The sequence below is a fragment of the Cryptomeria japonica genome, chromosome 4 (genome assembly GCF_030272615.1).
Source record: "Cryptomeria japonica chromosome 4, Sugi_1.0, whole genome shotgun sequence".
Classification (NCBI taxonomy): Eukaryota; Viridiplantae; Streptophyta; class Pinopsida; order Cupressales; family Cupressaceae; genus Cryptomeria; species Cryptomeria japonica.
This window is the reverse complement of record NC_081408.1, coordinates 503431990-503504078: the sequence shown is the minus strand read 5'-3', so window position 1 is coordinate 503504078 and position 72089 is coordinate 503431990.

Genomic DNA, 72089 nt, shown 5'->3' with positions numbered 1-72089 from the left:
TAAGACATTTTGGTTGGAACACTTGTGGTCATATCGTTGGAGGACGACGTGATTGGTTGTTTGAGCAACCATGCCTCTTCAACCCCATACAAATAATGATTTTTTTTGTTTTAAAATATTAAAATAAAGGTGTGTGAAATAATATAATTGATATTTGAATTAAATCAATTGTTTTTTGCAAATAAAAGTGGCATTTCTGATATAAAGTGACGAAGATTTCCAATTTAATTTGATCAAATTTCCACAATCCATAACTAAATCAGTAAGTTGTTTCTGGATTTGATTGTGTACATGTTTTTGCATCAACGTTTTGGATCACACTCTGTGATCCATCATCAGGATGAAAGAGAGTGTTAAGAGAGTGGTATTTTTACATCCATTAACACTTTCTTTCATCCTGATGATGGATCGCAAAGTGTGATCCAAAACGTTGATGCAAAAACATGTACACAATCACATCCATAAACAACTTACCGATTTCCAATTTTTTAAGATTTTGGTAGAAGGCTTCAAATTTTTCTTAGTATTTTATATTAAAATTTATTTTTTTCAATTAAATAAATATCTAATATTAGAAGGCTTCAAATTTTTGTAAGTATGTTATATTAAACTAAATATTATTTAGATTTTATTAAACCTTAATTTTAAGATTTTTGTAATTATTTGTAGTTTTTGTACTTTTTTTAATAATTGAAATTGAGGGGTTGTTAAGGTCTTAATAACTCCTAGGATGTACTAGGGAGTATGATGTACCTACTAGGAATTTAAAAGGGGTCATGAGTCCTAAGGGGTCACACATGTGTGGCCCCTTAGAACCTCATATGACCCCTTACGATGCTATATGATCCTATGGGGTCATATGGTGTCCTAATGGGTATATTGTACCTACTAGGACTTTAAAAGGGGTCATATGGGGTTCTACGGGGTCACACATGTGTTAGAACACATGTGTGGCCCCTTAGGATCCCATATGGCCCCTTAAGACACTATATGATCATATGGGGTCATATGGTGACCTAAGGGGTCATATGGTGTCATTAAGGGTCATATCGGGTCCTAACAACATCATATGACCCCTAACAACATCATATGACCCCTTATGACACTATATGATCCTATGGGGTCAAATGGGGTTAGTAGGGGTCATTAGGAGTCATAAGGGGTCTTAAAGGGTCATTCGAGGTCATAAGGGGTTACTGTTGTATGAGATCTTGTGTTATACATGCTAAGATGCTAAAAGGGGTCAAAAGATTTCCTAGGATGTATTAAGGGGTTGTTCATGTCTTAATAGCTCCTAGGATGTACTAGGGGGCATGTTGTACCATCTATGACTTTAAAAGGGATCATATGTGGTTCTAAGGGGTCACACGTGTGTTAGAACACATGTGTGGCCCCTTACAACCCCATTTGACCCCTTAGGACACTATATGACCCTATGGTGTCCTAAGGGATATAGTGTCCTGTAAAGCAGAAAATCGATCGAACCCTAGTTGCTCTCCCCTCTTCCAACTCCAAGGAGAGAGAAGGGAGGTTACTAGGGTTGACGGTTTTCACTTAGGGGAGACTTTACATTCAAAAGAGGGGTTGAAACCCACAAGATCCAAACCCACACAATGCAAGATTGGATTCTAAATGAGTTTCAAGGGTTAAGACAGCAAGGCTACCCTCTTTTGTAAAGAATGTAGATAGAAAGATCAAGCTAGGAATGCATGAAAAGTGAGAAAGATTCACTTATAAACTGAGATAGGGATATAGGATGAAGCTGCGGACCTAGAATTAGTAGTAAAATGTCGATACGGCGCTGTCCTGCAAATTTGAGCAAAAGTTGACGGGACGATGGCGCCCGGCGTGCACACGGTCCTCCGAAAAATCCGCGAAACGAAGGGGGATCTGTTCGTCTCTGCACAAGGATTCCAGATCTTCAATTTCAGCCGCGTACCTGCAACCTACACACAGAAAAGCGAAAATGATTGGGGGTTAGGGATTAGGGGTTTGCCCTTAGGTCAAACCCCGGTTTTGGAATTAACCAAGAAATGAGAAATGCTGTAAATGTAAATGATTGTAATGTAAAACAAGTACTAATACCTTGTTGTAAGGATGTTTGTATCCTTATGTGCGAAGGTATAGATGTTGTTGTTTGTTGTGTGTTGTATGTTGTAGTATGTGATCTCCTCTTCAATGGTTGAATCCTTGTCTTGAATGCAACACTTAGCCTTGAATGGAGACTTAGAATGATCAATTGCTTGAAGGAATGCTTGAATGCTTGAATGCTTGAATATCGTTTCCACGCTTGTACACATATGTCCTTCTTCTTTCCATCTACCCCAATGGGAGAGGAAAATGTAGTTTATATATTTGCCAATTAGGGTTGATAGACTGATTTTCCCGACCTTAGGCCGACAAGGAAAGATAATTTTCCAAATTGCAAACAAAAAGACCCGAAGTCCCATAGGAGACCGGGCCCAAAATAGGGCCAGGGCCCAGGGCGCTGAGCGCTCTGGTCCCACCTCCCGAGACAGCAGGGTGCAAGGAGGATCAGGCCAGGGTGCTTGAAAAATGCAGTTTTTGGTGTCGTGGACAAGTTTCGGGGTCTCCATTCAGGTTCCGTGTTGTGTCGCCATCGTGAAGACCCAAATGCGGTCGAAATTGCAAGTGTCGCAATTTTAGGACGCTACATGTCCTAAGGGGTCATATTGGGTCTTAAGGGGTATGTTGTACCTACTAGGACTTTAAAAGGGGTCATATGGGGTCCTAAGGGGTTACACATGTGGTAGAACACATGTGTAATCCTTTAGGATCCCATATGACCCCTTAGAACACCATATGACCCTATGGTGTTCTAAGGGGTCATATGGTGTCCATATGACCCTATGTTGTACATACAAGGACTATAAAAGGGGTCATATGGGGTCACACATATGTTAGAACACATGTGTGCCCCCTTAGGACCCCATGTGACCCCTTAGGACACTGTATGGTCCTATGGGGTCATATGGTGTCTTAAGGGGTATGTTGTACCTACTGGGACTTAAAAAGGGGTCATATGGGGTCCTAAGGGGTCACACAGAACATGTGTGACCTCATATGACCCTATACGACACTATATGACCATATGGGGTCATATGGTATCCTAAGAGGTATGTTGTACTTACTAGTACTTTAAAAGGGGTCATATGGGGCCCCTTAGGACCCCATATGACCCCTTAGGACACTATATTACCCTATGGGATCATATTGTATCCTAAGACATATGTTGTATCTACTAGGACTTTAAAAGTGGTCATAGGGGGTCCTAAGTGGCCACACATGTGTTTTTGTACCTACTAGGACTTTAAAAGTGGTCATATGGGATCCTAAGGTGTCACACATGTATTAGAACACATGTGTGGCCTCTTAGGACCCCATATGACCCCTTAGGACACCATATGACCCTATGGTGTCCTAAGTGGACATATGGGGTCCTAAGGGGTCACACATGTGTTAGAACACATGTGTGGTCCCTTAGGACCCCATATGACCCCTTAGGACACCATATGGTGTCCTAAGAGGTATGTTGTACCTACTAGGACTTTAAAAGGGGTCATATGGGGTCCTAAGGGGTCACACATGTGTTAGAACACATCTGTGGCTCATTAGGACCCCATATGACCCCTTAGGAGACCATATGATGTTATGGTGTCCTAAGGGCTCATATGAGATCCTAAGGGGTCACACATGTGTTAGAGAACATGTGTGGCCACTTAGGACCCCATATGACCCCTTAGTATGGGGTCATATGGTGTCCTAAGGGGTATGTTGTACGTACTAGGACTTTAAAAGTGGTCATATGGAGTTCTAAGGGGTGACACATGTGTGACCCCTTAGGACCCCATATGACCTCATATGACACTATATGAACCTATGGGGTCATATGGTGTCCTAAGAGGTATGTTGCACATGCTAGGACGTTAAAAGGGGTCATATGGGGTCCTAAGGGGTCACACGTGTAAAAACACATTCGTGGCCCCTTTGGACCCCATATGACCCGTTCAGACACTATCTTATGGGGTCATATGGTGTCCTAAGAGGTCATATGGTGTCTGTAGGGGTCACATGAGGTCCTAAGGGGATACACATGTGTGCCCCTTAGGACCCCATATGACCCCTAACGACACCATATGACCCATTTATGACACTATATGATCCTATGGGGTCATTAGAGGTCATTAGGGATCATAAGGGGTTTTGAGGGGTCATTAAAGGTCATAAGGGGTCTTAATGAGACTCATGGTGTCATATGGGGTCTTATGTTATACATGCTAGGATGCCAAAAGGGGTTAAAAGATGTTTTAGGATGTATCAAGGGGTTGTTCATGTCTTAATAGCTCCTAGGATTTACTAGGGGTATGGTGTACTTACTAGGAATTTTAAAGGGATCATATGGGGTCCTTAGAGGTCACACATGTGTTAGAACACGTGTGGTACCTTAGGACCCCATATGACCCCTTAGGACACCATATGACACTATGGTGTCCTAAGGAGTCACACATGTGTTTAAACACATGTGTGGCCCCTTAGGACCCCATATAACCCCTTAGGAAACCATAAGGGGTATGTTGTAACTACTAGGATTTTAAAAGGGGTCATGCGGGGTCTTAAGGGTTCACACATGTGTTCTAACACGTGTGACCCCATATGACCCCGTACGACACTATATGTCTCCATGGGGTCAAATGGTGTCCTAAGAGGTATGTTGTACCTACTAGTACTTTAAAAGGGGTCATATGGGGTCCTAAGGGGTCACATGTGTTAGAGCACATGTGTGGCCTTTTAGGACCCTATACGACCCTCCTAAGAGGTATGTTGTACCTACAAGGACTTTAAAAGGGGTCATATTGGGTCACACATGTGCTAGAACACATGTGTGGCCCCTTAGGACCCCATATGATGCATTAGGACACTACATGACCCTATGGGGTCATATGGTGTCCTAAGGGGTATGTTGTACCTACTAGGACTTTAAAAGGGGTCCTAAGGGGTCACACATGTTCTAACACATGTGTGACCCCATATTTTGTACCTACCAGTACTTTAAAAGGCATCATATGGGATCCTAAGGGGTCACACGTGTTAGAACACACGTGTGGCCCCTTAGGACCCCATATGACCCCTTAGGACACTATATGACCCTATGGGGTCATATGGTGTCCTAAGAGTTATGTTGCACCTATTAGGGCATTAAAATGGGTCATATGGGGTCCTAAGAGGTCACACATGTTAAAAGATATATGTGGCCCCTTAAGACTCCATATGACCTCTTAGGACACTATATAATTCTATGGGGTCATAAGGTGTCCTAAGGGGTCATATGGTGTCGTTAGGGGTCATATGAGGTCACACATGTGTAGCCCCTTAAGATCCCATATGAACAACACATGTGTAGCCCCTTAGTACCCCATATGACCCCTAACGACACCATATCACCCCTTATGACACTAGATGATCCTATGGGGTCGTATGGGGTCATAAGAGGTCTTAAGGAGTCACTAAAGGTCATAAGAGGTCATTACAAACATAAGGGGTCTCATGGTGTCATATGGGGTCTTATGTTATACATGCTAGGATGCGAAAAGGGGTCAAAAGATGTCCTAGGATGTATTAAGGGGTCATTCATGTCTTAATTGCTCCTAGGATGTACTAAGGGGTTGTATGATGTCTTAAAATGTCCTAGGATGTACTAAGTTCTGCAAAGTGTCTTAAGAGGTCCTAGTGTGTGCCAAGGGGTCCTAGGATAAGATTTTAACACCTAATTGTATATGTGTACAACATTTATAAATAATTAAGCATTAAGAGATTTTAACCATTAAATATTTTTAAAACTAATATATTATCACGCATTAAAAAAAATTAAAATTAATATATTATTAAACATTAAAAAACTAAAAAACTAATAAACAATACAAAATTATTTAAAAAAAACTAAAATATTAATATATTAACACTAATTTATTTGCCCCCTTCTTCTCCTCGGTCGCTAAACTCTAAGCCGGTTAGTGCAAAATGAGGGGAAAAACCTTTTTTGCAACATATATAGCAAAGGGGATCTAGTTGGAACCCCTTTGCCACGCGATCGCCACATGACTGCCACATTGGTCTGACCAGAACCCTTCTGACTGAAACGGTTCCGTCCGGATCATACGAATTAACTCTAAGTGCGACACAAATTCGTATTTTTACCCTTAAGTGTTACATATGTTACTCCATTGCATATCAAATACTTGCAGAATATAAGTTATTGAAAATTTCTCTTAGAATGCTAAGAGTAGAAAAGTTGTTTTTTGATATTTATCTTTCTAATTAGATGCTTCTTCCTTGTTATTCGATCCACTTGCTTGGTTATATAGCTCTCAAAGAGGATGAATAGACACCTCTCCTACCTCTTCCCAAAATGTGGTGTCTTCTCTAAAATAATCGATTCTATAATTTAGATTAGTAGTGCTAATAATCTAATTTATGCCTGCCAAATTTGTTCAATAATATATATTCATATGTCTAACATAGTAAGTTTGTACTACTTTCTCTTATTTACTATTATAGATCAAATGCCTATTTCCATTTATTCCTTGATCCTCCACACTCCTACCTTATTTTCACAATGAATTTACTAATTCCAGGTGGATGACAATAAATTGGATTTCTACTATGATTTGATTATTTTTTCTTTTGTTCATACTCAAAATTCTGCTTTTGGAATGGATTGAGATATCATATTTTTTGCTTTTAGTTAATTAGATTAATTTAATTCTCCTTGCTTGACTTCCTTTGTCAACTTCTTGTTATCTTCTATTATACCCCTTTCAAGGAAGGCACCTCTTCACAAGGTTAGCCTCCTATTTTATTAAATTTGATTTAATTAATTTCCCTTAAAGGGGCAAACACTTCAAACAAGTCGACCTAGGTTCGATTACTATTTAAATTTTTGCACTTGTAATATTTTTAAGTAAATGTTAGTATTCCAGTTTGGGTCGGCCTCTCGCAAGGGAATGCAATTATTTTATTTTCATTGCATAGGGTTTTTATTTATAAAGTTGTGATTTGTATTAACCCTAGGCAAGGCATGACATTCGACCCTTCCCAAAATTCCTTGTCCTCAACCAATGTCAATTCAATCTAAATCCTTTCAATGTGAGGGTCCCTAAACTAACCCTCGGAGATTTGTCATCCTTATATTTTTCATGAGATATAACTTCTTTTGTTACGCAACTTTGATATTAACTCATCTTGCAAATTTAAACCAAGATATGTTTTTGTATTTACTCCCAGGTGGGGTGTCCCAATTATTCTCAACAATGTGAACAAAAGTTTGTATTAAGATGAGGATTAGAAACATGACACACAAGTAGGCATGCCAAACACGAAGCATACACATAAATATATGCAGACACGAAGCATACACACAAATACATGTATTGTCATGTTCAACAATCTCTCCTTTTGTCCTCCCATTGTCATTTAGTCATTCTCATATTTTTGGACTGAGTTAATAGATTCCTATCTCAAACCTTCAAATTTATTTGAATAGAATGCGTCTTATTGTTTTAGCTTTATCATGTAGCGGTTACTTCCTTTGGTATGATTAATATTGGTCACCTCGTGATGTGGATTGAATGAGTTGTCTATTTTGCCTTGAGTTATTTTGAGATTTGTGTGGAGTATTGCTGGAATTAATTCGATTTGGGATTTCTTCAGTCTTGGGTTGACCACTAATTTCTTCTTTATTTTATTTTTCTCTTGTGGTGGCACTTGCCACACTTTAATGTTGATTGATTTTGCTAGAAAATTTTCTTCTCTTCACGATTTAATGATTGGATTTGAGGATATTCCTTTTGACTTTATTTTTTATGTATTTGGTGGTCATTCTGAATGTTACAGTATTGTGGGCCCTTGTCATGAGTCAGGTGTTGTCTCTATCATGTTCAGTTCGAACCTTTGATAGTGTGTGCAAGGGAGGACACCATAGAGAAGCACACTAGACTAGGCAAACAATTAGATAATGTTGATATTAGTTGAGTAAATGAAATATGTTAGTAAGATGAAATGTATTGGTAACTTTCTGGATTTTAAAATAGATAGAAGTGAATATGGAATTGAGAAGTCTGTAATTTATGAAATAGTTAAATGAAAACTAGCTGTTAATTTCCTGCCTTCAAAAGCTCTTGTGTATACATCATTTATAAATAATGGATAAGGGATGCCTTTGGATGGTTTGATTTGATGAAGGATGCACCTAATGTTTGTATCAAAGTAGCACAGTGGAAGCATGGTGGAGATTAGGATATCTGAATGTCGTAAATCTTGTTCTTCTAAGTAAATGGACTATATATATTTTTGGTTATCATGTGATGTCTCGATTATATTTGACTTGAAGAGGCTTATTTATGAGAATTTCTCCTTCATTTAGGCTTATGGCATGGCTTCTTCAATAATATAAGAATGTGCTTATGCGTAAAATATTGAGTAAAATGTATATCTATATTCTTGTTTGTGTGCAACTAGATGTTAAAGGAGTGTTGCTATGCTTAATTAGTGCAAATTATTGTGATTTTTTCTTATTGATGCTAACTCAATGAAAAAAATTATACTTTTGGTTTTACAATGTGTGGTTAAATGAAGTCTCCTTGAGAATATTATAACGATTTAGCATAATTATTGTAATTAGTAAAAGTTTTGTGATTCATTTTCTTCTTATGTAATACATTTATTTCGAATATTTGAAGTAAAATGAGGAAAATTTTATTGTCATTATCTTACTTTGAGATAGGAAATGTTTGAACTAAAATGATTTATGGATTGATGAATCCTTAAATAAGGAAGATTAGATGTGCTATTAGTAATTGTCCTAAAAGAAACATTATAATTTTTCTATGTTTAAAGGAAATTTTTGATTAATACGTGCTTGTTGTCAGCTTAACCGTTGGGACTTCCAGGAGTAAGTTGAGTCTAAGGGGGGGAGGATGTAGTGCCCCACCTTAACTCAACCTTCTTCTTGTACATTTATAGACCCTATTGGTGTAGCTTAGTTTAATTTATGATAATATCCAATGGTATTATACTATGTGCTGACTGTTATTATGAGGATCCAGTTATTACTGAGAGAGGGGGGGTGAATCAGTAGTAACACAAATCTACAACACTTTCCAAAATTGTACTGGTAACTACTCAAACAATCTTCTAAGCTGATTTAACAAACCATTCACTCAAGTGTTCATCAATATGCAAACAAAGTAAAGATATCAAATGCATAAATCAACAATGCATCCACCACATGAACACCGAGATTTTTGACGTGGGAATTAGCACCCACAATATGTATTTTCACTCTTTTGGAATGCGTTTGGTTAAAGGCCTAGCCCGGTTAAGAGTAGACCCTATTAGGAGTCACTCGGTAAAGGGATTTTGCCTCAGCCCTATTAGGAGCTCTACCCTGTTAAGAGTAACCTTGTTAGAGTATTTCAAACTCAAGTTAATGAGCCACTCGGTGAAGGGATATACAATATCAATCTTGTTAGGATCTACTCGGTTAAGGGATTTCAAACTATTGTAACTATTAGGGAACAACAGGGAAAATGATCTGATTACAACACTTCCTTGCTTTCTAGTGCAGATCTTTTTCAGCACAACTCTACTACACACATGCAGATACTTCAAACTCGTTCGACAATACCTTCTTCTCAAACCACCGACACAAAATCTCTTCTCTAACTATCCCTAAATACACTTTTCAATTAGGGCGGCTACAAACCCTAATTAAATCAACAAGATACAATGAATTTACATTTAGCATGGCAAAACACTTTCCCAAAATACATTACAGATCATTACAATAAATTTCTAGATGATTTTCGCCATTGAATGATTGCCGAACATCGATTTGATAAGCAATCAAACCCTTGTTTCATTCTTCTAAGCACTTTGCTATTTTCCAAGAAATCGGATCCTTGTGCATGCTCAAGTACTATCTCATCATTACATATGAATTATGACATGTCATCACTAAGTTATGATCATGATAAGATCCACTGCCAAACCTTAAATCATTATTGGTTAAAGATCTGATACCAACACTCATTCTTCTTCATAGAGTTCATAACAGTCAATTTTAAATGTTCTTTCCGGTTCACCAAACTTGATGCGATTTCAATCACATGTTCATGCCAATGTTATGAACATATATTCTGAACTGCAACCATCAATTCTAAATCACAATGCATGACTCAACTTCTCCTTCTCTCTTCTGCTAGTTTTGCATCTGGTCAAACTAGTTGACATCAATGACAACATATACCTAATCATATCAACTTTACCAGTTATTTTCTCATTTCATCATAATCTCCATCAGTTATATCAACAATCTCCCCCTTTGGCATTGATGGCAACACCAAAAGCTCACCATGTAAAACTGGAACTCTAACTATTATGACTATTGTACTGTTCTTTTCTTCTTCTATTCTGTTTCACTTGTTCTTCTCCCTTTATTAATTCTTCTCTTTATTCTATTCACTATTCTTCTCCCCCTTTACTTTTCTTCTCCCCCTTTGACAACTATGACAAAGGTGAAAAGTGTCAAATTCATCTTCAACTGCTATTGTTTTCTTCATCTCTGCTTCTCCCCCTAAGGAGTAGCCCTTTTCTCATCAATCCACAATGAAAGATCTTCAATTAGTCCACTGGATTGATGTTGCAATAACATCTTAGTTGACCTTCTATAGGGGTATAACCCCTAGCTTTCCTTTGAGATACTCAAAGGTTTATTTAGGCAATGGCTTAGTGAAGATGTCAGCCAACTTCTCCTTGCTTGACACATGATCCATCCTGACTTTCTTTTCCTCCACTCTTTCTCTCAGATAATGATACTTCAGTTCAATATGCTTTGTTCTAGCATGCAATATAGGATTCTTTGAAATGTTTATTGTACTTGTATTATCAAAATATATGACCACCAGTTCTATCATATTCTCTTTGAATCCTTCTAATACATGTCTCATCCATATTTCTTGAGTACAGTTCATAGATGCAGCCACATACCTTGCTTCTGTTGTAGACTGATAAATGCAACTTTGTTTCTTACTAGTCCAGGATACCAGTCTTCCTCCTAGAAAGAATGCACCATAGTTTTTTCTCTTCCGGTCATCTGGATTACTTGCCCAATCAACATCTGTGAACACCTTCAAAGAGAAGTTTCCTTTGTATGGATACCATAATCCATAATCAATAGTTCCTCTAAGATACCTGAAAAATTCTCTTCACTGCCACCTTTCGAGTCTCTTTAAAACTTTTATGTAATATAGCCAATATACCAACTGCATGAGGAATGTTCAGTCTGCTATGAACACCATAATGTAGTTTACCAATCATTGATCTATACTTAGTTTTATCCACTAGATCTGAATCATCTTCCTTGGATACTGCAACCAGTAACCATAGGGGTTCCAACCGGTTTAGAGTCTTCCATTCCAAATGTTTTCAATACCTCCTTCACATATTTGGAATGGCTAATAAAGATTCCTCCTTTCATCTATTGGACCTACAAACCAATAAAAAATTTGATTTCACCTATCAAAGACATTTCAAATTCTTTTTTCATTTCTTCTGCAAAAGTTAAACCCATGTCATCATCTCCTCCAAATATGATATCATCTACAAACACTTCTACAATCAATAACTTGTCTCCTTCTATCTTCAAGTAAATGTTGTTGTCCTCACTGGTTATTTGAAATCTAATCTTTATCAAGTGTGAATGGAGTCTCTCATTCCATGCCCTTGGAGCTTGCTTTAATCCATATAAGGTTTTATGAAGTTTGCACCCCATGTCCTTGTCTACAGTCAATGCAAACCCATCTGGTTGTTCAATGTAAACCTCTTCTTCTACAATTCCATTAAAACATGCAGACTTGACATCCATTTGGTATACCTTGAATCCTTTGAATTCTGCAAATGCAAGTAGCATTCTTACTTTGTCAAGTCTAGCAAACGGTGCAAAGGTTTCTCCATAATCCTCACCTTCTTCTTGTGCATATCCTTTGCAAACTAGTCTATCCTTGATCATAATCACTTCAATATATTCATTCAATTTATTCTTGAACACCCACTTAGTACCAATCACATTTTTATCAGTTATTCTGGGGACAAGTAACCAAGTGTTGTTCTTCTCTATTTGATCAAGCTCCTTCATAGCCTTTATCAAATCATCATCCTTGAGAGATTCCCTCACTGTCTTAGGTTTAATTGTGGCAATCAGACAAGCACTTTCTCTAATCTTTGTTCTTGTTTGTACTCCATCATTCCTATCTCCCTGCAAAGTGATTCAACTTTACATATCTAGGTATAACCGGTTCCAGTGTAGAAGCCTCTTCTTCTTCTATTGTTGCTTCCACTGGTTGAACATCATCCTCTGCACTATTATGCTCAACATCATTTTGAAATTCCAATTCAATGATCACTAGCTTCTATTCATCTACTACATCAGACTTGCTAGTATCACCAGATTTGTCAAAATATTCATCAACTTTCACATTAAGACTTTCCACAATCTTCTTGGTTCTTTAGGTAAAGAATTTGAATTCTTTGCTCTTAGTTGAGTAACCAAGGAAATTTCCTTCATCACTTTTAGGATCAAACTTTCTAGTATACTCATCTCTCTTTATGTAACACCTATTGCCAGAGACTTTGAAATGACTAACATTAGGAGTATGACCATACCATAATTCATAGGGAGTATTGTCACTACCTTTCTTGACCAATATCCGGTTCATTGTGTATACTACAGTGCTGAATTCTTCTCTCCAAAATATTTTAGGTACATCCCCTTGTATCAATATTGTTTTTGTTGCTTCAACTATGGTCCGATTCCTCATTTTTGCAATCCCATTCTGTTGTGGTGTCCTTGCTGTAGATAGTTGTCTCTTGATTCCATTCTCATCACAATATTTCACAAAATTCAGCTGATGTGAATTCTCCACCCTGGTCAGATCTCATGAACTTCAGGTTCTTTCCAGTTTCTTTCTTTACTAAGGCTTTGAATGCCTTAAACTTGCTGAAAGCATTTGACTTCTCCTTCAAAAATGTAACCCACATCATTCTTGAATAATAATCAATAAATATCATGAAATATTTATCACCTTGAAAACTCCTAGTCCTCATAGGACCATATAAATCAGTGTGTACCAAATCTAAAATATTTTCAAAAGAAAATGAGTTTCTTTTGAAAGAGGAAGTAGTTATCTTAACCAACTGACACTCCTTACAAATCACATTGTCTGGTTTGACTAGTTGTGGCATACCTCTAACCATACTTGACTTGCTGACCTTGACCAAATTATAAAAATTTACCTGACAAAATCTTCTATGCCATAGCCAACTGTCCTCAACTTTTGCAACCAAACAACTGTTAACATCAATGTTTAGATGGAATAAGTTACCTTTTGTTTGTTTATTGGTAGCAATCACTTCTCATTTGCTTCCTAAAATATTGCACACCCCATTCTTGAACTTATTATGATAACCTTTATCATTTAGCTTACCAACACTCAACAAGTTATGGTTTAATCCTTCAACCCAATACACATCATCAACATTAGTTTTTCCATTTAAGGAAATTGAACGTTTACCTTTTACCATGCATGGTGTATTGTTGCCAAATCTCACTACTCCACCATCAAATTCTTCAAGTAAGATGAACTTGTTCTTATCATCGATCATGAGGTGTGAGCAACCACTATTAGTGACCCACTCACTCATCACTTGTAATGCCCCGCCAGGAAACCCCTAAGGGTTTAAGTTAAAAACACTCAATTAGAGTGCAAATTTTTTTTTTATAATAATTAGAAGCGTTAATACAAAGTCAACTTAGATATCACAGCGGAAGGCTCAACCAATCCTAAGGAGTTTCCTAACGCGATTACATAACCTTACACCTAACTCAACTTGCGTCATTAGATCTATTAAACTGGGTAACTTAATTACGGGATAACGCATAGATCTTGATTAATGGTTTGGCATCTTCGAATTTTAGGAATCGATCATCTACTTCGGGTGGATAGGAGGCCCTTGATAGGATATTTAATTAATGTACTTTATTTTCATAATTTCATTAAGAGGTCTTCCAAAAGGGTTCATGCTTTTAATATAGAGAGGTTCATTCCTTGGGTTTGAGGTATCCATTCACAAATGATTTCATCCTTTAATGTGTTAATAATAGGCTTAATGAGATTCATACATTTAAGGTTAAACTATGATTAGTAAAGCGTGGTTTCCTTCATTTGACTTTAAAATGTTCACCCACATTTGGTACCTCTTTTAAAATATTAAACAATATGGTTAATACGATAAATTTGTTTCTTTCGGATTAACTTCCATGAGTAGAGTGAGGTCTCTTCTTTTGTTTTCATACATAACCAACTAATGAGTTGAAATTCTTTTATGAAAGGTATAATGGGAGTAGCCATGGAATTCATTTGAAGTGTTAATAATGCAATAAGTGGACTAACTTCATTAAGATGGATATGCATTAGGCCACACGAGAACATCTTTTAAATTAAAGTATCGTTAACTAGATGACAATCAACATTTCAAGATTAGAATAATTAAAATCACGGTGACATTCTCTATTAGGATTAAAATACAATTTCCTGATTTCATATCACTTTTTTTTTCTTTTTATTAAATGAACTTAAAATGAGAGAGATAGTTTTACTAAGTTAAATGTATAAACCACAAGCCAATTACTCTCCCATTTTAGATTTATTTTGGCAATCACGAGGGATTCCTTTTATAAGGATTAAAATATGGATACCTATTTGAGTTCGCACTATTATAAGTTAAACTAGTGAGGATTATTGATTTATAATTACAACATGAATTACTAAGTATATTCATCCATTATACAACATGAATACCTAATTGGGTCCACATGGTTATCAAGTTAATCTGATGAGTATTTTTGTTAAGATTAAAATTTGACATAACTTAACCATTTCGTCCAATGTAATGAAACATAATTGACATGGCGTGATTCATTTTCTAAGGTAAAAAGATAGATATTTATATGATGTTCATTCTTTAGTTTTCAATTTAAGAAATGTGACATAAATCTATCTTTGTTTCCTTTTTACATTCATTTCATTTATATACTTAATATCAAGTTACTCCAATAAAGTAATTCTAATGAGATTTCTGCCACTATTACATTTTAAATTAACATTACCAATTTACCTTTTTTTTTTTTTTTTACACTTTAATTTCAATATTTTAATACCATGCCATATTCATAATTCTCAACGTTTTATGAATTTAAATAGCTACGTTTATCCATATGAAAAATGTTATACATTTAAACTTGAATTCATTTAATTTACACCATACACTTTGCAAGAATACAACCATTCAAGATAATTTAAAACATAAAACAAAGTACGCTATAAACATCGCATGACACAGAATATGATCTCGGAGTTCACCCCGGATGGGCTACATCTCCGGGTCTACTCAACTGCAAGACCCTTTTGGTATTTAATATAGTTAAGGTTACATATTTACATGTCTTTACAATCTTGCCTTTTAGGCGATCACAACCAACTACAAATGACAATTTCAATCAGTAAATACAACTCTACAAGTTTTCCAACTAAGTTCACATAAATGTAAGCATTTCTCATTCAGGTATTTTACTAAATCCTTAGATACACATCACTAACATGTTGGTCTGGATCTATACACTGGCGCCCAAATCAAGGGGAAAACACTTTAGAAGGGACCTTTGAAATGAAAAGAAGATACCCCCCCAATGCTCTATGATTCTTTGCGTTAATAAAAACGAGTATACAGGAACCCCAATCATTACTAGCCAAATTAGAAATAAACCCCACGTTTAACCATAGCTTATGATTAGTGATTATCAATGTCAGATATATAAATCCGAATGTGGCAAAAAGAAAGCATGTATCTCTATATGCGTTTTTCGAGCTTCCAATATTCTAAATGCCATATGTTAATCGTTACTCAGCTTAAATATTATTAACTAAATAAGGAGAAAAGTCTAAATTTAGATAATTAAGGGAACTCCATATAAAACCAATATAATTTCTCCCCTTTTTTTTTTGTTTTATTAATTTATTAAACATATCCGAAATTTGTTACTTTATTGTTTCTTTCTTTTAAAACAATTGAAAATAAATTAAAAAAAAACTAATTAATAACAAAGTTTTTTTTTTGTTTTAAACAAAATGCATATTGAAATGGGGTTACCCACGTGGAATACCACGTGGGCCCCCTTGGTAGCCACGCTACCATTGGTAGCGCTGCTACCAACTGGTAGCAGGCCGCTACCCTTGGTAGCGCTGCTACCAGCTGGTAGCAGTAGCTACCATGGTAGCATTGCCTCCTCCCAGCGATGGGGGGGGGAGGCATAAAATGTCATTTTTATATATTTTTTTATTTTGTTTTATTCCGTTTTTTAACAGAGGTTTTATTTCATTTCTAACAGAAACCTCTGGTTTTAACTTAAAAAAGAATTCACTGGTAAAAGAAATAAAACCAGACCCAGAACAGTTCAAAAATTTTCTGCATAAATATATATATATTTTTTAAAAAGAACAAGATATGCAAAAATTTCAAAGGAAGCTTGACTCATCAATCACACAGTTTTAAAAACACTACCTTGCAATATTTTCCAGCAAACCCTCTCTCTTTATTTTGAAAACAAACACAGTCACAGCCAGTTCTTTTTTTTTTGTAACAAAATTTTGAAATAAACCAAAATGATTGACAAAAAAGAATGTAAAAACCCCATACCCATTTTTTAACAGCCATAAAATGAATTTCCAGATTGTTTAAACTAAGAATGGAGAAGATTTTCTCTTTCTCAAAATATCCCAAAAACCATGGCCAATCTTAGAACCAAGAACAACCAAACTGAAAACTAAAACTAAAAGAGAACACTCATGCAACAAAAAGGGTAGATTAAAATTTCTTACCTCCAAACGCTTTCCGGGAAGAGATTTTGATGAAGATGAGCTCCCAAATCAGCTGCTCTCTTTCCTCATTCTTCTCCAAAATCCCCAATCTCCCTTGCAAGAACCATGTTTTTCCAAAAAAAAACCCCAAAAGCCAAGAAGCCCCCAAAATGCTTACCAAACAAGGTTAAAAAGAAACCCTAATTTTTGCCCTAATTTCAATTTCGAAATTAGGTATTTATTTTTAAAAATAAAATGATTGAAAATCCCAAATGGAAGTCATTCATTACCATTATTTATTAATCTTATATGTTTCCCCCTATTAAAATTAAAATGCTTCTTTTTCTTATTGAGTTCTTTTAAATTTTAATTTCTCACTACAAGTTTTAAGCCTACTTCTTATTTCGAACCTATTGGCCGAGTAAGGCATTTTGACTAAATTTTAATTTTCTAAAAATCAATCTTTTTATACTATGTCAACTATACAAGTAAAAAGGAAATAATTTCGTTTAAATAATAATAATTTATCCCTTTTCTTCCAAAATGCGAAAATGAGTAATTTATTACTATCTCCCAAACGACTTTAAAAATTTTCCTTTTTAAAATGCATAATTTATTAAAATCGTAGTTATTAAAATTAACTATTAAATTAACTCGCTATAACTTAATAAAGCGACATTTTTAAATAAATGACTAATCTAATGCAAGAGTCTTGTTTATTCAAATTTCTCAACTACAAATGCATAAAAGTTACAAATGCGTAAATGAGCACACTAACCTCAGTTAAATACCTTAAGCTTGCTACAATAACAATTTAAAGCAATCTCTTAAATTAGTGATTAATCATATAGAAGAAGCTACCCATTTAAATTTCTAAATTTCTAATGCGCTCGTCTACTCTTAAATTTAAATTTAATACTTAGGATCACAAACCTCACTTACCTCGCGCATGGCACGCAAATCGAGGAAGTCCTCCAAATCACTCGACACGCATCCCATTGAAGAGCAAGCCCACGAATCCACACACGATGCTCACCTAACCATGGCTAAGGCAAGACGAGAGTTATATGACCACTAAATCCGAATTCAAAAGATGAACGAGCATACTCAACCTTGCAAATTCCAAAGGAGATGAACCTTGCCCTAAGCGGTGTTGTACCTGCAATCTCCTGCACCCATGAATTCATACAAGCATGCATATACAAATACACATTCAATGAGGATGTTAGCTCAAGATTTATCACAAGGGTTAGGAACAATTGCATTTACACGAGAATCGATGCAAAAACACAATAATAAGTATGCTCAGTTTATTTATATTATCTAAACTACACATTGCATATCGGTTAATCTACCATTCGAGAATGCCACCTAGGAAGTCAATCAAGGTTAAACGGGTTTTAAAAGTCCGACTAGGGTATGGGCATTACATCACTGTTGTCAATATGGGATGAGAAAGTTTTCTTGTTGGAGAGATCTTCCTTAACTGCTACAAAAACAATTTCCTCATTATCTTCATCCTTTGATTCCTCATCGGTAAAACCTTCATCTACTGCAACATAACATTGTTTCTTACCTTTTCCCTTAAACTTTCTAAACTTTTCTTTCTGATCACTATTAGGATAATTAGTAGCAATATGTCCTATTTTGTTACATGAGAAGCAATTAAGAGGAAGCTTGTCTTTGTACTTACCGGTTCCTCTAGGAAGTTTATTTGCCAATAAAGCCTCAATTTCCATCAAGTTATGTTCATCATCCACTTCTTCATTACCACCACCATGATGAGTTGACCTATATTCATAATTATGATAGACATCCTTTCCTTTTCTTACCGGTGCATTAGATACTGATGCTTTGAAAGCAGATTCTACTTTAGGTACACTATTGTCAAAGTTATTCAATTCAAAAGCAGTAAGCTTTCCTATCAATGAATCAATTGTAACTTTATCTTTGCTGACTGACCTCAATTCTTGGATAGAAGATATTCTAATAGCATAAGCAAACAGTAAGGTTCTAAGCATTTTACTTACCACTGTATCTTCTACTATGGTTCCACCAACACTTTTGATTCCTCTAGCTACTTCTTTTACTCTTTGTCTATACTGGGTGATGTTCTCACCTTCCATCATCCTCATGTCATCAAACTTGCCTTTTAGGCTTTCTTCTTTAGCTTTTTGCACATGTTTATCTCCACCATAAATCAAGTTCAACTTTTCCCAAACTTCATAAGTGGTTTCTATACTATGAACATCTATATACTCAGAATTGGAAAGAGTACTTACAATGGCTTCCAAAGATTGAACATTCTCCCACTGCTCCTTGAGTTGATATGCAGTTAGAGTACCGGTAGGAGGTGTGCACTTATTAACCACATGCTGCCAGAACTGTGGCCCCATACCTTTGATGTAGATATTCATTCTGTCGCTTCAGATTCTGTAGTTGTCCTTTGCAAACTTAGGACCCTCCTTCTTCATCATCTTGGATCTTTACCTCAAGCAGTTAAGCTTTCACACAAAGAGGACCTAGTGCTCTAATACCAATTATTATTATGAGGATCCAGTTATTACTGAGAGGGGGGGTGAATCAGTAATAACACAAATCTTCAACATGTCCCAAAATTGTACTGGTAGCTACTCAAACAATCTTCTAAGTTGATTTAACAAACCATTCACTCAAGTGTTCATCAATATGCAAACAAAGCAAAGATATCAAATGCACAAATCAACAATGCATCCACCGCATGAACACATAGTTTTTTTACGTGGAAGCCCAATTGGGAAAACCATGATGGGAATTAGCACCCACAATATGTATTTGCACTCTTTTGGAATGTGCCTAGTTAAAGGCCTAGCCCAGTTAGGAGCTTACAATATGCCCGGTTAAGAGAAGACCTTGTTAGGAGTCACTCGGTTAAGGGATTTTGCCTGAGCCTTGTTAGGAGCTTTACCCTATTAAGAGTAACCTTGTTAGATGATTTGAAACTCAAGTTAATGAGTCACCCGGTGAAGGGATTTACAATATCAGACTTGTTAGGATCTACTTGGTTAAAGGATTTCAAACTACTATAACTGTTAGAGAACAACATAGCAAATGATCTGATTACAACACTTCCTTGCTTACTAGTGCAGATCCTTTTCAACAGAACTCTGCTACACACACGTAGACACTTCAAACTGGTTCAACAATACATTCTTCTCAAACCACCAACACAAAATCTCTTCTCTAACTTGCCCTAATTACACTTTTCAATTAAGGTGGCTACAAACCCTAATTACATCAACAAGATACAATGAATTTACATTTAGCACGATAAAACACTTCACTAAAATACATTACAGATCATTACAACAAATTTATAGATGATTTTTGCCATTGAATGCTCACCACACATCGATTTGATAAGCAATCAAACCATTGTTTCATTCTTCTAAGCACTTTGATGTTTCCCAAGAAATTTGATCCTTGTACGTGCTCAAATACCCTCTCATCATTACACATGGATTATGACATGTCATCACTAAGTTATGATCATGGTAAGATCCACCACCAAACCTTAAATCATTACTAGTTAAAGATTTGATATTGGTATTCATTCTTCTTCATAGAGTTCGTAACAGTCAATTATAAATGTGCTTTACAGTTCACCAAACTTGATGCGATTTCAATCACAGACTCATGCCAATGTTATGAACATATATTCTAAATCACAACCATCAATTCTAACCACAATGTATGATTCATCTCCTCCTCTCTTTTGTTAGTTTTGCATCCTGTCAAACTAGTTGACATCAATGACAACATATACCTGATCATATCAATTTTACCTGTCATCTTCTCATCTCATCATCATCTCCATCAATTATGCCAACACTGACTCTATTTATATTTCAAATGCTTATGATGATACTTGTTATTGATGACCATTGATATGATGGATTTATATTAACGGTCTCTATATGCACTTTCTATATTAGATGGATTGTATGAATTATGGATTTGATAGCAATATGATTATGCTAACCCTACTTCCTGATTATATGTGATGAGTTGGTGTTATGATGTGTCTGGTTATTGTGTCTCTTTTCATGAGTAGAGACGATGTCATATCACCCATTGCGAGCATGATATGTCATCGCGACTCTCTACCACTTGCATGTTCATTATGATATATGTATCATATGTGTTGTCTTTAGCATTGATGTAAGTTTGTAGGTACCAGGCATCGACTCCACCTGGCTTCACAGGTCTGAGTGTGTCCTTAAATTCCAATGGCAAGTTGTCTGAGATGGCATGAGTTCCCTTCATATACTCTAGGCTTGAGTTGTCTACCTTGGTTGTCAATTGTCTTGGTGTGATTCGTCATGTTAGCTAATGAGTTGTGGTCTTTTGATGGGTTGTGAGTATGTGGTTAATTAATTAATTAATTAATTAATGCTTGATTTATATAGTTTATTGATGATTACATTAATTGGTGGATTATTATTATAGTTTAATTTGATTAATTATTATTCAATCAATTTATTGTTTAATTGGTATTTATTGGTTTATTGTTTATTTAATATTATGCACTTTCTATGTTAGATGGATTGTATGAATTATGGATTTGATAGCAATATGATTATGCTAACCCTACTTCCTGATTATATGTGATGAGTTGGTGTTATGATGTGTCTGGTTATTGTGTGACTCTTTTTGTGAGTAGAGATGATGTCATATCACCCATTGTGAGCATGATATGCCGTCATGACTCTCTACCACTTGCCTGTTCATTATGATATATGTATCATATGTGTTGTGTTTAGTGTTGATGTAGGTTTGTAGGTACCAGGCATCGACTCCACCTAGCTTCACAGGTCTGAGTGTGTCTTTAAATTCTAATGGCAAGTTGTCAGAGATGGCATGAGTTCCTTTCATATACTCTAAGCTTAAGTTGTCTACCTTGGTTGTCAGGTGTCTTGGTGTGATTCGTCATGTTAGCTAATGAGTTGTGGTCTTTTGATGGGTTGTGAGTATGTGGTTAATTAATTGATGTTTGATTTATATAGTTTTTTGATGATTAAATTAATTGGTGGATTATTATTATAGTTTATTTTGATTAATTAATATTCAATCGATTTATTGTTTAATTGGTATTTATTGGTTTATTGTTTATTTAATATTATGCACTTTCTATGTTAGATGGATTGTATGAATTATAGATTTGATAGCAATATGATTATGCTAACCCTACTTCCTGATTATATGTGATGAGTTGGTGCTATGATGTGTCTGGTTATTGTGTGACTCTTTTTGTGAGTAGAGACGATGTCATATCACCCATTGCGAGCATGATATGTCGTCGTGACTCTCTACCACTTGCCTGTTCATTATGATATATGTATCATATATGTTGTGTTTAGCATTGATGTAGGTTTGTAGGTACCAGGCATCGACTCCACCTGTCTTCACAAGTTTGAGCGTGTCTTTAAATTCCAATGGCAAGTTGTCAGAGATGGAATGAGTTCACTTCATATACTCTAGGCTTAAGTTGTCTACCTTGGTTGTCAGTTGTCTTGGTGCGATTCATCATGTTAGCTAATGAGTTGTGGTCTTTTGATGGGTTGTGAGTATGTGGTTAATTAATTAATTAATTACTATTTAATTTATATAGTTTATTGATGATTAAATTATTTGGTGGATTATTATTATAGTTTAATTTGATTAATTATTATTCAATCGATTTATTGTTTAATTGGTATTTATTAATTTATTTTTTATTTAATATTTATTGTTTAATAGAGCCTTTATATTTTAATGTTGATTAATATCTATTTTTGGCTTTAATTGAGCCTTGGTTATTTAATGTTTATTTATGTTGGTGTAAATAATTATTCATCTTGGATATTATTACACTTTACTTAAGTTTACTTAGGTACATGCATTTAATAGTAGTTTGGGTATGAGACACTTGGGTGTTTGTGTGTCACAACCCTCCTTTATCACTTTTTTTGATTTAAAATACAAAACTCTATTTATATTCTTTGGATGAATTATGGAATGAATATTGTAAGGGAATAAATTAATAAACCACACACACATGGAAAATGCATATATATTTTAAAATTGTTATTTAATTTCCCTCACCCAAATTAAGGCACATGTTGTAGGAGGAATAAGAAGCTTCTAGAGGCTTCTCCACCTCCTTGCATGTAACTCCTCCCACTAAGCCTAATTAATTTGCATGGAGGCCAAATTGGGAGAAGAATCTCTTTTTTAAATTAAAAAAATAGGTAGTGGGAAAAGGGTAATTTCTTTTATAAAATGGGAACAAGTTTCAAAGGAAAAGCTAGCTAATCTTGATAAGAAATTTCTGCAAGTTGAATTCTCTTTGGTAGTCCACTTCATTGGCAGCAAGGATTTTGTTGGAGGATTTTTCTTCAAATTGGAGGATCAAGGAGGACTCCACACCATCTTCAAGCATCCAGGTTCCTCCAAATTAGTTCATGCATCTCATTTTTATGGTAGATTAGATTTGATTAGATTAATTATGAGTATGAAATTTTAATTGTATTTTGTTAAAGAATTAGTTTAGATTTTGTAGAAAATGAGAATCCTGGTTTTAATAAGGTTCATTGTTAAAATTCTTGATATGAATTTAGTTTTTAGATTTTTGTAAAGAATGAGATTTATTGTAAAATAAAATTCATTGTTTTTGTCTTAAATTTTGTAGAATGAAATTCTTTTCTTTCGAAAATAAGATACATTAGTTTCAGATTTTAGAGAATAAAATTCATTGTTTTTGTCTTAAATTTTGTAGAATGAAATTCATTTCTTTTGAAAATAAGATACATTAGTTTCAGATTTTAGAGAATAAAATTCATTGTTTTATCTTGGATTTTGTAGAATGAAATTCATTTCTTTTGAAAATAAGATACATTAGTTTCAGATTTTAGAGAATAAAATTCATTGTTTTATCTTGGATTTTGTAGAATGAAATTCATTTCTTTTGAAAATAAGATACATTAGTTTCAGATTTTAGAGAATAAAATTCATTATTTTGTCTCAGATTTGTAGAATGAAATTCATTTTCTTTCTTGAAAATAAGACTCATTGTTCTAATTCTGATAAGAAATTAGTTTTCAAGTAAATGGAAATTAGATTATTATCTTCAGTTTATTTTGATAAAAATTAGATCTCCCTGTGTGTATAAATAAATCTCCTCCCTCTGTGAATGAATTTTCCCTGTGTAAAAATAAAAATAAAAATGGATAACTTTCTCTGTGAATGAAATCTTTTTTTTCTTCCTGTGTAAAGGAATGAATTCCTTTCTCTGTGAATAAGCTTTCCCTGTGTAGGAAACAGAAGAAATGAAGAAAAGAAATAAACTCCCTCTATCTGTGAATGAATTTCCCTGTAGAAAACAAAGAAATGGAAAAAAAGGAATCCCTCTGGTTATTGTTTCATTTTGTCCCTAAGGCAAACCTGCAACATTATTAATTACCTATTTTTTTTGTTATAATACTCCTGTATAAAATGATAATGTCAATACTATAACAAATATATATATATATATATATAAGTAACCCAAAAAAATAAATAAAAAACAAAAAAAAATTAAAAAACGAAAATAAAACTTTCGAACTTCACCCTCGCCCGTAACGCATGGCGTTTTGCTTTAATGGTAGGCCGCATGCAGGGACGGTTACATAGTAACCGTTGCAGGGTACGGAGGGGCCCGCAGGGTCCCCTCATCCCTGCGGACCTGCGCATGCAGGGCCGCAGGGGTGATGGGACCCGTGGTCCCCACCCCGCAACCCTCTATATTATTATAAAACAATGCAAGCCCTCTTTGCCATTAAGTTAGAATTTAGTTTTTTTTTATTATTATTTAAGTTTCGAAATTTGAAATTGTAATTTGGTTATTTTTAAAAAAAAAAAAGGAAACAAAGTTAATTTTTATTTAGTCTTTTTTTCTTCTTTAGTTGATAATAATGACATTAGGAAATGATGATTTTTTTTTCCTTAGTATGAATTTAAGGATATCGACTTTCAATTGAAAATGGGATTAATGTGTAGCAAGATTGTAATTAAACTATCCTAAATAAACTTTAAAATTTTTAAGACACTCGATTGAGATTAACTTACCTTATTACAAGTACTTAGATTTAATCGTTATTTTGGATTCGTTAAGTCATCTTTCATCATAGATTAATTGCTTCCGTTAATGGTTCATAGCATGCGAATTTTTTTTAGGATAATTATATCTTCCATGCAATTACTATTATGCAAGTTCATTTGCTATGCAAATTACACTTCAAGTAGTTACTTCAATTATTTACGCTTTCATTTTGTCATTCGTAGTTAGAAAATTAAATAAAGGAAGTTGGAAAACCAAAACTAGCAGCGTTCGGTATATATGGTGCCTCTGGGTCACGCTTACGGGTAATGCCGTCGTGTTGAACTACTGCACTTAGCGCCTAATAAAGCTGCATTAACGACGTCTGTGGCATCGTCCCTATAAATCGTCGGGGAGTAATAAGGGTCATTTGGAAGTTAAAAATCCAAGGGGCGGGTAATCCCTCTTGGATCGATAATTAATAAGATAACTTTTAATTGAATTTCACATCCGTTGAGATAAACCATAGTAAACCCCTCTTAGGGATGGTCTAGTTAAGAGCTCTCGTGAAAATGACTTTATTTATCTATTTATTCACCTCGAAGGGATATTGGTGATTTGTAATTGGGTGACGCTCATGTTAAGTATTAGGATCTAGTTATTTTGTTAGGCCACAAGCAATAGGCCATCTTGAGCCTTCGCTTAAGTGCTACCTTCGGGGGTAGCAACCGCAGAGAAACTGTCTGGGACACTGACCCTAGAAAGGGTTGCGTACCCACAAAAAAATCAGTTTACATCAAACCATAGATTAGAAGATAGAACTACATACTTTACGCCTTGATCCCACGCCGAAGTGGGTATGTAGGCAGTCTTGGGACGGAGTTGTCCCTCGTACTCAGGCGTTCGTGGGTGGGGTCTAGGCTTGGTTGAGTAAGAATCCTAATCGAAAGATAAGATAATCAAACTCAATTCAATGCATACTCGGAAGGAATCCCGTATGGATTCGCTTGACTTCCCGAGGCTTTAAGCCAAATTCCGAGGCGGAATTCAAGCTTGTCTTATTTTCTTATTACTCCTAAGGACGGCGACCTCGGTGCATTCTTGTTAGAAGAATGTAGTACTTAGTGAGTGGCTCAGGACCCGAATGGTCCCGATGAGTCTAAGTCTCTGGCCAGAGCATCTCCTATCCCGTTTGGATGGATGCCTACCCTGTATGGGTAGATGCCTATCCCGTATTTGATAGATGAAATTTACGTCCCGTATGGACAACTGCCTAACCCGTATGGTTAGAAGCTCATCCCGAATGGATGAATGCCCAGTCCTATTTGGATGGATGCCCAGAGTATGCAATTGAATAAAACGTAATAAAGAAAAAAAAATATACTCAATTTTTGTTGGATCAATTTTGGTGGGTTATTACATGTGGTATCAGAGCAAAGGTTCAAATCTGGGCCTTGTGCTCACTTCAATTTATTCAACTAAGGGAATGTTTTGCAATAATAGAAATTAAATTTTATTCTTCAAAAAGAAACTAACTACATAATTTAACTTCCAGGTAAAACCTAGAATGGCAAGAGGAAGAGGAAGAGGAAGAGGAAGAGGAAGAGGAAGAGGAAGGGGTAATGGAAGACGTACTAGGAGTCAAAGGGAGGAAAACCATGAGGAAAACCATGAGGAAAACCATGAAGGAAACCATGAGGAAGATCATGAAGAGGATCGACACAACCTAGGTAATAACGGAGATGGGGTCCAAGCTATAATCGACCTTCTAACCGAACAAAGAGATAAAATCAACTTCCTGGAACAATCACTGCAGGACCTTAGGGAAAGGCAGAATGACTATGAGAATAGAAGTGGTACCGAGAATGGAAACCCTGGTAGCAATCAAGGAAATGTGATGGGTAATGGAAAGGAAAATAACATATTAGAACTCTCCAAGGATTTGAAGAAAATCACCCCTCCTAAGTTCGATGGGAGGCAGATTGGTGAAGGGGCTGAGAATTGGCTAAATGAAATGGAGAAATATTTTGAGCTAAGAGATTTCAGCGAAACAACTAAGGCTTTATGGGGCTCCTATCAACTCACAGGGGAGGCGGCTAGTTGGTGGACCAACACCAAGGAACAAAATGGGTATAACAGGGATACAATCACATGGGATCAATTTGTTCACCATTTTCGAGATAGGTGGCTTCCTCAATTGTTCTTTGATGAGAAAGTGACAGAATTCCATAACCTACGTCAGGGGTCCCTATCCGTTCAACAATATTGGGATAAATTCGCCAAGTTGCTTAAGTATGTGCCTATGTACCAAAGGGATGAAGAAGGCCAAGCAAGGAAGTTCATTTTGGGGCTGAATACCAACATAGGGGCAGAGGTTGACATGCATGGACCCAGAAATATGAATGAAGTACTTGAAAAGTCCCTAAGGCAAGAGAGCAAGATTCAGACACTAGCAGGACGAAACTATAATGGGAATCACTCATTCAAAAGGAAGCAAGAATTCAATGGAAACACTAATTTCAACAAGGGTCAAAGGAATAACTCTTCCGAAAGGAGACCACCGCCTAATCAATATCAGAGGAATGGAAATGATAATAACAGGGGCAACAATAATAGGGGCAATGATAACAGGGGCAATAATAACAGGGGCAATGATAACAGAGGCAACTATAACAGGAATGACCAGCAGAACAGGATAACTTATCCACCCAGGGGAAATGAAACAAGGAATGATCCCCCTAGAAATCAAGGTAGGAGAGGTCCTCCAGGCGGATGCTTTATGTGCGGGGAAAATCATTTTGCTAGAGACTGCCCCAGGATGCAAGGACAAATTAGAGCCAATCAACCCCAACAAGGGCCCCAACAGAGAATTCATGCAGCAGTTAGGAACCAAAGAAGAAGATACCAGAATGTTCCCGTGGAAACTACAGGTACACTATTTGAACAACCAATATCAATTCTAATTGACACTGGATCATCTGAATGTTTCATCTCACCTGAATTAGTGAACAAATATGCATTTAAAGTTAATCAAATGGAGTCATCATGGACGGTTCAATATGGGGATAAGGCAACTAGAGAAGTAACTAAGTGTTTACCAAGGGCAAAGGTACAATTCCCTGAGTTCGAAACAAGGGTAGATCTCTATGTGGCACCCTTAGGATTATATGATGTAATTATGGGAATGAGCTGGTTAGCAGACCATCAAGCTAATGTAGATTGTTATAGCAAAATTGTTGAATGTTTGGATGATGGGGGGAAAAGGGTCAAAATCCAAGGAAAGTTTAAACCCATTAATGTAGAAACTATCTCAGCAATGCAATTAAAGAAGGAAAGGAGAAGAGGAGGACAAATCTTTATGGTCGAAATTGATGAAGGGAAGGAGGAAAATACACCAACATTTGAAAATACCCCTTTCTTAAAGGAGTTTAGGGATGTTTTTCCAGAAGAACTACCCGGGTTACCCCCTAAGAGAAAGTTTGACTTTTCTATCGAAGTACTCCCAGGAGCTGAACCAGTATCAAAGGCACCTTACCGGATGAACACAACCGAATTACAAGAGCTCAAAATGCAATTAGAGGAACTCTTAGCTAAGGGATTAATAAGGCCAAGTGTATCACCATGGGGAGCGCCAGTTTTATTTGTTAAGAAGAAGGATGGAACCTTAAGGCTATGCATCGACTATAGGATGTTGAACAAAGTTACCATAAAGAATAGGTATCCCTTACCTCGCATAGAGGACCTTTTTGACCAAATGAAAGGAGCGGCAGTTTTCTCCAAGATAGATCTTCGGTCAGGGTACCATCAACTCAGAATTAAGGAAGAAGACATTCCAAAGACAGCTTTCAGGACGAGATATGGACACTATGAATTCACAGTAGTTCCTTTTGGAGTAACTAATGCCCCAGCTGCATTCATGAACCTGATGAATAGTGTATTCCATGACTACTTGGATAAGTTTGTTTTGGTATTCTTGGATGACATTTTGATTTATTCTAGAAATGAAGAGGAACATTTAGCGCACCTACAGATTGTTTTGCAAAGATTGAGAGAACATAAGTTATATGGAAAATTGTCCAAATGCGCCTTCTTTGAGGAAAAGATTCACTATCTTGGGCATATAATATCGAAGGAAGGAATAGCAGTCGACCCAGATAAAATAAAGGCGATAGTAGAATGGCCAATCCCTAAGAATGTTTCAGAGGTAAGAAGCTTTATGGGGCTAGCAGGTTACTATAGGAGGTTTGTGGAAGGATTCTCTAAGATAGCAAATCCCATCACCTCGTTGCAACGGAAGGGCAAAAGGTTTGTATGGACCGAGCAAAGTGATAAGGCATTTCAAATCTTGAAGGGAAAACTAACTTCAGCACCCATTCTAAAGGTACCAGACCCAAATGGACACTTCACAGTTGTAACAGATGCTTCTATTGAAGGGTTAGGAGGGGTACTTGTCCAAGATGAAGGGGTAGTGGCTTATGAATCTAGGAAGCTAAAGACTCATGAAGTCAATTATGCACCCCACGACTTAGAGTTGGCAGCAATTGTGCATGCCCTGCAAAAGTGGAGACATTTCTTACTAGGGAAGCCCTTTGAGCTTAAGTCGGACAACCAAGGGCTAAAATACATCTTTACCCAACCTCACTTAAATGCCAGACAAAGAAGGTGGCTAGAGTTCTTAAGTGAATATGACTTTGAGATCGAATATATTAAGGGGAAAGAAAATAGGGTGGCAGATGCCTTAAGTAGGAGAAGACACTTGATGACTATAGCAACCTTCAAAACCTCTTTCAAAAAGCAAGTAATGGATGAACAAGGACATGACCCATGGTATGAGCAAGTCGAATTAACTATAAGACACAACCCGACCGACCCTAAGGTTGAAGGGTACACATTTGATGAAGATGGGCTACTCAGATACAATAACAGAATCTATGTTCCTAATTCAGGGAATTTAAGGGAAGTAGTTTTATCGGAGGCTCACAATGCCCCTTATTCAGGCCACCCAGGAGTTAACAAACTTTATGCAGATCTAAAGAAGTTATACTTTTGGCAAGGGTTGAAGAACGATATTGTCAAGTATGTAGCCAAATGTTTGGAGTGTCAAAGAGTCAAGGCAGAACATAGGCACCCAGCTGGATTGTTACAATCGCACGATGTACCCCAACATAAGTGGCAAGTTATTAGTATGGATTTTGTACAAGGGCTACCCATGTCACCTTCTAGGCATGATGCAATAATGGTGGTAATTGACAAGCTCACTAAGGTGGCACACTTTATACCAGGAAATCTGACAGATGATGCACCCACCTTGGCTAGACGTTTCATTAAGGAGATAGTTAGGTTGCACGGAGTACCAGAGAAAATCATATCAGACAGAGATGCAAGATTCACTTCCAGGTTTTGGACCACACTTCAATCAGCCCTAGGGACTCAACTAAATTTTAGCACCGCATACCACCCGGAAACCGACGGTCAGACAGAAAGGACAAATCAGATTATGGAAGACCTACTTCGTATGTACTGCATGGACCAACAGAGAAAATGGGAAGAGTACCTACCTTTGGTAGAGTTTGCCTACAATAATACATATCAAACATCTTTGGGAATGGCACCTTTTGAAGCTTTGTATGGTAGACCATGTCGAACACCTTTGAGTTGGGATAGTCTTGAAGATAGAGTGATTATTGGGCCAGATATGTTGAGAGAAATGGAAAGGAAAACTAAGGAAATTAGGCAAAGGTTGAAGGAAGCCTCGGATAGGCAGAAGAGTTATGCAGATAAAAACAGAACACCAAGGGAGTTTGAAGTAGGAGAGAAAGTCTTCCTAAGGGTTAGGCCACACAAGAGTTCCATAAGATTTGGGAAAAAGACTAAGCTTGCACCTCGTTATGTCGGACCCTTTGAAATATTGGGAAGAATTAATCCAGTTGCTTATCGGTTAGCCTTGCCTCCCCAATTGAGCCGAATCCATGATGTCTTCCATGTATCTCTTCTTAAGAAATATGTACCTGATGAGAAACACATTTTGAATTGGGATGCCTTGCAGGTCCAAGAAATGGGGGGAATAATGATAGAGCCATTCAGAATCTTGGAGAGGCGCCAGTGCCAGTTGCGCAACAGAGAGGTTGATCAGTGCAAAGTGCAATGGGACCAGTACGACGAGAAGAATGCCACCTGGGAGGATACTAAGGAGATGCAGCAGCTATTTCCCTTTTTGTTTTGAACATGAACTATAAACTCTTTTGAATACATTTAATAAGTGCATCGGGACGATGCACCGATTAAGGGGGGGAGGATGTCACAACCCTCCTTTATCACTTTTTTTGATTTAAAATACAAAACTCTATTTATATTCTTTGGATGAATTATGGAATGAATATTGTAAGGGAATAAATTAATAAACCACACACACATGGAAAATGCATATATATTTTAAAATTGTTATTTAATTTCCCTCACCCAAATTAAGGCACATGTTGTAGGAGGAATAAGAAGCTTCTAGAGGCTTCTCCACCTCCTTGCATGTAACTCCTCCCACTAAGCCTAATTAATTTGCATGGAGGCCAAATTGGGAGAAGAATCTCTTTTTTAAATTAAAAAAATAGGTAGTGGGAAAAGGGTAATTTCTTTTATAAAATGGGAACAAGTTTCAAAGGAAAAGCTAGCTAATCTTGATAAGAAATTTCTGCAAGTTGAATTCTCTTTGGTAGTCCACTTCATTGGCAGCAAGGATTTTGTTGGAGGATTTTTCTTCAAATTGGAGGATCAAGGAGGACTCCACACCATCTTCAAGCATCCAGGTTCCTCCAAATTAGTTCATGCATCTCATTTTTATGGTAGATTAGATTTGATTAGATTAATTATGAGTATGAAATTTTAATTGTATTTTGTTAAAGAATTAGTTTAGATTTTGTAGAAAATGAGAATCCTGGTTTTAATAAGGTTCATTGTTAAAATTCTTGATATGAATTTAGTTTTTAGATTTTTGTAAAGAATGAGATTTATTGTAAAATAAAATTCATTGTTTTTGTCTTAAATTTTGTAGAATGAAATTCTTTTCTTTCGAAAATAAGATACATTAGTTTCAGATTTTAGAGAATAAAATTCATTGTTTTTGTCTTAAATTTTGTAGAATGAAATTCATTTCTTTTGAAAATAAGATACATTAGTTTCAGATTTTAGAGAATAAAATTCATTGTTTTATCTTGGATTTTGTAGAATGAAATTCATTTCTTTTGAAAATAAGATACATTAGTTTCAGATTTTAGAGAATAAAATTCATTGTTTTATCTTGGATTTTGTAGAATGAAATTCATTTCTTTTGAAAATAAGATACATTAGTTTCAGATTTTAGAGAATAAAATTCATTATTTTGTCTCAGATTTGTAGAATGAAATTCATTTTCTTTCTTGAAAATAAGACTCATTGTTCTAATTCTGATAAGAAATTAGTTTTCAAGTAAATGGAAATTAGATTATTATCTTCAGTTTATTTTGATAAAAATTAGATCTCCCTGTGTGTATAAATAAATCTCCTCCCTCTGTGAATGAATTTTCCCTGTGTAAAAATAAAAATAAAAATGGATAACTTTCTCTGTGAATGAAATCTTTTTTTTCTTCCTGTGTAAAGGAATGAATTCCTTTCTCTGTGAATAAGCTTTCCCTGTGTAGGAAACAGAAGAAATGAAGAAAAGAAATAAACTCCCTCTATCTGTGAATGAATTTCCCTGTAGAAAACAAAGAAATGGAAAAAAAGGAATCCCTCTGGTTATTGTTTCATTTTGTCCCTAAGGCAAACCTGCAACATTATTAATTACCTATTTTTTTTGTTATAATACTCCTGTATAAAATGATAATGTCAATACTATAACAAATATATATATATATATATATAAGTAACCCAAAAAAATAAATAAAAAACAAAAAAAAATTAAAAAACGAAAATAAAACTTTCGAACTTCACCCTCGCCCGTAACGCATGGCGTTTTGCTTTAATGGTAGGCCGCATGCAGGGACGGTTACATAGTAACCGTTGCAGGGTACGGAGGGGCCCGCAGGGTCCCCTCATCCCTGCGGACCTGCGCATGCAGGGCCGCAGGGGTGATGGGACCCGTGGTCCCCACCCCGCAACCCTCTATATTATTATAAAACAATGCAAGCCCTCTTTGCCATTAAGTTAGAATTTAGTTTTTTTTTATTATTATTTAAGTTTCGAAATTTGAAATTGTAATTTGGTTATTTTTAAAAAAAAAAAAGGAAACAAAGTTAATTTTTATTTAGTCTTTTTTTCTTCTTTAGTTGATAATAATGACATTAGGAAATGATGATTTTTTTTTCCTTAGTATGAATTTAAGGATATCGACTTTCAATTGAAAATGGGATTAATGTGTAGCAAGATTGTAATTAAACTATCCTAAATAAACTTTAAAATTTTTAAGACACTCGATTGAGATTAACTTACCTTATTACAAGTACTTAGATTTAATCGTTATTTTGGATTCGTTAAGTCATCTTTCATCATAGATTAATTGCTTCCGTTAATGGTTCATAGCATGCGAATTTTTTTTAGGATAATTATATCTTCCATGCAATTACTATTATGCAAGTTCATTTGCTATGCAAATTACACTTCAAGTAGTTACTTCAATTATTTACGCTTTCATTTTGTCATTCGTAGTTAGAAAATTAAATAAAGGAAGTTGGAAAACCAAAACTAGCAGCGTTCGGTATATATGGTGCCTCTGGGTCACGCTTACGGGTAATGCCGTCGTGTTGAACTACTGCACTTAGCGCCTAATAAAGCTGCATTAACGACGTCTGTGGCATCGTCCCTATAAATCGTCGGGGAGTAATAAGGGTCATTTGGAAGTTAAAAATCCAAGGGGCGGGTAATCCCTCTTGGATCGATAATTAATAAGATAACTTTTAATTGAATTTCACATCCGTTGAGATAAACCATAGTAAACCCCTCTTAGGGATGGTCTAGTTAAGAGCTCTCGTGAAAATGACTTTATTTATCTATTTATTCACCTCGAAGGGATATTGGTGATTTGTAATTGGGTGACGCTCATGTTAAGTATTAGGATCTAGTTATTTTGTTAGGCCACAAGCAATAGGCCATCTTGAGCCTTCGCTTAAGTGCTACCTTCGGGGGTAGCAACCGCAGAGAAACTGTCTGGGACACTGACCCTAGAAAGGGTTGCGTACCCACAAAAAAATCAGTTTACATCAAACCATAGATTAGAAGATAGAACTACATACTTTACGCCTTGATCCCACGCCGAAGTGGGTATGTAGGCAGTCTTGGGACGGAGTTGTCCCTCGTACTCAGGCGTTCGTGGGTGGGGTCTAGGCTTGGTTGAGTAAGAATCCTAATCGAAAGATAAGATAATCAAACTCAATTCAATGCATACTCGGAAGGAATCCCGTATGGATTCGCTTGACTTCCCGAGGCTTTAAGCCAAATTCCGAGGCGGAATTCAAGCTTGTCTTAATTTCTTATTACTCCTAAGGACGGCGACCTCGGTGCATTCTTGTTAGAAGAATGTAGTACTTAGTGAGTGGCTCAGGACCCGAATGGTCCCGATGAGTCTAAGTCTCTGGCCAGAGCATCTCCTATCCCGTTTGGATGGATGCCTACCCTGTATGGGTAGATGCCTATCCCGTATTTGATAGATGAAATTTACGTCCCGTATGGACAACTGCCTAACCCGTATGGTTAGAAGCTCATCCCGAATGGATGAATGCCCAGTCCTATTTGGATGGATGCCCAGAGTATGCAATTGAATAAAACGTAATAAAGAAAAAAAAATATACTCAATTTTTGTTGGATCAATTTTGGTGGGTTATTACATTGTGCCACATTGGGATAGTGTGTGTAGGAGAATTTCTACTTTTTATGGTGTTGATCTTGTTGTTACACTCCACCTTCGGAGGGTGATCCACCTTATGTGGAATATTTTATTGTTTCTCCTACCTACCACACCTATTTCCTACCTACCCTTGTTTCTTATTGAGCCACATGTCATGTTTGTGTGCTCACATATCCCTAGCCTTGCCTATATAAGCAATCTCATCTACATTGTTTGCATGAGCAATCATTGAACAACATGTAATGATCCAGTTGATCAGTATTTTCTTGATAGAATACAGTTTATTTCTATCATCTATTTTGTTCTCTCTTATTTGTGCTTTCCATTGCCTCTAGATCTTGGCAAAATCTCACAATTTATTTGGCTTTTATTTTATTAGCCTTGGCAATTTGTATTGAATTGTTCATTTGTTTTATTCGGATTTATTTTAATTATTAGCTCATAATATTTAATAGGGCATATATATTATTATTCATGCATTGGTAAATAATATTGTGTTATATTATTATATTCCTCTTGTTACTTGGTGAGTAATATTTTATATTATTTTATCGATATTCTCTTGCTATAAGGGTAAATGAGATTTATTATTATTCCTACCTACAGTTAAATGCTATTGGATGTATGTGTATTGGGAAAATAAAATATAATATAGGTTGGGTAGGTAAGTTTTATACTATTTTGGTTTATTTCGATTGGCTGATTTTGAGGCTACGGTTTTTCATGAATTTCTTTTTATTCGGCAGCCTGAGCTTTGTGTTGAGTTACCATTCTTGAGGATTTTTATTCTGCAACTTGTTTTGGGAGCTTGGATTCTTGCTTGGATTTTGTTTGGATTTTTGTGGGAGCTTCTTCAGATTTCCTTACCATCACTTCAAATCTGAGGTTGGAGGATCTCTCTCTTTGCATATTTATCTTGCTTTCATGTCTTCTCCATGTTTGTAGAAAGATTGTATTCTAGGTTTGGGAAACAATATTGTATATTTTTTATATTGTTTGAGATTGAAATATCTCATGGAAAATTTATGTTATATAGTTTTTTATTATGGTTTGGGGAAGATTTATTATTATTGTTCTAAGTTTATTGTTCATTGTGAGTAGATGGCTCCGTGAACAACTTCTTGTGCGTGTATTCTGCAATCCTGTGCTTGTATGAGATTTGTGTGTGATTTTTAAGGCTTTAGTATTGTATCTTGAAAGTTTTTGTTGCCTTTAGGTTACATAAGTCATATTGGTTCTTTGTATTTTTATTTGAGTGAGTTTTGGTAGCATGCCATGAGGTTTTGTTTTCATATGTGTTCTCTCTATTGTTTATGATTTTATATTTAGATTATGTCATTCATTTTGTATTGTGCAGACATTTCTTTTGAGCCCTTATTCAGGTATTTTCGTAATCTCTTGGACTTTATTTTCTTGTCGCAAATTTTCTAAGTCTATGTCTGATTTTGGACAAATAGGCTAATTGAATGAATGTGTTGTTTCTTTATGCAAATGAGAGTTTTATTTCTAAAAATGCGCTACACTGGGTTTTATTTGCATTGTTAGAGTCTATTGATGTGCTATTTGTAAACAAATGCACTATATCTTTACTCATATGCATTTTAGGAATTGTTAAATGCGTTGTAGGTTTAGGTAAAGGCGATGCAGGAAATGACATAAGCGCTACACCTTTTTAGTAAATGTGCTAAACTACTTGGATTAAGTGTTTTCCCAGTTATGCTAGCCTCTGATCAAATTTTCCGATCTATTCTTGTATTGGAGGCATTTATGGAGGTTTGTTGATCTTTTCCAATTTTGAGTTTTGTCAGATTTGGTGTTTTTTTTTCTATTTTTAAGCTTAGGTTTGTTGATAAGCCATACTGTAGAGGTTTTGTGTGTCTCCTTCATGTTGACAAGCCATGTTGTGAGAATCAATTTGTTTCTCTTGGTCCAAAAAGTTGACGTGCCTTGTTTTTTATGTTCATTTCATGAGTGTGGCATATTTTGATTGACTTTGATATGACTTTTGAAGCACTTTTTTTATATGACGCTCATTGTTGGTTTATTGTTGTTGTTGGCATTGGATTGTTATGGATGCTTCATGATTTTGTGATGTTGTTTATGAATCACTCTTGAATGTTGAATTAGATCCTCCTTGTTATTATTGTTATTTTGGAACATGCTAGGGGGGAGTGGGCTTCCATCTGATGACCGATATTGTGAGAGATAGGTGGTGAGTTGATAAACCTCCCATCTAGATTTCCAAGGCACATTGGAAGTTTTCCTTATTATATACAAGTGATAACATTAACAATGAATTAGATGGGATGGGTAATTAGGATTCACCTAATGAAGATAAATAATAGTTGAGCCCCAAGACTTGATCTTAGGTAGGATGTTTTTAGGATGAGCTTGGAAGGCCATTGTAGTGGCAAGTCAATCTCCCTTGATTCTCTCATAGGTTGAGATGGCTCCACTTGTCTATCGAGGTTATGCCTTGAAGGGTCGTGTTTCTATATTTTAGAGCATGTGATGACACTCCACTCCTATATGTGTCCTTTCTTGTTTTATTTATGCCTTGTCTATTGTTACACCTCTAAGAGTTCTATTTGTGGTTGCCATGTGATTGGTTTTTCTGTAGGTGTTGTTATGATCCTTGAGTTGTGTGCCTCTTGGGTAATTGATATTAGCTTAGGTCTAGAGTGTGTGTTGGAACCTTGTGTCATCTCCTAGCATGGGGGGTGGTTCTTTTGGTTCCCAATGGTTAGGTGGATTGGTACCTTTCTACCGTTGGGATGTTCTCATTGGATTCTTATGCGTGGATGTGGATTCTTCCTCTTTGCATCTTATGGATGATTATTGTAGCTAATGAATATGATTAATATCATGGGTTATGTAATGCAATCATAAATTGTAGAGGTTGTAGATGAGACTATGTATTAGGAGAGCTATGATCTTGTTGAAATAATCATGTAATTATAAAGTACATGATGTTTAGGAAATGGGCCTATAATTTGCAAGATGGATATTAAGATGTATTGAAATATAATTATCTTTGAAATGGAATGAAATTTATGAATGTTGTAGATTATCTTGTAATGGTTCATAAAGGGATTCGTGAGCTTTGATATCATGGTCATGTAATAGGAGCTTACGTTCTTGTTTAAGATATAAAAGATTAGAAAATCAAATATGATAATTAAGATGATAAGGTAAATGTAGCTATGTAGCTTTAATTTAGTGGATATAAGTATTAGGACTCGTAGTAATATGAAATCTTTATATGTGGTAATAGATTATAATAATTATATTGTAATAGGATGATCTTTGAGTATGGATGTATATGCAAAGATTGAATGAATGATCTTATTGTAAGGTTGATATTCTTGAAAAAAGGATACTTATAGATTGAAGAAAGAATGGGTAGCTGGTAATATGAATAGTTAACCTTAAGGAAATGATTTAGATTATTTTAGTTAATGTGGAATGAGGTTATGAATCTAGTAGTAGAGTAAGACATGGGTGCATCTCAAAGTGTTTGAATATTGCTTATTTATTTGAAATAATGTAACTGGATATGTTGTTATGTGTTTATCATTACGTGTTTATTATGATTGTTAGATAAGCTTGTAGATTAAAAGTATAAAATGACCTATGTAAGTAGGATAGCTATAGTATAGGAATTGTAGTTGATAAATAAAATTGTGTATGCGTTAATGGCATTTATATTTATGGTTGTGTTAGAAAGAAACAAGGGACTATGTATAGCGTTTAAGGAGTTGTTTAATGAAGGACATTACAGTTATTGCATTATGCACTTAGGAATCATGTAAAGGTAAATGATCATGCTAGAATTATGGAATATTGGGTAGATATGTGGGTATTAGTTAAGTAAGGAAAATTATGTCTATGCATTATGTAATGGATAATCATTGTAGGTGAATTGTGATCATGTCGGTAGGAGAAATGGATAAGGATTAGGTACATTTGGATTTTGGTGATTAAAATGAATCATAAGAAGGAAAGGGTTAATGATGCATTTAAAAGAAAATAATATCATATTGGGTTGAAGATAATTAGATTGCATACCATGAAAGATATGAACTAAGTGTTCTGCATATGTGCATGAATAATGATTAAGGATGTTAAGTGTCATAATGGAGATGGTTAGATTTTTATTGCTTATGATGGTAGTAAGTAGTGACATCGAGATACCCTAGGGAGATGGTATTAATGATTTGTTATGTTTAATTATGCTTGCGTAAATTGGTTTATGAGTGCAGGTGATATGTTTCATGTTTATAAAGATTATGTGTTAATGGATGATTAATCTATATTGTATAGTTGATGATATGTGTTGCATTAGATGTTACTTTAATTTGTTTTTTTATCTCCATTAGTATGTTAGTTTGGTTTATTTTCTCTAGGGTATTTTCTTGGGCATTACAAGATAAATCAAACACCAAAAAGAAAGAAGAGAGAATCTCATGAGGGGTGAGAAAAGCATAACTAGATAGAGAAAGATTTTGGCCAAAGCTAAGAACTAGTTAGAAATAAGAATCCTAACCCCAAAATAAGAACTACTCTTTCACAACATGAGAAAGAGGTCGAGAAGAGGATACATGACCTTTCCTATGTCTATGAACAAAATTCCACATAATGTTATCATCCAATATCCCTCCAAGAGGGGAAGAGGACAAACTATTAGGAGGAAAATCAATAGATGAAGGGGAGAGAATAGGAGGGTGAGGTGATATGTGGTCCACATCCACCAAAGAAGATTGAATCAAAGTGAATGTCAAGGCAATATGAAGAGAGAACTCAAAAGGAGGAACCATTACAACATCCACGAGGTTGGATAAAACCAACCTAGAAGCAAGCCCATTAGAACCTTGAAAGAGATAAGATCCTCAACAGTCAAATGATCATTAGTAGCATGATGCTACCAAGAAATAGGGCCCTTTTGGTGCCCCCTAGAAAAAATTGAAGCCAAATAACCTGTTGAAAAACAATGATGGCAACAAAAAGGGATTCCCTAATAATGCACTAGTTGAGTCTAAGGCCTACCCCCAAACATTAAAATTATGTCTCCATGAAGAGATAAGGAGAGATAAATGTCCACCAAAAAACACAAAAAATTTGAAGACCACATGAAGGAAGTAGACACATCAACCTTCAAGAAATGACCAATAGAGTTTCCAATAGCCTCATAGAAAGTATTCTTCCAAAATTGAAGGAGGATATTTGAAAGTCTCACCCATACTAGATGCATGTTAAGTGGTTCAGTAAGGGGGTTGAAGGTTTTAGTCCAAGACTTAATGGAAAGAGGATTCTTCGCGCATGCCCACAACTTCCCCAAAATTTAGTTCCTATCCTCCTCAAAATCAACAGAAGAAATTAGAAACCTTTAGCGCAGGGGAAAGTTTAATCTTACCTATCCTATGAGGCCACCAAGAGCCCACAACCTAACTATGGAGATCCAAAAGAGAAACTAGAGACCTAAGAATTTGAAAACCAAAGCCCCATTGTTAGACCCTTCCCTAGTTAATTTTTAGTGATAACATCTGATAGGGATACAATGCTAGACATTGTGTTATGGACTGTTATTGTTTCATGCTTTGGAATTTATTTTGGAATATGTGATGCTATTCTTTAGATGTTTTGAGTATAGGTGAATATATTATAGTATCATGCTACTCATATTATGTGCTCTTATATGGACCTCTTTACTTAATGTTATTCACGGATCTCTCATAGTGGTTACATTTTCATATGATGGAATATGGTTGTTTATTTTTTTATAATTTTATGCATATAGTTCATGTGATCCATGAATTTTTGAGATGAAATGGAATCATGTTATGATTAATTTAATTCTTACCATTACTCTTAATATGAATGTCTAGACTAGAAGATGTGGAGAAGTTAATTACATGTGATGTTATGGTTTAGTTATAATTCATGCATATGTTCTTGATATTTGTATACTATTGTATATTGTTGTACGTACACATTATTTTGAGGATGTAGGAAATTGCCAATGGGCACTCAAGGACAAGTTGTAGCCTTATTGTGAATATCCCATTTCAATTGGTCTTGACCTTTGTGAAGGGTTCAAACCTTATGTTATATGTTGTAAATTCAAAATCCAAATTTCTCTCTTCTTACAATTAAACAATCTAGAGTCATTCTTCTAATTTCAATTCAAAATCTAGATTTCTCTCTCCTCTTGTAATTAAACAATTTTTAATTATTTAATTATCTATTTTTTTAAAACACTTAATTAAATAATTTTATTATTTAATTAATCCCCTTTCATGTGCTTTAATTAAACAATATTTATTATTTAATTAAATTGATTTCTATCCATTGCCCATAATTAAACAAATGCCACATAGTATCGAGTAAATATGAGTTAGGATTTGCTAGAAAAAAATGGGAGGATAGAGTTGAACTTCTTCCCATATACCTCATTTAAAATTTAGGTTACTTTTGGAACCCTAAGATCCAAGGGTTGAGATTGAATACCTCCAATGCATGAGATTCAATGCACAACTCATTAGGGCTAAGGCTAGAAAAGTCTTAATGAGGATTAATTTAATTAATTATCATTATTGCCATAGTGGGGGACCATGTTGCTAGGTACCTTTAACTTGTTGCCTTAAAAACAACTTAAGAGGTAACACTAATTTATCTATTACTTGAGCTAGATAATGTAGGAGGTATATTAAGCATAATTGAACAAGGTCACTCCATTAATGAATATTAACCATAGGAGGCTAAGGGTTAGATTTGTTACTTTTGCATATAATAATAAAAAAAATAAATTATAAGTTTTATTTATTTGAAACAATAAGCTTTACAATGGTTTAATCAAAATAATGCTCCATGTTAGCATTGAAACTCCCTTAGCTTGTTGGACACATTTCAAAAGGATGACTTTTAATGTGATTTATGGTCAAAACTAATAACATGAAGGGATTCATTTTGAGATTTTTATTTTTTTTAGTTGGGTTTGACTTGTGTCATGTTTTCACCTTGAGAAAGGTGAGGCATGACACCCATGAAGATAAAAGTCTTCATTCTCCACCACATCTTGACAATAGACCACCACAAGGGGGATTGACAAAAGATAGAGGAGAAGAATGCCTCTCGGGTGGAAGATGAGCAGCAAACCCAACAACTTGTGCAAAAATTCAATGGACATGAAAGAAGCCAAAGGAACATCTACCCTAGCTCTAGCATTGGTAGCATCCCCAAATACTGTAAGTTGAGGATGGGCAACCAAAATAGAATCATCAGTGATAGAAGGGAGAGCCCATAAATTGAGTGCAATCACATCACCAAAAAACGATGAGATCATATCAAGAGGATAAACACAAACAAAATCCAATGGCAAGAAAAAAATCCCTAGTCTGCATGCACCAATAGAAGGAATGATAGCATATGCCATAACAAAAGGAACCTGACACACAAACATAGATGTAGTGTGCAATAAATTCATTTAAAACATTTGTTGGTATCTTGTAAAAGAATTAAGTTTATATTCTATTAGTAGAGTAAATAATTATGTATATACAAATACTTCCATAAATATCACATCAATGGTTGATATACAATTAGTTTCATCTATATTAGTATCTTTAACTCATTTACAAAAAAAAAATTCTTTGCATTCTCATTCTCCTAGTTGAGTTCTCTAAGATTAACTAATCAAATATCTTTTATAAGAGCCAACTAATTGTGATTTTAGTTTCATCCTAGTTCAACCTTTATTTCCATTTTGTCATAAATTAAGGATGGGTATGTAACATACCCACTTATTGGAGGTTATTAAATATGTTTTTGGCATGATAAAATATTTTCTATTTTATTGAATCTTTTCGAAACTTTTGTGAAATCCAATATTATCGAAATATTAGGGAAGGAAAATCCTAGAAGAAATGATTGAGTTGAATATAAATTTTAACAACTCTAGTCCCAAATAAGACACAATGAATGGGTACAAAACTAAAATAAACATTTAAAGACATCAAGAGGGTGAAAACATTGAGATAAAATAGTTGGCCAATCCTTTCAATTATCAGCTATCAAACTTCTCTCTAAATTGGATGACACCTTCAAAATTTGCTATTGCAAAATTATTTGTAAATGTCATTGTTATTGATTTCTATTGTTGCAAGTTAAATAATTGTTAGGATGAAGATAAAGTAAATTAATTAAGAAAGCATATTATTGATAATATGACATACACCAAAAATAGAAAAGATTTTTGTTTCTAAGATACGTTAGGTATAAACATCAAAGGTGAGAAACCTATTAGAATCTACTAGGAATCAATGATGAATTCACCATAATGAACCTATGAGAGAGTGGAGCCACACGAAGAAGATGATTGAGTTATAACCTATTCTCATGTTCTCTCATGAAAAAAACATAACACACTTTGTCACAACCCTCCTTTATCACTTTTTTTGATTTAAAATACAAAACTTTATTTATACTCTTTGGATGAATTATTGAATGAATATTGTAAGGGAATAAATTAATAAACCACACACACATGGAAAATGCATATATATTTTAAATTAGTTATTTAATTTCCCTCACCCAATTTAAGGCACATGTTGTAGGAGGAATAAGAAGCTTCTAGAGGCTTCTCCACCTCCTTGCATGTAACTCCTCCCACTAAGCCCAATTAATTTGCATGGAGGCCAAAATTGGGAGAGAATCTCTTTTTTTTCCAATTAACAATTAGGTAGTGGGAATTTGAAATTTCTTTTATAAAATAGGTACAAGTTTCAAAAGAAAAGTTAGCTATTCCATAAGAAATTCTGCAATTTCTCCTTTGTAGTCCATTTTTCATTTGCAGCCAAGGTTTTGTTGGGAGGATTTTCTCTTCAACTTGGAGGATCAAGGAAGACTCCACACCATCTTCAAGCATCCAGGTTCCTCCAACTTAGTTCATGCATCTCATTTTTATGGTAGATTAGATTTTAATAGTATGAAATTTATTTGTATTTTGTTAAAGAATTAGTTTAGATTTTGTAGAAAATGAGAGTCATGATTTAAATAAGATTCATTGTTGAAATTTCTTGATATGAAATTAGTCTCTAGATTTTGTAAATAATGAGATTTATTGTTAAATAAGATTCATTGTTTAAATTTTTGATAAGAATGTAGTTTCAGATTTTTAGAAAATAAAATTCATTGTTTTGATAAGAAAATTGTTTCAGATTTTTGTAGAATGAAATTCATTTTTTTTGAAATAAGATTCATTGTTTAAATTTTTAGTTTCCGATTTTAGAGAATAAAATTCATTGTTTTGATAAGATATCTGTCTTAGATTTTTTTTTTGAATGAGATTCATTTTTTGAAAATAAGATTCATTAGTTTTAGATTTATTTTTCATTGTTTGATAAGAAAATTGTTTCAGATTTTGTAGAATGAAATTCTTCTTTTTAATTCTGATAAATTAGTTTCAAAGTAAATGGAAATTAGATTCATTTTATTTTGATAAAAATTAGATCTCCCTGTGTGTATAAATAAATCTCCTCTCTCTGTGAACGAATTTTCCCTGTGCAAAGAAATGGATAACTCTCTCTGTGAATGAAATTTTTCCTGTGTAGAGAAATGAATTCCTTTCTTTGTGAATAAGTTTTCCCTGTGTAGGAAACAGAAGAAATGGAGAAAAGAATTAAACTCTCTTTATCTGTAAATGTATTTCCCTGTAGAAAAACAAAGAAATGAGAAAAAAATCCCTCTGGTTTCTGCTTCATTTTACCTCTGAAATTTATTACCCTGCTTTGAGTAATCTTCAATAACTCATTAAAATTAAATTTATTACTCCTGTATGAGATATAAGAAAAAGATAATAATAATAACATAACATTTATGTACTCATATATATATATATATATATATAAATTTATGCACTATAACATTTAGATACATATAAATTTATGCACTATAACATTTAGGTACTTATATATATATATACATATATAAATTAAAAAGAACAAAGGCAAGAAAAAACCCCATCAAACGTAGGAAAATCTCCTTAAAACTCCGTAACGCACGGCTTTCCACGTACTCGGTCGCAGTCTGCATGGACGGTTTCAATAAACCGTCGTAGGGTACGGGGGGGGGGGGGCCCACGGCATCCCCTCATCCCTGCGGACCTGCGACTGCAGGGCCGTAGGGGTGATGGGATCCGTGGTCCCCACCCCGCAGCCCCTTTGTATTTACAACAAAAACTTTTTTTTAAAATTCGATTTTTTTTGTAATTCGAAGTTGAAAGTTTTAAATTGTTTTTTTTTGATAATAATAAACTAAGTTAATTACCATCTAGTTAATTTTTAAGGTTGATAATAATGACATTTAGTGATGATTTTGTTTTCCTTAGTGTACATTCAAGGATATTGACTTTCAATTAAAAATGGGATTAATGATTGTAATTAAACTATCCTTATAGACTTTAAAATCGTAGACTATATTCTTCAAAAAAAATTAAGAAATATTGGGACGCTTGATTTGGTCCTTAGAGATTAACTTACCTTATTGCAAATATTTAGATTTGACCGTCATTTTGGACTCCCTAAGTCATCTTACATCATGGATTAATTGCTTTCGTTCATAGCATGCGAATTATTATATCTTTCATGCAGTTACTATTATGCAAGTTTCATTTGTTATGCAAATTTCACTTCAAGTAGTTACTTCCATTGTTTACGCTTCATTTTGTTATTCGTAGTTAGAAAACTAAATAAAGGAAGTTGGAAAACCAAAACTAGCAGCGTTCGGTATATATGGTGCCTCTGGGTCACGCTTACGGGTAATGCCGTCGTGTTGAACTACTGCACTTAACGCCTAATAAAGCTGCATTAACGACGTCTGTGGCATCGTCCCTATAAATCGTCGGGGAGTAATAAGGGACATTTGGAAGATAAAAATCCAAGGGGCGGGTAATCCCTCTTGGATCGATAATTTAATAAGATAACTTTTAATTGAATTTCACACCCGTTGAGATAAACCATAGTAAACCCCTCTTAGAAATGGACTAGTTAAGAGCTCTCGTGAAATTGACTTTATTTATTTATTTATTTATTCACCTCGAAGGGATATTGGTGATTTGCAATTGGGTGACGTTCATGTTAAGTACTAGGATCTAGTTTTTTTTTAGGCCACAAGCAATAGGCCATCTTGAGCCTTCGCTTAAGTGCTACCTTCGTGGGTAGCAACCGCAGAGAAACTATCTGGGACACTGACCCTAGAAAGGGTTGCGTACCCACAAAATCAGTTTACATCAAACCATAGATTAGAAAATAGAACTACATACTTTACGCCTTGATCCCGCGCCGAAGCGGGTATGTAGGCAGTCTTGGGACGGAGTTGTCCCTCGTACTCAGGCGTTCGTGGGTGGGGTCTAGGCTTGGTTGAGTAAGAATCCTAATTGAAAGATAAGTTAATCAAATTTAATTCAATGCATACTCGAAAGGAATCCCGTATGGATTCGCTTGACTTCCCGAGGCTTTAAGCCAAATTCCGAGGCGGAATTCAAGCTTGTATTATTTTCTTATTACTCCTAAGGACGGCGACCTCGGTGCATTCTTGTTAGAAGAATGTAGTACTTAGTGAGTGGCTCAGGACCTGAATGGTCCCGATGAGTCTAAGTCTCTGGCCAGAGCATCTCCTATCCCGTTTGGATGGATGCCTACCCCGTATGGGTAGATGCCTATCCCGTATTGGATAGATGGAATTTACGTCCCGTATGGACAATTGCCTAACCCGTATGGTTAGAAGCTCATCCCGAATGGATGAATGCCCAATCCTATTGGATGGATGCCCAGAGTATGCAATTGAATAAAACATAATAAAGAAAAAAAAAATATACTCAATTTTTGTTGGATGAATCATGGTGGGTTATTACACACTTGATGAAACTCACAACATCGAAGGAAACTTGCTCTAATAGTGGAGCAACTAGGAGATATTACATCTCAACTAGATGTCACAACTATCAATTTATTGAATAAGGAGTATACATTCTAAAAAGTATGATTAAACAATAATAGAATAATATGTTCAAGGGGGAAATTCCCATCAACAATAAGCATAAGAGATATCCACATCACTAGCATATATGTGCTAACAATAATCAAACCACATAGATATGAACATGAATACGATCAAAGTCTCCTCTAATCACATGCATGGCTAGAGGCTATCTCATATTGGGTACAAAAATAAATAACATCAAGGATGAGGATCCTAGAGGAAGGCCAAGAGTGTCATCACAAATACCTACAATCCACTCAAAAGAACTCAAACAACATCCAAACAACTCCAAAAGAGGTTGCTTAACTAGGAGGTACAAGCTCTCCACTAGCTAGAATGATAATAGGTCATTTTCATGCAAAGATATAATTTCCAATGCAAATGATGGAATAAATTTCAAGATCATGAGCATAATCACTAAAGAAACAATGGGATTTCAAAAGAACAACTATAGATAGAGAGTCTCATCCCTTTGTGTGGTTCCTACTCAACTGCAATTATCCCATCAATATTTGAGCTACAAATAACAGATCTAGAAGCATAGAGAGATGCAGAGCCACCATAGGATGAGGATCCTAGAGAAATGCCAAGAGTGTCATCACAAATACCTACAATCCACTCAAAAGAACTCAAACAACATACAATCCACTCAAAAGAACTCAAAGAACATAAATTATAATAAACCACCATAGTATACATTCTAAAAAGTATGATTAAACAATCATAGATTAATATGTTCAAGGGGGAAATTCCCATAAACAATAAGCATAAGAGATATCCACATCACTAGCATATATGTGCTAACAATAATCAAACCACATAGATATAAACATGAATATGATCAAAGTCTCCTCTAATCACATGCATGGCTAGAGGCTATCTCATATTGGGTACAAAAATAAATAACATCAAGGATGAGGATCCTAGAGGAAGGCCAAGAGTGTCATCACAAATACCTACAATCCACTCAAAAGAACTCAAACAACATCCAAACAGCTCCAAAAGAGGTTGCTTAACTAGGAGGTACAAGCTCTCCACTAGCTAGAATGATAATAGGTTATTTTCATGCAAAGATTTAATTCCCAATGCAAATGATGGAATAAATTTCAAGATCATGAGCATGATCACTAAAGAAACAATGGGATTTCACAAGAACAACTATAGATAGAGAGTATCATCCCTTTGTGTGGTTCCTACTCAACTGCAATTATCCCATCAATATTTGAGCTACAAATAGCAGATCTAGAAGCATAGAGAGATGCAGAGCCTAGATTTTGTAGACACATTTTTTAACGAAGTGTCAACTTGAGAAGACTCCAAAGGCCAAGGGAAACAACTTCCATATTTAGAAAATCTATTTTCTAATGAAATAGAGGACTACAACACACCATATAACTACAATGCCACAGTATGACACTAGCACCTAGAAAGGATGTTTTTGCAACTAGACTCAGGAATTCCAAAATATTGCTGGAGTTCAGAAACTATTCCACCATCCTATTTTTGAATTGTAGTCATTTTATTGCATAATGACTATTTCTATGTCTCATACCCAAAAATCACAAAAATGAGAATATAACACAAACTAAAAAATGACCACAAATGGTTAGGAGACCAATATGGATACCTCTAACTCAATCTCTATAAATCAACCAAATAGACAAGACACTTCCCATAATCTGGGAGGCCTATAAAGGACTCAAAAATGAGTCCAAAGACACATGAGACAAAATTAAATGTTCCCAGCATGCCCTACATGCACTTTTATCAAGAGGAGAACCAAAACAAGACCACCTTGTGATGGGTCCTCACAAACATCCCAAAATTAGCGAGATGAAACAATACATGATCTAATGATGCCAAAATTGAATGTTCTTTAACATTATATTTTATTACCAAATACAAATTTTCTCTAAGTTTCTTTTACCAAAAACTTCATAGTAAAAAATGGAGAAAGCATTTCAAAATAGTATACCCGTTTGACACCAATGTTGAAATGAGATAAATAATAGGATCCTTACTACCTATTGTTGGCATATGGACACTCCAATGAGACATTGTATGTGATTGAAGGTTTTGTCATTGATGGAAACCTTGCAATCCTATGGCACTGGCAAGACATCATACCAGAAAAGCATTACACAGGCAAGACAGTGCATCGACATCAACAAGATCACTCTACACTGGCACTGGCACAGAAGAAAAGATGTATACCGGCATAAAGGCCGACAGGACTTTTGATATGTAATATTTTATTTATTATTGTAAGCCGACTTGGCAAATTGTAAAATGACTCTTGTATATAAAGGAGATCATAGTAGACATTTAGAGAGATAATGTAGCGAGCATAAAGAAAATTATTAGGCAGATCTAATGTGCGAATTATAGGTCAAGGGTATATGTAAAGAACAGAGTTAGAACCGGTACTGAATCTGGCATTGGAGATGCTATTGTAAAGCAGTACAAGTCATTGGATTAGTATAATCCTCATTGTAAGTCAGTGTGACTTCTCATTGAGCAGTGAGCTCTAGGCAGTTGGCCTTCCTGCATGTGCAGGCCCCTATTGTAAGTAATATTCTCTTATCGGCCAGTGAGTGAATATTGTGGGTCACAAATCCCACCGAGGTTTTTCCCACACTGGATTTCCTCGTTAAACATCTTGTGTTATGGTGTTCTTTTCATGTGGATGTTTCTGATTCTATTTATTGCATTAATTCTTGCATATCGGTATACTGCTATTTTATGTTCTGCATGTTTTAACTTAAGAAATTCTTATCACCGGTTAGATACTGATTCATCCCCCCCTCTCAGTATCTATGGGAATCCTAATAATTGGTATCAGAGCTTGGTCCTCTATTTTCAGAAGCCTAACAACTTGAGGAAGATCTTGACATCGGTAAAGATGGAAAATCTGATGAAGCAACTTGAAGGAGCTCTTACTGACTATGATGCAGAGAAGTTGAAAATATCAAATTAGAAGATGATTTAAGAGAAGCTCAAGATATCATTCAGGCACTTCAAGAAAATCTTATTGTTATAAGAAATAAGAGAAGAGAACTTTGTGAAAAATTGCAAAATGAGAATGATGAAAAGGAATCTCTTAATGATATGATAAGCAAGCTGAAACAAGAGATCATGACAACAAAAAATGAAATGCAGGATATGACTATGAGATTTTGCAAAGAGATTGAGGATAGAAAGAAGAATGAAGAAGAATTGACCAGAAGACTAAGTGATGCAACAAATGAGAACACAAGACTTAGCTATGAAAATGACATGTTGAAGACAGATCTGATGCATACTCAGAATGACTCAAATGAACTAATGAGACAAAAATAAATCTTGGAAAGGGAATTGGAAACTGCAAATCAACATAAAGAAAAATTCAAGAAAAGCTCAGAAGAACTTGGTACCTTATTGAAGAATCAAAAAACTAAAGGTGACACTTCTGGAATTGACTTTGAAGTTGGTGAAAGCTCCGGTACTGCAAATACTCAGGATCACAGGAAACCGGTAAGACCACCAAATGCTTATAAATTCAATGGAAAATGCTTTAACTGTAATAAGTATGATCATAGGGCAAATGAATGTAGATCTAGGAATTATCAGAATATCAATACACCCACCGGTCAATGTTCCAAATGCAACAAAGTTGGTCATAACTCTGAAAACTACAAAATGAATGTGAGATGTTATGTTTGTGGAAGATTTGGACATATATCTAATCAATGCAGAACACAAACCAACATAGGTTATGGGAAAGCTATTCAGAAAAATAATGTAACTTGTTATGCATGTAACAAGATTGGGCATATTGCTAAATTTTGTAGAAGAAAAGGTACATCGGTAGAAGGTGCTAGCTTGAAAGGAAAAGAAAAGGTTGAAGAGGTTAAGCAAGAATTCTCAAAGCAATGGATTAGAAAAGTTGATCTAAACATTGGGAATACTCCTCCACCGGTAGAACCAACAAATACTTCACCGGTAGGACAGAGTGATGCTTCACCGGCAGGACATAGCAGTGCTCCACCGGTAGGAAGTTCTTCATCTAATTGAAGAAAATTTCCTTGAGGGTTTGGCAATCTAATGACACATGTGCTATTATTCCCTCGGTTAGAGATAAGAAGTGGAAAATCACTTATTACTGGCAAACAATGTTAAGTGAATACTTAACCGGCATGCAATTAATGTGGTAGACAACGAAAAAGACTTTATAAAATAAGGTTTTGGCTCCATTTCATTTCACCGTGATTTCAAACCTTCAGAGAAGCGCGAAGATTCCAAGCTAAGTTATTTCGAGCAAGAAGCAAGCACACTCCAAGAAATCATCCATCCAAGACAAAAAAAGGTATTTAATCATGGCATCCACCTCTGCAATCAAATACATAGTGAACCCTACTATTGTGGAAGTAATTAAAAGATCTAGGCCCGTATTTCAGTTAGTCCCCAAAATAGAAAAGAAGGATGATACCTTAGGTGCATTTTCTCAAATCCCTAAAGGTGTTGTATATGCTGAAGACCCTAGAATGTACATCCACTACAACATTGAAGAGTTAGGAGACGAGGAAATCAAAACCATGTATAAAATCGAGATATGTGATGATACCGACAATGTTAAAACTGAACACAAGGTTATTGAAACCCTAAGATTCATAGAAATCCTTAGCATTCCTGAATTTCCTAAGGATGTGATTAGGATAGTGTTAAGCAGAGTTCATGGAGAATTTTTTTGGTTAGATGCAATTCATAAGATCACCAAGGAAGTGGTAAAGGCTGTCACAGGGTTACTGGCCACCAGTAAAAGACCAGACAAAAACAAGAAGGTTTCAAATGATTTAGTCATAGACCTAACAGGTGCAACATTTGATAAGAGATCTCTAAGGGTTAACGATGTAAAGGATACAAATGTGAGATTCATAAGCATGATATTAGGTTACAAAGCCACTCATGCCAATAGAGTTAACTCGGTTTCAAGTTTATGCATTAAGAGTGTTTATGATATGGTGAAAGACAATGCAAAAATCGACATCTGTGAATGGTTAAAGGATGAACTGATAGACAACCTTGGAAAGATAAAGAAGGATAAGAAAGGAACTTTCAGATTTGGAAATCTGTTAGTATGCCTAATGCTTCATATAACAAAATAGGTTCCTGGTATAGGATATAAAGAACTAGGATATGACATACCGGTAGGAAAGCAATTGACAAAACTGTTCAATACCATGGGTGAGAACAAAGAAAACAACATTCATGACTTTTTCCAAGAATTGAAGACAAAAATGAAGAAAAGGATAAGGTTATCTCAGAAAATTGTAGATAAATACAAAGATGACAGATGCTTTGTTATTAAAAAGGATGAAATATGGATGGAAGTAGTCATCCCAAGGACAATCTGGGTAACTGAAATGGGCTATGAGACAGATGACCACATAGTTGAAACTTATGCCAAAGCACTTCTGGAAACCCCCAAAGAACCTAAGGAAGAAGTATTTGGTAGTGCTGAAACCATAGAAAGCCAAATACAGTCCAAGAAAGGAGTGAAGAAGGTAGAGGCATTTGTGAGGAAAGGATCCAGACAAGCAAAGGCCATTAAGGAAGATGTATTAAAGAAAACCGGCATAACAAAAGATGAGTTGGTAGCCCCACAACCTGAAGCTCATTTATCACCGGTAGGTACTTCTTCGAAAGGTGACATGCCAACAACCTTTAAAAGAGTTGTTAGGAAAAGAGATCCCTCACTGGCAACCACTCCTTCACCTAGAAGGACAAGGCAGAAGCAACAAGCTGTGAGATCTCCGGTCAGAAAGGTCACATCTAAAAGAAAGCTAACTCCTAAGAAAAAGAAAAAGACAAAAACTGACTTGGCACCTCTAGACATTTTGCTAAATGAGATCACAGAGGAAGGAAAATTGAAAAACATAGGAAAAATTTATGACACTCTATCTGCTGATGAGAAAGGGCAAGTTGAGGAGAGTGTAATACTGCATATGGACATGTTCAAAAAGTTTTTGATGGAAGTAATCAATGAAATTCCTGATGATTTATACAAAATACTTGAGGCCAGAAGGAAAGGAGTGATTGAATTAGACAAGAAAATAAAAATAGAAAAACTACTTGTTGTATATCCAGTAAACTCTCCAAAGGAAATTGATGATCTGATTGCTCAGGCAAACCAGACAGTTTTCTCCACTATACACCGACATATTTCACTGATGGTAGGAAGAGTTACATAAGTTACAGAGGAAACAGAAGATGGTTGGGACATATTCCTGGTTGAAAAGGAAAAACAAGAAGAATATAGGAATCCCAAGCCTATTAAGGTATATCAGAAGGATAAGGACAAAGGGAAAGGCAAAGTTGGTGGATCTCCAAGCATAAAGGTTAAAGACAACCTACCTCCACCCATAAAAATTACAACCCCTGAAGACCAACCGGTAGCAGAAAGCATGAATGTAGAGGATAGCAATCCAAATCCCGAAGTCCTATACACTGTAAATGTTGATACCCAAAAGATCAACATAACAGTTGATAGAGATACAACTGAAAAGTCAGATCTGGCTAAAGAGCCTCCGGTAATAGGAGATACAGAGCAACTGACAGAGGATATAGGGAAAAAGGTGGAATCTGAGGCACAAACAGAGAAACCAACAGAGCTAAAAGCTCTGGAACAGGCTCACAAGGAAACAATGCCACCGGTAAGCAATGAAGTAGGAAAACCAGTGCTAAAAGAAATACAAACACAAACTGACCTGCCAGAGGTCAATACAAGCATAGTTATTTCCACCGGCACTTAGACTCTTGGATCATCATCAACATTCAAGTCAACTAATGTGACTGAGGTATTACTTGAATCCATTAAGAAAATAACTGACTGCAGTTCACAGGCTTATAAAGCAATAGATGATTCAATACCAATTTTGAAGATAATTGCTCCTGATTGTAATATAGATAATAAAGATTCTTTAGGACAGTTGGATACATTATGTAAATACATTTCTGGAAATATTGAGAAAATAAAGGAAGAATCAGTAAAGGACATGGTAGAAAAGGAGAAACATAAATTCTTTGATGAAGAAATAAAGAAGTGTAACAGAGACTTTGACACACTTCTACCAGAACTATGTAGTTTGTTGAAAGAGTATAAAAATTTGTATAAAGACACATGCAAAACAAACTTCTTGACTATAGATATTGACAAGAAAATAAGCAAGACACAGGATGAGATAAATAAGCTTGCAGACAATTTTGTCAACTCACCGGATTCACTATCTATTTTTGAAGATAAGTTAGCAAATTTTGAGGAAGAATTGCTTAAACAGGAAAGAGAGAAAGAGAGAATAATAAACAAGGCAAAACACTTGAGATCTAAACTAAGTCCAAGATTGGACTATCTAGCATCTCTGCGGAAGGAAATCTCAGAGGCATTAGCACAGGGAAGTAAAACACTGGCAGAGCAATTGTAGCATCTCACCGGTATTGTGAAGAGGACTGAAACAACAATAAAAGATAGCAAAAAGTTTATGGATAGTATAAACTTAATTTTGGTTGATCTTTTTCAGATAATAACTACCCAACTACAGGGTTGAGGATATGGACAGATGTAACTACAAACTCTACTAACATCTTGACAACCTTTGTCATTGATGCCAAAGGGGGAGTAGTAGGATGAGAAAGTTCAAAGACAGGAATCATATGCTTAGGGGGAGCCCTTCATATTTTTGGTAAACATTCTTTTTGGTAAAATTTTTTGGACTACACATTTTGGACACTTTTTGAAATTTCTCATGAGTGTTGCCATCAATGCCAAAGGGGGAGATTGTTGGCATATGGACAATCCAATGAGACATTGTTTGTGATTGAAGGTTTTGTCATTGATGGCAACCTTGCAATCCTATGGCACCGGCAAGACATCATACTGGCAAAGCATTACATAGGCAAGATAGTGCACTGGCATCAACAAGATCACTCTACACCGACATTGGCACATAAGAAAAGATGTGTACCGACATAGAGGCCGATAGGACTTTTGATATGTAATATTTTGTTTATTATTGTAAGCCGACTTGGCAAATTGTAAAATGACTCTTGTATATAAAGGAGATCATTGTAGACATTTAGAGAGATAATGTAGCGAGCATAAAGAAAATTATTAGGCAGACCTAATGTGTGAATTATAGGTCAAGGGTATATGTAAAGAACAGAGTTAGAACCAGTACTGAATCTGGCATTGGAGATGCTATTGTAAAGAAGTACAAGTCATTGGATTAGTATAATCCTCATTGTAAGTCAGTGTGACTTCTCATTGAGTAGTGAGCTCTAGGCAGTTGGCCTTCCTGCATGTTTAGGCCCCTATTGTAAGTAATATTCTCTTATTGGCCAGTGAGTGAATATTGTGGGTCACAAATCCCACCGAGGTTTTTTCCACACCGGGTTTCCTCGTTAAACATCTTGTGTTATGGTGTTCTTTTCATGTGGATGTTTTTGATTCTGTTTATTGCATTAATTCTTGCATACCGGTATACTGCTATTTTATGTTCTGCATGTTTTAACTTAAGAAATTCTTATCATTGGTTAGATACTGATTCGCCCCCCCCCTCTCAGTATCTGTGGGAATCCTAACACCTATATGAGTAGAATGGAATCCAACACTAATACCTCCATAGTTATAATTTAAAATAATACAAAAAATTAAGATGTATGGCTCACACACATTCCAATCAACATGAACAACCATCACATCATACAAATAACATAAATTATAATAAACCACCATAGTATACATTCTAAAAAGTATGATTAAACAATCATAGAATAATATGTTCAAGGGGGAAATTCCCATCAACAATAAGCATAAGAGATATCCACATCACTAGCATATATGTACTAACAATAATCAAACCACATAGATATGAACATGAATACGATCAAAGTCTCCTCTAATCACATGCATGGCTAGAGGCTATCTCATATTGGGTACAAAAATAAATAACATCAAGGATGAGGATCCTAGAGGAAGGCCAAGAGTGTCATCACAAATAACATAAAGGGATGTCTTTACCTATTTGAGTAGTATGCCTCTTGCCGTGTGGAGGGAGTACCCAAGTGACAACCACCACCCTACCCTATACGTGGCTTGTCCTTATTGTGTACACATTGGGCCTATGTAATGTGCTCTAGGTATGTTACTAACTTAATCTTGGTTCATTTATTAACCTTAGAAATTTCTCCTTTTTATCACTTGATTAATAAATCTGCATCCATTGTAGCCATCAAAGTCACTTTAAGGCATGAGAAAATATCTAGGGTCACTCCTTCCTACCTTTTATACCTCAATTCTAGGCTCCTCACATTACAAATGATCATTTGGACATGACATATAAATCAATGCACAAAATTAGGACAACAAATTGAACATGGTCTATTATTCTAGTATGTTATTAGTGGTTTGTTATGGTCTTTGTCTTGTTGTTAGTGGTCTATTCATGACCTATTGTAAGTGGTTTGTTTGGCTTGTATTTGTATAATGTTAGCACCCTTGTTTTTCCTCTTTTATAGTAAAAAAAATTGAACAAAGTTTTAAAAGATTACAAAGAGAAAAATAAGGAGAGTTATCAAGGAGCTACCATTAAAATTCATCTAAAATCATTCCTAATTTGCAAAATTTTAAAATTATTTCCAAAAGAAAAAATGCACATTTTCTAAACCACCATTGATGAATGCTTAGATTTTAGCATTTTCAAAATAGAAAATTTCAAAAGTCTATTAAACACCCATTGTGTTCAAACATGTACAACTACACTCTTTTGTAATAAATTTCTCATTTCCAAATTTTTGTAAAATTTTGCCATATAACTTTGACATAAAAATGAACATTTCAAAAAATTATTATAATAATTTAATTCACTAATTATGCAAGTAAATCAATCAAGAATAGAGGCAACATATAATGTCCCCTATTAACGTATATAACATATCTTAGTTTTTTTTATTTAGTGTAATGTCCCCTACTAGGAGTATGCATATTTTCCATAATAAAATGTACTTCATTATACTTATTATGCCTTAAATCAGATTATTAAAATTAGAGAACAAATATTATTCATAATACAATTGATAATTACTACATTTAAGCCCCTATCCTTATTTATTTCCCAATCATCAACCCTAGAAGAGGATAGGCAATTACTATGTTAGGGCACTAGAAATCCATTCTCCACAAGTAGGCTCAAGGGTTTCAAGAACACCCGTCCATACCACCTCTTGATCTCCCTAGAAGGGTTTCATGAATACCCGTTCACACCATCTCTTGGGGTTCACCTACTTTGCGAGATATTAATACCACCTTTCCCTAACAAAACCAACCTATCCCCATGAGGGGTAATAGAGAGTGATTAAATATTATGTCAATGTATGCTAATCTCTCATGTATTATGAATGTATATCTAAATAAATATAATTAAACATAATTGTCATATAAATCCAAATTCCCTATTATTAACAAAATATTAATCTTATTGACATTATTTCTGTTATACGTATATATATAAGAATAACCGAAACAACTTATATTATAGATCATATATCTATCCCTTATTCGTAATAAAATTCAAATAAAATATTATTATAAATAAATATTTAATTCATGAATGAAATGCAACATACTAATTTGTTATTACAACAATGATTGCCAATAATATACTATGGTCTACTCCTTTCATGATCTTTTCTTATCTCCTCATGGCCTTCTCCATCTATAACTTATCATATGTGTCCTTTGCTAGTATTTTCCCTTTCATAAGGGGTCCTATCCTTGGATCTCACTCTTAGTGATGCCCCTAAATGCTTTAAATCACTGGCCTCATGAAGTATCGTTGTTAATGGATGGATATTTCCCTGTAATTTGCTGCTTGTATTAATTAATTGAATTGCCATTTTTCCTTCCCCGTTTTGTTCGCTGCATATTTATTTTTGCAATCGAATTCCGAGCCCAAGCAATGCAATCCTCAAGCAAATTTCACCAATGTTCAATTTTGAGGAGAGGGTTTACGAAACAGTTTTCTTTTAAAAAAATACGAATAAATGAAAATGTCTCATTTTCTTTTTCTTTTATGCATTTTCTATTTTTTTTTGTTATTTCTATTTTCACTTTACTTTTTATTTTCTTTTCATAAAAAACAATATTTTGTAAATAATTTAAAAAATTTCAATTATTTTTCCTTTTCCAAAGGAAAATTTAAATATTTAAATATAACTTTTTCAACCAATAGAATTTTTTTAAATTTAAAATTGAACTAATTGCAATAATTTAAATATGAATTTTAATGCATTTAACTCAACATTTTTCCTTTCTTTTATTTCTTAAATTTTCTAAAATGCATTAGACATCATTAACATCCCATGTTTCAACCTTGAAAATTTAAGAAATAATTATAACCACATGAATATGGATTTTTCATAATATGAATATTCTTGAAACCATGTGTATGACTACCATACACATTTAACCCAAAGTGACATATCATATATAACTACCATTCGAAAAATAACTCAACCTTGCATATTGAAGTGCCAAAATTAATTTAATTTATTTCACTCATTTAAAAACATTAGTTTTTTTTTCTTTCATTATATTACCGCCAATGATGTAATGTTAAAATATATATCTTTCTTGCAGTAAATTGTGTGAGATTTAGCATATTGCACACATAACAAGAATGGCTTTGCTAAAGAAAATTATAATTAAGATTTTATAATAATTTTCTATAATATCAACTGTACAACTATATTGCATTAGTGATGTTTTTTTAAATAATCTCAAATTTATTAATATAGTCTTTAAATTGCATTCAAAATAAGGGTTCTTCATGGTTAATTTTTAAACATACTGCATTTATTTTTAAATTAAAATCGTAAGAGTTTAACTTTGTAAATTTAAAACATAAGGCTTTATATCACACTACCCTTATACAACATAATTGAAAACATCACAAAATTATAATTTTATGCTTAATATAACTATTTAAAAAAAAACTAAAACTCATTATTTATTTATTTTTTATATAAAGGCCATGCAAACTAATTCATTTTATTTACCTTAAAAATTTCTTACGACATTAAAACATAATCTTAACACCATGTTCATATCTCTTTTTTTCTTCTTAAGGAGGCACAGAAATAGAATAAAGGCCATGAGGAGCATAAGGAGTAGGAATGGTTGCTATTTTAGGCATGTGAAATACTTGTTAAGCTTATCTATTTCTGTTTGTATTCTTATTTTTCTATTATCTATTTTTGTTTTTAACAGTGTATTGTGACGTAGGATAAAATGCATCTTGATTGTATTTTTTAATTAACTAGAAATTAAAAATAAGTGTATTGTAAGGTAATAAATGTTTATACACAGATGGCCCGTTGGAAAAAAAGATGCATAAAGCCAAACGAAGATGGATGGAGAGTGGTGGGAAGAAGGCCATTTAGATCCAATCAGAAGCTTAAAACTCTATATTTGCAACAATCTCGGTTCTCCAGAGGATCGGGAAACCATAAGAGCCGAATGGGAAAGCCTGATTGGCATCATTCTCATCATCCTTCTGACATCAGTGGTCCTAGCTTTTTTCCTAATAACATCCCCATCTTCCCTCTAGGGTTTTTTGGGAAGCCGATTAATCCCCATTTGCCAAAGAAGGCCTAGTCTCATAAGCATTGGCTTATTTCAGATTCTAGAAACAGGATTCAAAATTCTCACAAGTTTTCTTCGGCGAGTCTTCAATTTCACCAAGCTATGCCTTTACCTCTATCTATTCAACCCTCGATTAGTAAGAATCCTCTTTCCTCTGATTTTTGTCCCCCTTTCGCCAATAATATTCCCATTGTTAAGAAGAGTTCCTTGCCCAACCCTTCTGCTAGCAGAATGTCAAGCTGTAGGGAGACCTCTTTTCATCAAAGGAAAGTCAGAGAAGGATTTCAGCCTTTCTATGCCAAAAGCAATCAGAATAGGAAGTTTCATCCCCTTCAGAAGCAAGCTTACCAGCCCTACAGTCAATCACTCTCTTTTAGAAATAATGAGAAAGGAAAAGAAAAAGTTAATCAATTTGTCCAAGAGTAGTTTCCAGATTTATCTAAGCAAGGGAGATTAAATTCAGAAATTTATGAAGAGGGGGAATGTAGCAATGAAGAGCTCCAGGGAGACAAAGAACTCAAGTTCCCTCTCTTGACATCTTTATCAGAAGGAGAGATTAATGCAAAAGAAAAGGGTATTGACAAGCAGAGTAAAGTCAAATAAATAGAGGTAAATGTCACCTTTTCAGAACATTCTCTCTCCACAAATTTTAGAATTTCATAAAAAAGGAATTATTTGTAAATTTTGGAATAGATCTCTAGAAAAGAACTTTTATTTAATTGGGTTTCCGAAAATTGGGTGGGAGTAAATGAGGCGATTCTAATAGATAATGGAAATTATTTTTTAATTACTCTTTTTGATTCAAAAGAGGATAAAGATAAAGTTTTTAAGATCAAATCATGGTGTTGTAGATCTTCAGGTTTATATATGCAAAGTTGGGTTCCAAACTTTAGTCCATTTATGGTTTCAATAAAATTTGTCCATTTCTGGTTGCATTTTCAACATTTGCCACTAGAATATCGAGAAATAGAGATTCTGGAGATTTAGGGAACTCGCTGGGTATTTTTTCCGATTTTAGATCTAATCTTCTTTCAAAATCCATACCTTCTAGTAAAGATGTGTCTTCTCATGGACACTACAAAAAGTCTTCCCACATTTCTTAATATCACATCTAAAAATGGATGTTGGTCTCAAAAGGTATTATATAAGGACAAAAGGTTGGTCTATGAGATTTGCCACCTTTTAGACCACTGTTCTTCGACTTGCCTAGATTTTAGGACATCTTTGTCTTTAGTGCCCTCCCATCCCTTCTTTGAAGACTATTGATTTTCATCCATTTCCCCCTCCCCTCCCTCTTATGTGAAGTCTTCATTTCTTTTCCCGGAGATCTCTTCTATCCTTACTTGGTCAGATCAATTATCTTGTGTAGACAATTCTTGTTCTTTAGTAAGGGAAACACCTACTCAGGATTTAGATGTTCTCCTCTAGTCTTGGATTGAGGATACTCAAGTAAAGATAATAGAGGAAATAGCTGATGAAGTTCTAGGAAGGGCTCCAAAGGGATTGAAGGTTAGATGTGGAGATAATCAAAGTCTGTTAAGCCAAAATGAGCTTAAAATTGTTGGCTCTAAGCCAAAAAGGTGCTCAAATACAGATGCAATAGAATTATGAGAATGTTGATTCCGAGAGTCTTTATATAATTAACAGTTTTTTTGAGCCCTTTATTCCCTTCTATCCTTCTCCTTTAGTTATCTGGGGTTCATCAATAGAAAATAAGATGTTGGATACTATAAAAGAATTAAGAATAAGTTAGATTTGGGAAACTGCTTCAAAATTCTTTTCCAATAGGCCTAAAATTATGGAATCTCAAGAATTTTCTGTTGAGTATAGGGAAGAGGATAGTAACATATCAGTATTGAAGGAATTACCGCAGGGGTCAGTTCTAAATATTTCAAAGGAAGTTGGAAGATCTTTAAAAAACAACAACAAGGATATGGAAATTAGACAGATTCTTTCTTAGTTTTGGTTCTTCATGTCTTATTCTAGTTTTCGCCCCTAGTTAAGTATTTCTTTGAACAAAAAAAACTCAGAGGATCCAGGATCATCCCCTTTCTCTCCCAAACATTAAAAATTAATTTTCTTCAAGGGTCCATGAAATCTATACTCCCCCCAAATCCAAGAAAGGGAGACCCCTGGGTGATTCAAAGAAATTGAAAGCAAAAAAAGGAACTAAAGCAATCACAATTGGAGGTATCAAGCTTAGAAATGGAAAAAAGAAGGTTTGAGAGAATCATGGAAAAATGAATTTGAAAGGATCTTATTCAATGCCCCGCAAAAGTTCTTCTTCTAAGCTTTCATGTTCCTTAATGGCTTCAGATTCCCAAGCGGATTTTTTCCCTTTACAGACTTCCCCTCCAATCCTAAACCTTGAAAAGGAAGTTCATGAAATTTCCTCTCCTCTAACAGGAGAACTTGCAGTAGTTTGTGACTTCCTTGGTATAACATCACCCATAAATGGGGAATATGAAGATTCTTGGCTACAAAAGCAAGAATTAATCAAAAAACTATTGGACAAGGAAGAGACAAAAGAGACAAAGTTTGAGCCTTCATTAGTTCTTAAATATTTTATGGAGGATAATATACCAGGAATGAGAGATTTAGAATCATTTGGTATTATAGAACAACAATCCCTTAAATTGAAACCTAAGTGTGGACAAACACCAGAGGACATGAGAGGTAGGAAATCTAAGGGAGATTTAAGAGAATTGGAAGAGAATGACTGGAATTAGCTTAAAATAATAGATCTTTGGAGAAAAGGCAAGGGGTTAGCCATTTCTCAACAACAATGAAAATAATATGATGGAATGTAAGGGGATTGAATGCCTCTTAAAAACAATGCCTTTCCAGGCGATGTATATTGAAGTATAAAACAGAGGTGGTTTTACTTCAGGAAACAAAAATAGATAAAGAGAAGATTACATCATTTACAAACAAGTTGGGCTTTTGAGAAGTGAATTCGGTAGATGAAATAGGAGTCGTAGGGGGTTTGGCAATTATGTGGAATCATAGGAAAATAACTTATTTGCATCTCTCCACGAACAAAAATTGGATAAAAAGAACTATTACAAACTTTCAGGAAAATATCATGATAATTTTCTTTAATATTTATGGGCCTATTGAAAATAATTTGAAACTAGCTTTATGGAAAGATTTAGAAATCAATGATCAATAGTCCATAGAAAAATATGGTGTTAGGAGGGGACTTTAATGTGATTCTTCATTTGTCAAAATTTTTTGGAGGCTCTTAGAAGGAATCTCAATCTCTTATTGACATTAGAGATTGGGTAAATAGGAACAACTTAATCGACATATATTGATAATGGAATGCCTAGAACAATATAAGAAAAGGCTTTAGCTACATAGCAAAGAAATTGGATAGATTTTTCTTTAAAAGGGACCTCACTAACGCTTCTTTCTCATTGAAACCAACAATTATTATAGCTTTAGGGTTAGAACATTATCTGATTCAATTATTTCTATCAGGAGATAATAATCCTATTAATTGCCCCTTTAAATTTGAAAAAATGTCGATGCGGGGTCAAACATTTGACTTTTTGATGAAAAAATGGTGGAATGAAGAGAGTTTTGAAGGCTCCAAACTCTTTTTCTTTGTATCAAAATTGAAGAAGATAAAACAAAACCTTTTTGTCTGGAATAGGGAAAATTTTTGAAATATCTTTCAAGAAAAAACTTAGAGTGGAAAAAGAAGTAGAGTAGTTGAACTCAAAGGTTCTAGCCTAGGGTATGGATCAAGAAATATTTCTAAAAGAGAAGGAATTTCTAGAAAAAGAAGAAACCTTTTGGAGACAAAAATCAAGAGATGTCCGACTTTCAGAAGGAGATAGAAACTCTAAATTCTTCCACAAGAGTACCAAATAGAGGAGGGCAATTATTAAAATTTTGAGAATCAAAGACGCCCAAGGCACCTTAACTGAGAATATGGAGGAAATATCAAATAAATTAGTCTCCTTATTCACAAATATTCTAAACAATTGGGAGGGATCAGTTTTGGAACCTCAGAAAGAGTTGTTAAGAAACATCCCAAGAATAATATCAGATGCAGAGAATGTAAAATTAAATCAAAGAATTACATATCAGCAAGTGGAATTATCTCTAAAACAACTTCACCTAGACAAGTCTCCTAGGCTAGATGGTTTTGCATCCCATTTCTTTCAAAGATGTTGGCCGATTATAGGTAATGAGCTAATAGAAACTTTAGAGGTTGCAAGAAACTTGGGTAGATTCTTGAAGGAAATCAACAACACCTTTATCTTTTTGACCCCCCAAAAAGACAAGACCTTAAAATTTGAGGACTTTAGGCCCATCTCATTGTATAATTCCTTCTATAAGATCTTTTCTAAAATCTTAGCAAATAGATTAAAGCAGGTTCTTCCAAAAATAATTTCAGAAGAAAAAAATGGTTTTGTTCCAGGTAGATCCATTTTGGATGGAGTCATTATTGCCCAAGAAGCAATCCACTCCTTGCAAATCAACAAAAACCCAAGCATGTTGATTAAATTGGACATCAACAAGGCATATGATAAAGTAGATTGGAGATTCTTATGTAAATGTCTTGAAGCCTTTAGCTTCTCAAAACGCTGGTTCAATTTAATCTACTATTGCATATCTACCCCTCGATTTTCAGTCTTAGTAAATGGTTCTCCTAAAGGTTTCTTCGAATCATCAAGAGGGATTCGATAGGGAGATCCAATCCCACCTTTCCTTTTTATGATTCTAGCTAATTTTTTGGGCCAAAATTTTCACATATTCCAATAAGAAGGAAGGATCAAAGGAATTAGGATTACAAATTTAGTGGAGGTGGTAACCCACCAACAATTTGCTGATGATACAATCTTATTTGGTAAAGTAGATAAGAAAGAATCTATGTCCTTCAAAAGAATTCTGAAGACATATGCTTTAGCTTTTGGATAGTTGATCAATAAGGAGAAATAAAAAAATTTCTTCTTTAATGTTAAAAATAATATTGAAGCTCAAATCCTAGCTTATCTCAACTTTAAAGAAGGAAAAATTCCTTGCATTTACCTTGGTTTACCCTTAGATAAAGGCATTAGATCAACAAAGGTTTGGGATTTGTTGGGACAAAGGATGGATAAGAAAATAGTCATGGAAATCCAAATGGCTATCTTGGGGAGGTAAAATCATTATGCTGAAGACTATTCTTTAAGCTATTCTAATCTATCTTATGTCTTTCCTATCACTTACAATTGGAGCAAATAAAAAATATGGTAAAGAAAATGAGGAATTTATTTTAGCAAGGTATGGTAGAAAATAAAAGTATGGTTATGATAGCATGGGATAAGATATGCAAACCCAAAGGCTTAGGAGGAGTTAGATTAAGGAATCAATTATGGAAGAATAAAGCTCTAGGAGCAAAACTAATGTGGAAAATCTATGGTGACCCAAGTTAGAAATGGGTAAGAATTCTCAAAGGAAAGTATTTGGATGATATGAGTTTAGAAGGAATAGTTCACACTAATAACCCTCCTAAATGTTCAAGAGTCTGGAACTTCATTTTGTCTTGAAAAAATCTGATCTCAGATAATATCTCATGGAATGTTAAAGATGAGAGTAAAGATTTGTTTTGGTTAGACTCTTGGGGAGGGTATCTGACTATTGATTTATAATTGGGTCCTAATAATCTCAAAGTAATTGCAGAAAATAGATGGGGTTTATTCCTCAAAGATTATATAGTAAAGGATGAGGAGAATGAATCTTTAGGCTAGAAATGGAAAGAATTTGAATAATTACAAGCAGATAGGGATGAAATCATAACACTAAAGAAAATATTGAAACAAAGATCATTAACAATCAAAGAAAAATTGGATTCAATTGTTTAACTCGGGCCAAATTCAAGGAACTACAATTCAAAGGATGGTTATAAGGTAATAGTTCAAAATCAGAAACTAGGCAAAACAAAGATTCCAGTTTCATTATGCTGGGATAAAAGATGTCTTCCTAAAGATAGATATTTTGCATAGGTTTCTTTCCAAGGTCTCATTTTAACCATAGAATGGTTTAGAAAAATAGGGTTTGTAGGGCCATATAAATGTATGCTTTGTGAATTGGAAGAGGAAACTATTAACCATATTCTCCTTTCTTGTCCTTTTGCTGAGAAGTGTTGGCAATGACTTTGTGCCAAATTAGGATGGATAACTACTCTGCCCAATGATATCATGAGTGTCTTTAAGAGCTAGCCTAATCTAAATTTTTCAAGCCTTTTTCATTCTTTATGGATCTCTTCTCCTTCAATAATAATATGGGAAATTTGGAAGGAAAGAAATAGAAGAATCTTTAAAGGGGAAAAACTATCATGGGAGAATTTTCTAAACATAATGGAAGCATCAATAGTCGAAGTGGTTAATAGTGGCCTTATTAACCAACGAAGGAAATAAATTCAATTCTCTTATTGGGACAACAAGATAAGATCAAATTGGTATGGACTAAAAATCCCTCCCTTTATTCGGAAGGGGGGAGAGGAGACCAAAAATCAAAGAAAGATTGTAGAGTGGTGTCATTCGATAGCAGGTTGGTTTAAAATGAATTTTGATGGGGCCTCAAGAGGTAACCCTAGGACATCATGGGCAGGTTGTATTATTCACTCTTCAGATGATAATGTCATAGCTAAACTAGCTAAACCTCTATCAAATGACACTAATAATGTGGCAAAAATACAAGCAGCAATTGAAGGTCTTTCAATTTGTAGAAATATTGGCATCAAATAGATTCAAATAGAAGGAGACTCAGTGATTATAATCAATGCCCTCAAAACCAGTTCTACCCCAAATTGGAGACTTAATCCATTTTTATGTAGGGCAACAAACCTTCTTAAAACCTTTGAAGCTTTCACTATTAATCATATCTATAGAGAAAAAAATGTAAAGGCGAATCTTATAGATAATAAGGGAGCAGATGGTTTTGAAGAGAGATTTTCAAAAAATATAAGCTGAAAGAGAACGATGACTCTCTATAGGAGTTGATAAAAATTAGAAAATAAAATAGTAATCAGTTTTTTCAAATTTTAAAATGAATTTGAATTTTGATTTTAATGGTCAAGTGAAATGGACCTTTATGCCTTTCATGACTGAAGAAATTAAGAGGCATATTCAAGAAGGAAAGAAGGCCAATGGTAATTTAGAAGCCAGGTGGAAAAATTCAAAATTAGGCTGACAGGGTTAGATTTGCTTTTCAAAGTGTCTATGGCACTTTTTCTTTGAGCAAGGACTAGCATTTATTATGCAGCAGGTGGATCGTTAACTCATGTGAATGTGATCTCTTGATATTTGTCCCTAAATATCCGCTAGCTAATATGTAATTTCATTCCTTCTTTTCTAACGGTGAGGGGTTGAATATTTTAAGTTGCCTTTCTAGAAGCCTAAAATGTTTTTTTTTTGGTTGGCTAGCTTGAGTTGAGTTGGTTAAGTTGTTTCTTAAGTAGCCGATAAAGTTGGCGGAGATTCCTCTTCACGATTTAGCATTTAATTGAATTGATGGTTGGCATAGAGGTTGTCCTCTTCCTTAGTTCTTGAGTTTTCCATCTTCAACAAGCTTCTTGAATATTCTTCTCTCTGCTCTTCATTTATTTCTCCGCATTGTTTCATCATCTTAGGCTTGCTAGTTTTTCTCTTCAAGTTTTTTGGTGATTGCATGTTCTACTTGGGCATAGTTGTTATGGATTCTCGAATTCATCTACTATCTTCAAAGAGGCAAATGACGTTTATAGGAGAAATCAATGGAAAAAGGATGTAGGAGGTATTATTGAAATACCATTTTGTTATTTCTAGGGTGGTCAAGTCGATTATAAGTGATCTCTTTCTGAAAACAAATCATAAGTACATGGTTAATACAGAGATTCTCACCATTTTCTTGGTAACCCTGCTACATTTTGGGCTTTCTAAGGAAAAAATGAGAAACTATGCAGGATTGTATTTGTAGCATCCTAAAATTTTACGCCTTGCAATTTTTGATCGCATTTGGGTCTTTGCCTTAGTGTTTGCGGACCTTGGCCTGATCGGAGACCTGATTATACTCACACTTGTCAAAAACTTCATTTTCTCAATGATGTACCCAACTGCCACCTTGATCCTTCCCCAAATTAGGGCAGGACCAGGGCATGGCATCTTGGTCTCCCTTAATGGGGACCTAAATTGGACCCCTTGACCCATGTCAAATTTGAAGCGTGAAAAACCCTCCATGTTAGCTCAAGTCAGAAAATTAATTCAATTTTCCCTTGGGAAAGTATATAAGAGGGATTTCCCCTCTCATTTGAATACACACGATCATCCACAATCATTATTAAGCATCTGAGCATTCAAGAGATCAAGCATTCAAGCATTCAAGAGCAATTGAGTATTTTCAGTCTTCCTTCAAGCCTTGGAGCAACAATAGAGTCAAGATTTCAAGCATTGAAGAGGAGATCATCATTCCAATTCATGAGGTCATAATTCCATGTGGAGGCAAGAAAAACTTCACAAGGAGGTATAAGTATTTCATTTTCAGTCAATTCAACATCCCCTCAAAGAGGAGAATTTCTACTTCTAGTCATTTCAATTACATTATTTCAACCACTTGGTTAATTCCAAAACTGGGGCTTGCCTTTCCCAACACATTTCCCTCTCCTTTTGTATGCAGGAAGCAGGTGCGTAGTTATGCCTCTGGAATTAAGCTTTATTTGCAGAGATGGAAAAGCCCTTTTTGACGTGCGAAAATTTTAGAGGACCAAGAGGGTGGGCGTCCTGGTCTGGACACATGATCCCTGCTACTTTTAACAAATTTTGCAAAGTAGCTTCAAATCATCTCAAACTTCTTAGATCCAGGTGCGCGATGAAAACCCGAATCTGTAGCTCACTGTTTTCTCACATTTGTCTTCATTTCCAACACTTAGTCTTAATTCAACTAGTTAACTTATAAGAGAGGGTCAAACATATTCCATTTCAATCAATCTACTTAGTATTCAGTCCCAATCTAATTAGTGACTGAATCTAGTGGATTTACCCCCTCTTTTGAATGTAAAGGCATCATCTCCCCCAAGCGAAAATAGGTGATTTGGTGATTTCTCCTTCATTGTTGTAAATCATCAAGTTACCATATTTTCCCCTTTACATTTTGGTGAACCTGACTCCTTATACCCTTAATTTTGATTTTTGTTTTCATATTTGAGTGTATGCAATTTACAATTCAAATTTTCAATTACAAGTTCAACTTCCTTACAATTTTAAAACATTTAGAGGTTAAATTCACAAAAACCCTAATTTTTACATTCAAAATTGAGCTTGTGATTTGTCTAAATTGGATTGATTGTTTCAAATCTGAGAACTCTTCAATTTTACAATTCAAGTTTTCATTTACATGTTTAATTTTCAAAATTTTTATAATTAAGTGGTTAAATAAAAAACCCTAGTTTTTAATTTTAAAATTGAACTTGTGGATTGTGTAGATCTTGAATTAATTTTTAAATTTAAATCCTTCAATTTCAAAATTCAAAATCCCACCTTACAACATTCAAAAATTTTAAAGTTTAAATTTTAAATTAAGCGGTTTATGCAACAAACCCTAATTTTTAAATTAATCTTGTGCAATTTCAAATTTTCCTCTAAGCATTTAATCAATTTAAGTGGATCTCAGCCTCATAAAAGTTGGCCCTTAACCTTAAGAGTGCCCTTTTTTGTTTCTTTCTTTCAATTAATCATTTTATTAAACATCCTAAGTGTGTCCTATTTCAAGTTTCACGACCTTTTTTCATATATCTAGACATTTGTAATTTCCATATCCTTCTGGAATACTCATTAAAATCACAATCTCTTGCTTCCCCAAAAATTTGGTAAAAAGTTGGTCAGACCAAGTAGCTAGCTACCTGGTCCCAACTTTTTCTCCTCAAATTTTGGGAGCCTGTTTCGACTATATTTTGCTATCCAATTCCAGAGATTTGTAAAATTTTATTGATTTTAGGTTACCCTAAGGTCAAAAACAAATATGAATTTCAACATTTTCAATTTAAATTTTAAAATTAAGTGGTTAATTACATACACCCTAATTTTAAAATTAATTTCCGAATATTTCAACATTTCAAAAATTCAAAATTTTAAAATTACGAGGTTAATTTTGCACAACCCTAATTTTCAATTCAATCTTGCTTCTGAATTTTAAAATTTTAAAATTAAGAGGTTATATTCACTAGGCCCTAATTTTAAAATTCAGTCTCTTGTGGATAATTTTTCATTTTCAATTTTCTAGGAGATTGCATCATTACTTTCTAGAATTTCCTATTATTCAACTTAGATTCCAAAATTAAAATTTCCAATTCACCTCCCTTAGTGCATGATTTTTACTACTATTAGTCCTACCTATAGTATCCTCGTGAGAAGAAGTTGTAGAATTAAGGTTGCCCAAGGTTTAATTAGCGTGGAAATGGAGCCTAATTTGGCTAGCTTTTTCAATGAGGATATTGGTGTTTCTTTCAATCCTACAAATATCCCCGTTTATCCTCTTGATAATTCTCATGATGTTGAGGAATCACTAACTACGATATCTGTTAACCAACTGGCAAAGATAGACAATCAATTTGTTAATCTTGAACAATGGATGAGTCAAGAATACCTAGAAAGTGAAGCTCTCCCATTGATTGAAGGATTAAAAACAATGATTCAAAGTGATAAACATGGTGTTGATATCTTGCGTGGTATTTCTCATATTGTTGATTCTAATATCATGCCTACGAGTAGTTGTGCTGAAAACCTAGGTTATACACAACCTTGTAGTCACGTTAATAATTCCATTCCTTTGACAACTCCTATGACTAGTGTTCCTACTTTCACATCAAACATAATGACTACTTCTACACAAAATGTCATGCCTACAAATTTTAGTCATGGGGGAAATACCTCTTCTTTCATTTCTCCTACCATGAGTGTTCCTCTTGTTACCCAATCACACTCACCACCTATAAATATTAGTCAAGGGGGAAACTACTTCAATCGCAATTCCTTCATTCGTCCTATGAGTCTTCCATGTGTTACCCAACCTTCTCCATTACCTAATTATCATAATGTCCTACCTCATTATTCTCAATCTCTTCCTTCATTTAACAATGTCTAATTTCAATCCTTCTACCAAAGCTTCAATCAATAGTCTAGCCCAAACAATGCCTTCCTTACAACAATAAATAGCTTCTATGAATCAATCTAAGTATATTGTGCCCATATTTGATGTAGCAAGCCCATTATCCAATGACATTGTTAGAGTTGTCCCTCCTAAACATGTAGAAGTCCCTCAATTGGGACTTTATAATGGAAAAAGGTAATCCCTTAACTCATGCTAAAACATTCCAAACTTTGTGTAGTGACTTTGCTCATGATCAAATATTGTTAGCAAAATTGTTTACTAGAACATTAAGGGATAGAGATTTTCAATGGTATTGTTCTTTGCCTCCTTATTCTATTACTTCTTTTCAACAATTGGCTAATGCTTTAATTCAACAATTTCCCAATAATATTGGTCCTAAAGTTACTTTGACTAATTTGACGCATTGTAAACAAGGTGTTAAAGAAAAAGTGACTGATTTTATTGGTATATATAAGAATTTGTATTCTCATGTTTCTTTTCTTGTGCCTGATCAAGATTTTCAAATAATTTTTATTGTAAACTTGCAAAAATAAATTAGGGATACATTTCTTTTAACTGAACTAAGTTTTTTTCCTTTCTGCAGTTGTGCGCAATACTTCACAATTATCAACTCACTGTGAGTCAATTGGAGCAATCTCCTTCCATGGCTCCAGGTGATAAGGGTGATAGTGCTCAAAAACCATTTGCAAAGTTCAATGAAAACAACAACAACAATCAACTGGTAGCCACTACAGGTGTGCCTCCTTTATCTAAATACTTTAAAAGAGAAAAATAATTTACTCTGAATGTATCTTTGCATAGAATTATGTCTTAGTTAATACAAAGGAATGTGTTAAAACTTCCCCCAATCAAACCAATTGATCCATCTAAGACAACTTCACCTTACTTTGATGCTAAATCCTTTTGTCAATATCATTGTCGACTTGGTCATGACACTGAAAAATGTTTTTCATTGAGAAGTAAGATTCAAGATTTCATTGATAACAATACCATTTATGTGGTAGGTGTGAATGATAAAGGAAACAAATTTGTAGCTTCTCCTAATCAAAATCTTCAAATTTTCAGTGATCCTTTACCATCCCATTGTTATTATGAGGATTCAGTTATTACTTGGGGGGGGGGGGGGTGAATCAGTAATAACGTAAATCTGCAATACTTCAAAAACTTTTACTGGTAACTACTTAAACAATCTACCAAACTAATTTACCAAACCATTTACTCAACTATTCATCAATATGCCAAGAAAGTAAAGATATCAAATGCAAAACAACAATCCATCCACCA